The 70,187-nt window shown below is 48.2% G+C and overlaps 1 protein-coding gene and 1 pseudogene across 6 annotated transcripts; one reads left to right on the top strand and one right to left on the bottom strand.

Moving 5' to 3' along the window:
* Nucleotides 1-27,633: 27,633 nt before the first annotated feature.
* Nucleotides 27,634-29,351, bottom strand: LOC105486638 (mitogen-activated protein kinase 6-like; annotated as a pseudogene).
* A 9,907-nt stretch (nucleotides 29,352-39,258) lies between these two features.
* Nucleotides 39,259-67,690, top strand: LOC105486639 (oxoglutarate dehydrogenase L). Of its 6 annotated transcripts, none has more exons than XM_011749578.2 (23): nucleotides 39,315-39,399; nucleotides 43,120-43,324; nucleotides 45,088-45,258; nucleotides 49,266-49,368; nucleotides 49,760-49,875; nucleotides 50,027-50,181; nucleotides 51,020-51,166; nucleotides 52,195-52,285; nucleotides 54,759-54,938; nucleotides 55,071-55,199; nucleotides 55,961-56,140; nucleotides 56,442-56,594; nucleotides 57,185-57,287; nucleotides 57,821-57,949; nucleotides 58,923-59,073; nucleotides 61,422-61,549; nucleotides 62,416-62,594; nucleotides 63,990-64,061; nucleotides 64,180-64,305; nucleotides 64,394-64,466; nucleotides 65,743-65,906; nucleotides 66,085-66,239; nucleotides 66,979-67,690. In XM_011749578.2, the coding sequence occupies exons 2-23, from the start codon at nucleotides 43,121-43,123 to the stop codon at nucleotides 67,100-67,102; spliced, it is 3,033 nt and encodes a 1,010-aa protein (XP_011747880.2). In that variant the 5' UTR covers nucleotides 39,315-39,399; nucleotide 43,120; the 3' UTR covers nucleotides 67,103-67,690. The 6 variants fall into 6 exon arrangements, with proteins under 6 accessions (XP_024650131.2, XP_011747880.2, XP_011747885.2 ...); XM_024794362.2 differs by having other exon boundaries at nucleotides 39,382-39,399; nucleotides 45,177-45,258; XM_011749580.3 differs by lacking the exon at nucleotides 39,315-39,399 and adding an exon at nucleotides 39,638-39,669.
* Nucleotides 67,691-70,187: the final 2,497 nt, after the last annotated feature.

Here is a 70,187-nt window from a genome sequence, read left to right as displayed (position 1 = left end):
ACAAGCTCGAGTAAGAGCGTCCCAGTCAGTAGGAATCATCTGACTGGAAACAGCAAACATTCGTTAACAGTCCCATTACAAAAGGAGAACCTGGTCCATACTCATTTATAGCTTGTTTTAACTCTTTGAGTAATTTAAAAGGAAAAGGCTCAAATGTAGCTGTAATATTTCCCTGTTGATCTGGGGGGTATATTCTAACAGGGAACTGCCAAGCCTCTGAATCACCCTCTCGCCTAGCTTGCTGAATTCCTGCCTGAATCTAAGAGCCGTCGTTCAAGACACTGCTCAAACAGTCACTGTGACAACTACTTTTCACCCAGTGTCCTCCGGAAAAGAAAGATCTGGGGGGTCCGTTTCTTCAAAATAGTAAGGATGGAGTGCAGAAGGGTAGGGATGAACCTCTCCTTCCTTTGCCGCTTTAGCTTTAGCTGGTAAATAAACATGCTCTGTAACCTCTTCTGTTACTTCGCTATACTCTTGTTCCTCCTCATTATCAGTGTGAAAAAGTTCCAGGGTGAAACGAACCAGACCCCATACCTGTCCCATTGTTACCCTGACGCTTCCGAACTCCCCTTCTTACTCACCACGGAGATTGTTTTAAGAGTACTTGGGTGTCCTCCAGCTAGTTTTCTGTTCCAGCCGTTGCTCTGGCGACCCTTCGACCTGGATTCGAGCCCCTACAATGGATGCCACTTGCTGAGACCAGCTCGGTTGGGGAGACCCTATATAGAGGTGTGAAGTGGGAAATCAGGGGTCTCACAGCCTTCAGAACTGAGAGCCCCAAACAGAGATTTACTCACATATTTATTAACAGCAAACCAGTCATTAGCATTGTTTCTACAGATATTAAATTAACTAAAAGTATCCCTTATGGGAAATGAAAGAATGGGCCGAATTAAAGGAATAGGTTGGGCTAGTTAACTGCAGCAGAAACGTGCCCTTAAGGCACAGATCACTCATGCTGTTGTTTGTGGCATTCACTGCAGCAGAAACGTGCCCTTAAGGCACAGATCACTCATGCTGTTGTTTGTGGCTTAAGAATGCCTTTAAGCGGTTTTCCGCACTGGGCAGGCCTCCTTGCCCTCATTCCCGTAAACCCACAACCTTCCAGCTTGGGCGTTAGGGCCATTATGAACATGTTACAGTGCTGCACAGATTTTGTTTATGGCCAGTCTTGGGGCCAGTTTATGGCCAGATTTTGGGGGGCTTGCTCCCAACATCCACCTGCAACTATGGAGTTCTTAAGTTCTCTATTTCTCTGTTTTATTTTCTGCTGCTTAAAATCTGTCGTTACTGTAAAGGTAAACTGAGGCTGGAGCCGAACCGGGAACGAAGACACAAGGCAAATGGCAGTGAGAATAGCCTTTTATTAGGGCTTGCGGGCGAGGTTCCTCAGAGGTTCCTCAGTCCAAAGGCGTGGGCCGAGGAAGTCGCACTAAGGGAGGAGGGTAGGGGCTTTTTATAGCCTGAGAGGTAGGGAAGCTGGTTGTGCAAACAGGGCCTGGGGGGTCTTGAAACTACTAGGGCAGGAGTTGAGTAAGGGTCATGAGGAAGGGGTCTTTGGAAACTGTTAACCGAAACTGCTGTTTACAAACTTGTGGAATGCAGGTGAGCTGCAGGTCATGGGGGAGTGTGGTTGCCCAGCCGGAACTCTGACGCATGTAAGTCTGCGGGTGTGTACAAAGGTGAAGGGAGTCTTTAACAGAAGGCCTGCTATATCGGGTAATGCCGCCATGTCGGGTCTAGATTCCTGCCTAACAGTTACTATTCTGCTGAGATTAAAAAAAAAAAAAAATCACTGTTTGGATTCAACCATTTTATTTGGCTTTTTTTTTTTTTTTTTTTTTGAGACAGTGTCTGGCTTTATTGCCCAGGCTGGAGTGCAGTGGCATGATTTCAGCTTACTGCAACCTCTGCCTCCCTGGTTCAAGTGGTCCTCCCAACTCAGCCTCCTGAATAGCTGGGACCACAGGTGCCCACCACCATGGCTGGCTAATTTTTTTTTTTTTTTTTTTTTTTTGTAGAGACAGGGTTTCACTGTGTTGTCCAGGCTGGTCTGGAACTCCTGGCCTCAAGCGATCTGCCCACCTTGGCCTACCAAAGTGTTAGGATCATAGGCATAAGCCACTGTGCCACTCCATTTGTTTGTTTTTGTAAACTGGTGAGTTTGTATTAATATTTCATGTCTAGAATTCTAAGTAAAAGCAACAGGATCTTGGTCTGAAGACTGTGCATGTTTATATATACATACATGTACTTTATGTGTTGTGGCCACAATATAACAAATTGGCTTGAAGAGTACTCAAATAATAAACCCAAATGTTTTTCAAGTTCATGTGACATAAGTAAAATCTTTAATAAATAAGCCAGCTTTAAAATTATTGGTAAATATTAGACATGTCTTAAGAAGTGTCAACATTTTTGTTTCCATTGATTGATGGAAGCAGTTTCAAACTTATGCCTGCCAAATACTATAAGATGTCAAAATTTGACATAAGAGTTGTAAAACTGTAAACCCAGCCCAAAACAAAATGATCTTTACTTGTGTAATTTTTGTTGTTGCTGTTTTTTGGGGGACAGACCCTTGTCACCCAAACTGGAGTGCAATGGCATGATTTTGGCTCACTGCAACCTCCACTTGCTGGGTTCAAGAGATCTTTCCACCTCAGCCTCCTGAATAGCTGGGATTACAAGTGTGCACCACATACCTGGCTAATTTTTGAATTTTTGGTAGAGACGAGGGTTTTACCATCATAGCCAGTCTGGTCTCGAATTCCTGGCCTCAAGTGATCTGCTTACCTTGGACTCCCAAAGTGCTGGGATTATAGGCGTAAGCTACCATGCCCAGCCTTCTTGTGTAATTTTTGATAAATAAGACATTTACTATTGTTAGTTTAATGAAAACAGCTAAATTCTGAGTTATTGGGAAAATACTGGTATTTAACCTTAAGTTTCTTACCTAAGTAAGAAACTATAAAAAAGGTTAACAGGAAATAGCTTTAAATGATGACTATCACAGTTTTCATAAATAACCTAAGTAAACTATCAAAATTAAATTAATCAGGTAAATGTAATGGAATAAATGCTTATAAACAAACTTGATATATAATTTAGAATCTAAAGTTACATTAAATAATATAATTCATTAAATGTCTGGGTAGTTTCTAATTTTAAAAATTATAGAAAAACATTTTTCTAAAAAATGTGTTATTAAAAGGTAAATAGCTGGGTGTGGTGGCTCATGTCTATAATCCCAGCACTTTGGGAGGCCATGGCGGGCAGATCACCTGAGGTCATGAGTTCGAGACCAGCCTGGCCAACATGATGAAACCCTATTTCTACTAAAAATACAAAAAATTAGCCAGGTGTAGTGGCACATGCCTGTAATCCCAGCTACTTGGGAGGCTGAGGCAGGAGAATCGCTTGAACCTGGGAGGCAGAGGTTGTAGTGAGCCAAGACCACGCCATTGCACCCTAGCCTGGACAACAAGAGCGAAACTGAGTCTCAAAAAAAAAAAAAAAAAAAAAAAAACGCAGCCAGCCGAGTGTGGTGGCTCACGCCTGTAATCCCAGCACTTTGGGAGGCTGAGGCAGGTGGATCATGAGGTCAAGAGACCGAGACCATCCTGGCCAACATGGTAAAACTCTGTCTCTACTAAAAATACAAAAATTGCTGGGCATGGTGGCACACACATGTAATCCCAGCACTTTGTGAGGCTGAGGGAGGTGGATCACCTGAGGTCAGGAGATTAAAGCCAGCCTGACCAACATGGTGAAACCCCATCTCTACCAAATACAAAAAATTAGCCAAGTGTGGTGGCACATGCCTATAATCCCAGCTATTTGGGAGGCTGAGGCAGGAGAATCACTTGAACCCGGGAGGCGGAGGTTGCAGTGAGCCAAGATGGCACCACTGCACTCCAGACTGGGTGACAGAGTGAGACTCCATCTCAAAAAAAACCAAACCAAAACAAAACAAAAAGCTGGGTGGGAGACAGAGGTTGCAGTGAGCCAACACCGTGCCGTTGCACTCCAGCCTGGGCAACAAGAACAAAACTCCATCTCAAAAAAAAAAAAAAAAAAGAAAGAAAAATCTTATAGGATCTGTTTTTGTCTGTATATCTGGTATATCTACATGTGTTATGTGGAAGTGATATTTAAGTGTCAAACTATATGAAGCAGCTCTCATCAATTGGCTTAAAGTAAGTTCTTATCAGACTAACGAAAGCTAGCTCTGATGCCTTTTGGTTCACATGACTATAGTAATATTTGGTAAGATTAATTTGGCAAATTTAATCTCAAAATTCTCTCCAGTAGTTTAGAATCTTAAGGTCATGTTATGTTAAATTCAGTAACCTTGGGTTTTTCACTTGGAATTTGGGTTACTAAGAGTTAAAATAGCAAAAGAGTAAAAAAATGTTTTGGTGAAATTTTAAAAACACACGGATGTTTGCTGAAGAAAATGTATTTTTTTTTTTCTAGTTTAAAGGCTATTTGAGTTGCTTTAAAATAAAGGAAAAATTATATAGCTAAATCTAAATGGATAAAGAGAAAGGTAAAAAGGTGGGAAATGGAAAACCTTAGACTTCTGGGTGGCCATGTGGTTACCCATCTTAAGGAGCTGCAGTGGATTGCATTCAGTCACTAAAGGTAACAGTTTCCAGTGGAATTTAGAGCTGGGCCATACTCATACTCCCAGGGAGTTGGTTCATTGAATGCATAAGAAAATGCAAACTAATGAGAAAAAGATAAAATATTAAATTCCTTGCTCATTATTATCTGTAATAGGTAAAAGGAAAGTAAAAGAGTGCTGGGTTGGGCCTTAAGACTGGACCAAGCTCAGATATGGGTCTATCTCAGCTCAGGCCACCAGCCTTAAAGCTACTTACAAAAGGAAAAATTAAGCCAGGGCAACAAAAGTTACCTCTGAGACCCGTGGTTGCCAAGAAGATGGTCAAGGGAAAGGCAAAACCAAGTAACTATTAAAACCAGAGGGGATAATGTAAAGGAATGGCTCTGTTTTGTAAATTGGTATCATCAGCTTCCTGAGAAACCTTTACTGTAATGGATCGTAAAACAACTACTTTAAGGACAGTATCTGTATTAGTCTGTTGTCACACTGTTATAAAGAACTACCTGAGACTGGGTAACTTATGAAGAAAAGAGGATTAATTGACTCATAGTTCTGCAGGCTTAACAGGAAACGACTGGGAGGCCTCAGGAAACTTACAATCATGGTGAAAGGCGAAGGGGAAGCAAGGACCTTCTTCACAAGGTGGCAGGAGAGACAGCAAGTGAAGAAAACCATGCATTTTTAAATCATCAGATCTCATGAGGTCACTCACTATCACGAGAACAGCAAGGGGAAATCCACACCCATGACCCAATCACCTATCACCAGGCCCCTCCCCTGACACATGGAAATTACAATTTGACATGAGATGTGGATGGGGACACAAACCATATCAGTATATTTAATTAATTAAATTTAATTTAATTATTTTTATTTATTTATTTATTTTGAGACGTAGTCTTGCTCTGTTGCCTAGCCTGGAATGCAGTGGCACGATCTTGGTTCACTGCAACCCCTGTCTCCCGAGTTCAGGCAATTCTCCTGTCTCAGCCTCCCGAGTAGCTGGGATTACAGGTGCATGCCACCACACCTGGCTGATTTTTGTGTTTTTAGTAGAGATGGGGTTGCATCATGTTGGCCAGGCTAGTCTTGAACTCGTGACCTCAGGTGATCCACCTACCTCGGCCTCCCAAAGTGCTAGGATTATAGGTATGAGTGACTGCACCAGACCAGTATCTTTAATTTTCAATGCCAGAGAATGAAAGGGCATGTTTGGGTTCATGCAGGACCCACAGCTCACTATTAAACAATCGCTGATGAATATATCTGATCAGGACACACAGGAAGTTATTCCTGAGGGAACAGTCAGCCTGGTGAACCAGATAAACGCCACTGCCAGGTGTGTTTACCCTGAGAAGGGGACAGGGCTGTGTCGTGGGCCATTGGTCACTCATAGCTGGCTCAGAATAAATCTCTTCAAATATTTTAGAGTTTGTCTCTTTTCATCAACAATTCTGTCCTTATAAACATTATGTTGAGTGAAAGAAACCAGACAGAAAACTATGCACAATGTATGAATATCTGTACCTGTGTATCTATTTCAAAAACAAGTAAAATTAATATTAAATGTCTAGAGATGCATACTTAGTAGTATAACTGGTAAAACTGTATAGAAAAGTGAGAAAGTGGCTACCTTAAAAGCTAGGATAATTGGTATTTAGAGGAGGGGGAAGTTGCAATTGAGAAGTGATGCTGTATACGCAGGACAGGCCTCTGGCAAGCTAGAGACATTCCATTTATTGACTTAAGTAGTGGCGACCTGAGTGTTTGCTCAACATTTATGTTTTAAATGCTCACCTGTGGTTAAAAGTTGGGGAAAAGAGTAAGAGAAAAAAAAAAAGAAGAAAGGACAGGAGAACAGAAGACAAGAAGGACAGGAAAGGAGAAAAGGAGGAAGCAAGAAAGGAATGAAGGAAGAGTTTTTAAAAATCAGCTTTATTGAGATACAATTTATATACCACAAAACTCACACTTCGATGATCTTTAGTATATTTACAGAGTTGTGCCACTCTCTAATCTTAGAATATTTCCCTCATCCCAAAAAGAAACTTCATGCTCACTTACACCCCATTCTCACCTACAGCCCTCTGTCTGAATATGTGCCTTGTTTGCACTTTTCCTAGAAATGGAATCTTAGGCCGGGCGTGGTGGCTCAAGCCTGTAATCCCAGCACTTTGGGAGGCCGAGACGGGTGAATCACGAGGTCAGGAGATCGAGACCATCCTGGCAAACATGGTGAAACCCCGTCTCTACTAAAAAATACAAAAAACTAGCCGGGCGAGGTGGCGGCGCCTGTAGTCCCAGCTACTCGGGAGGCTGAGGCAGGAGAATGGCGTGAACCCGGGAGGCAGAGCTTGCAGTGAGCTGAGATCCGGCCACTGCACTCCAGCCGGGGAGACAGAGCGAGACTCCATCTCAAAAAAAAAAAAAAAAAAAAAGAAAGAAATGGAATCTTATAGTATGTGGTTGTGAACCCTCAATACCTGAGACCAGTCTCAGTCAATTTAGGAAGTTTATTTTGTCAAAGTTAAGGACCTGTGCCCGTGACACAGCCTCAGGAGGTCCTGACAACACGTGCGCAAGGTGGTTGGGGCACAGTTTGGTTTTACAGATTTTAGGGATACACGAAATGTCAATTACCTAAGATGTACACTGGTTCCGTCTGGAAAGTCTGGACAACTCGAATTGGGGAGGGGGCTTCCAGGTCATAGGTAAGAGACAAAGGATTGCATTCTTTTGAGTTGCTGATTAGCTTTTTCAAAGGAAGCAATCAGATATGCATCTATCTCAGTGAGCTGAGGGATGACTTTGAGCTCTGTCTGTCCTTTATCCACAAGGAAATTCCTCGTGAGGGAGGTATCTTTTTTAGGAATAGAATGGGAGGCAGGTGCGCCCTTAGCAGTGCCCAGCTTTTGTGATTTGGGGGTCCCAAGATTCATTTTCCTTCCCCGTGGTCTTTGTGTCTGGCTTCTTTCATTGTGCATAATACTTTTGAGGTTCATCCATGTTGTAGCATGTGTAAGTACTCAGTTCTCTTTCATGGCTAAATAGTATTCCATCATATGGATAGACCACATTTTGTTTTTCCATTCTTCAGTTGATGGACACTTGGGTTGTTTCCACAGCCAAATAGCTGTCGTGAATAATGCTTCTATGACTATACATGTTCAAATCTTAGTACGAATGTCATTTTATTTCTTTCTCTATTTATTTATTTATTGAGATGGAGTCTTGCTTTGTCGTCCAGGCTGGAGTGCAGAGGTGCAGTCTCGGATCACTGCAAGCTCGGCCTCCCGGGTTCACGCCATTCTCCTGCCTCAGCCTCCAGAGTAGCTGGGACTACAGGGGCCCTCCACCACACCCAGCTAATTTTTTGTATTTTTAGTAGAGATGGGGTTTCATCATGTTAGCCAGGATGGTCTCAATCTCCTGACCTCATGATCCGCCCGCCTCGGCCTCCCAAAGTGCTGGGTTTATAGTCGTGAGCTACCACACCTGGCTTATTTATTTATTTTTGAGACGATGTCCTACTCTGTTGCCCAGGCTGGAGTGCAATGGCATGATCTCGGCTCACTGCAACTTCTGCCTCCTGGGTTCAAGTGATTCTCCTGTCTCAGCCTCCCGAGTAGCTGGGATTACAGGCATACACCACCATGCCCGGCTAATTTTTTGTATTTTTAGTAGAGACAGGGTTTCACCATGTTGGCCAGGCCGGTCTCGAACTCCTGACCTCAAGTGATCCACCCCACTCAGCCTCCCAAAGTGTTGGGATTACAGGCGTGAGGCACCGTGCTGGGGTTTTATTTCTCTTAAAGAATTTCTCTGAGAGGACTTGCTCAGTCACATGGTAACTATGTTTAACATTTTTGAGGAATTGCCAAATTGTTTTCCACAGCAGCTGTACCATTTTTCATCCTACCAGCAGTGTGTGAGGATTCTACTTTCTCCACATCCTTAACAGCATTTGTTATTGTCTGCTTTTTATTATAGCCACCCTAGTGGATAAGAAGTGGTGTCTCACTGTGTTTTTGATTTGCGGTTCTCTAATGACTAATGATGTTGAGCATCTTTTCATGTGTTTATTGCACACACTACACTTTTTTCTTTCTTTTTTTTTTTTTTTGAGATGGAGTTTTGATCTTGTTGCCCAGACTGGAGTGCAATGGCGTGATCTCCACTCACAGCAACCTCTGCCTCCCAGGTTCAACCTATTCTCTTGCCTCAGCCTCCCCAGTAGCTGGGATTACAGGCATGCACCACCACGCCCGGCTTTAGGATGCCAAGGTAAGAGGAGAAAAATTGGCAATTTTTTTGGCATTTTTAGTAGAGATGGGGTTTCTCCATGTTGGTCAGGCTGGTCTTGAACTCCTGACCTCAGGTGATCCGCCCGCCTTGGCCTCCCAAAGTGCTGGGATTGCAGGCATGGGCCTCCCCTGCCCCCCGCCTCTGGCTACACTTTCTTTAGAGAAATGTCTGTTCAAATCTTATGCCCATTGAACATTTTTTTTTATTACTGAGTTGTAAGTTATTTTCTTAATTCTACATATGTCTCTTACTGGATATACGATATGCAAATATTTTCTCCCAGTCTATAACGTGTCTTTTCCATTTTCTTTTCTTCTTTCTTTTTTCTTTTTTAGAGACAGGGTCTTGCTCTGTCGCCCAGGCTACAGTGTAGTGCTGTGATCATAGCTCACTGCAGCCTTTACCTCCTGGGCTCACGTGATCCTGCCACCTCAGCTTCTCGAGTAGCTGGAACTACAGGTGTGCACCGCCAGGCCCAGCTAATTTTTGAAATATTTTTGTAGAGATGGAGTTTTACAATATTACCCAGGCTGGCCTGAAACTCCTGGTCTCAAGCAATCCTTTTTTTTTTTTTTTTTTTTTTTTTTTTTTTTGAGACGAGGTTTTTTGCCCTTGTCCCCCAGGCTGGAGTGCAACGGCGCGTTGTCAGCTCACCACAACCTCCGTCTTCCAGATTCAAGCGATTCTCCTGCTTCAGCCTCCCGAGTAGCTGGGATTACATGCATGCGCCACCACACCCAGCTAATTTTGTATTTTTAGTAGAGACAGGGTTTCTCCATGTTGTTCAGGCTGGTCTCGAACTCCCCACCTCAGGTGGTCCGCCCACCTCGGCCTCTCAAAGTGCTGGGATTATAGGTGCGAGCCACCACATCTGGCCAAGCAATCCTTTTACCTTGGCATCCTAAAGTGTTGGGATTACAGGCGTGAGCCGCTGCACCTGGCCTCCTTTCTATTTCTTGATGGTGTTGTTCGAAATGCAGTTTTAAAATGTTTATTAAATTCAACATCAATTTTTCTTCAATAATTTGTGCTTTCAGTGTTGTACCTAAGAAATAATTGCTTAATTCAAGATCACAAAGCTTTACTTCTGTGTTTTCTTCTAAGAGTTGTATATTTTAGCTCTTACATATACATCTGTGATCTATTTTGAGTTGATTTTTTTTTTCTTTTTTGGAGATAGCATCTCACTTTGTTGCCTAGGCTGGAGTGCAGTGGTGCGATCTTGGCTCACAGCAACCTCTGCTTCCCAGGTTCAAGCAGTCCTACCACTTCAGCCTCCCACGTAGCTGGGACTGCAGGAACAGGCCACCACACCTGGCTGCTTCTTTGTGTGTGTGCGTGTGTGTGTTTTTGGTAGACACAGGGTTTCACCATGTTGCCCAGGCTGGTCTTGCACTCCTGAGCTCAGGGTGATCCACCCACTTCAGCCTCCCAAAGCATTGGGATTACAGGCACAAGCCACCATGCCCAGCCTTATTTTGAGTTGATTTTTGGATGTGGTGTGAGATAGGGGATCTAACTTCTTTTTTTTTTTTTTTTTTTTTTTGCATGTGCATGTCCAGTTCTCCCAGCTCCGTTTATTGAAAAGGAAGAAAGTACTTTAAGCAGATCAAAAACCTTCCATGGCTGCCACACCAAAGAGAGCTGTCCCAATTGCTGCATGAGTCTTTCAAGACTTTCTTTTTTTTTTTTTTTTTTTGAGACGGAGTCTCACGCTGTTGCCCAGGCTGGAGTGCAGTGGCGCAATCTCGGCTCACTGCAAGCTCCGCCTCCCGGGTTCACGCCATTCTCCTGCCTCAGCCTCCTGAGTAGCTGGGACTACAGGCGCCCGCCACCGCGCCCGGCTAATTTTTTGTATTTTTAGTAGAGACGGGGTTTCACTGTGGTCTCGATCTCCTGACCTTGTGATCCGCCCGCCTCGGCCTCCCAAAGTGCTGGGATTACAGGCTTGAGCCACCGCGCCCGGCCTTTCAAGACTTTCTTGATGGTATGGCTCCAACCTGCCTTTTCGGGCTTAACACTCTTTAGTCCATTTGCAAATGTTTCTTCAAATTCAAATTAGTCTGGATGCTCTTCCCTAAGTACATCTTCCTGTGTACTTTTGTTGGGCTCTGATAAATACATTTTCTTTCTGCCTTTCAGCATCTTATCTCTTTCTAAATCCAGCAACAAGTCTTGGCTTTGTACAGCTTTCCTTCCTGAACCTGATCTCATGTCTCCTTTCTGATGCCTACAGTAAGTGTCATCTGAATATTACTTAGGCCAGTAAAACCTTTCTCTCTCTAATTTTTTGTCACTAACATTAAAAGCAACAGCGACAACAGCAACACACCTCTTTTACTTAATTTTCTACTTGTTTGATTCATCTTCCCTGCTGGAGAGAGACGTCTTTAGAGATGAACCTGTATCTCCTTCGCCATCATTTCTCCTCCAGGATTTAACACAGCATCTTTAAAGGAGTAGTGATAGATAAATGCTCATTGATTTGCTCATACCAGTGTCTTAAGGAATCAAATGGATCCATAGATTTGGGCTTATGTGAAATCCTCTTCATCTGCGAAATATGGAAATGAAAACTATTCTGGAAAAACTACAAACTAAATACCTGTGAACAGATAACTTTAAGTAATTTAGAAGCTGGATACATAAAACATATGTTGAAGTCTTTTGTAAAATGAAGTTTTTTCAATAAAAAGTTATTTATGATTATATACAATTTACAAATTTTGTTATTTAATAATTAATATTTAATTCATGTTTTACCTATGTGGATTTTGTCTGTTTTCTGCCTTTTCTGTGTTTTTATCTTTTGTGTGAATTTTCTGAAGCCTAGACAAACTCTCAGCAAACTCGCAGCATCTTAGAGACTTCTGAACGGCAGGATAGTGCACTCCAGGAAGTCAGAGTGGTAAGCTGTGGTCCACAACAGGCTGACCTAGACCTGAGCACCAGCTCTGCACAGCTTAGCTGTGGTGCCCTGACAACCACCCTCACCGGACCCCAGGTTACTCATTTGAAAATGGGGCTAATGACAGCTCTCTTAGGTTGTGGAATGAATTAGAGATGAGTGCTAGAAAGCATTCATTATAGGGTCAGCATTTAATGAGTGCTAATACCAGAAGCTCCCACGTTTTTTTTTTTCCTTCTACATATTGCAGCATGGTTTAGTCCTGGTTGCTAATGGTCTCCTTTTACTTCTCACAATCCACAGTCCCAATGGCCCAAGGACTTTTGCTACAATAGAACACCTTCACATGCCAAGACATCTCCTAACACGGGAGCTGTCTGAATTATCTGTGCTAGATTGGATGTGCTATATTATTCCAGACACACAAGACCACTATAGCAATCAATAATCATGATAATAACAGAGCATGACAAATGTCCTCTGGCATTTTTAAAAGCGCATGGCTTCCTCTGACTGGTCATTGAGAGGATCTGGCCAGTTGGGAGCTGGAGGGCCTGCATGGGGAAAGCAATCGCTCCCAGAACTAGGGTCCTGGGCAGTGTGGACTCCATCTGCCATGGGACTGGTGTGTCTGTGGACCATCCTTGGACAACACCAGGCTTCTGAGTCCTGAGTTACAACCAGGTTTCTGCTAAGATGAAGCAGGCTCTCTCTCTCTGCCTTGGCCTTCCATGAGGCTGTTTGAAAGATTAAACCATTGCTACTTTGCCTCCAAGAAAAATTACTTTGCAGTCCTTTGGCACCATGTTTTGGCTTCCTACCATTTAGAGTAATTGATAATTTCCTTGCTTTTATCACCTTCAGGGGAAAAAAAAAAAAGTCCTTAGATGGAAACATTTTTTCTGTTTCCCTTTAAATGCAGGACCCTCCCACCCTCTGTGGGCAGACCTGAAGGGCACTAGTCTTACTCACTGTTTTCCCTGAGAGCAAATCTCTGCTGTGAACAAGGTCATCAGCCTCTCTAATGTGCACTGAACACCCTGCACTGATTAAACCTCAGCATGGTGCCTGGAGAATGTTCTCCCTCCTTACTTGATTCTCATCCTCAGGAGACAAACAGAACATAAATTCCTTAATATGGTAGATGAGTACAGGTGTCTTCAAAATCAGATTCTAACCCGTTTCCAGCTCAGCATCATCTCTCTGAAGTCTGTCACCATCTCATCCTACCCCTTCCTCTGCTTGGAATTTCCTCCCTCCCTTCTCAAATTAAGTTCCTACTCATCTTTGAAGAGCTAGCCCAAATGTGACTTCCTGGGGGAGATCTTCCATGACCCTCTTAGACAGAATCAGCCCTTCTCCTCCCACTGCAAGCTCCCCAGGGCCCCTTACCCCATACAGCCACGCTTCTAAAACCCTGGAGTTCCTGCTACAATGCAGATTCTGGTTCTGGAGCCTAAGATTCATTTCTAACAAACCTCTGGGTGGTGCCGCCGCTGCAGGTCCATGCAATGCTTCCAGTGGAATAACGCAGCCTTCTCAGCACAGGGTTTTGTTCTCATTTGTGTGTGTGTGTCTTATCATTCTGCTTTAGCAGGACACCAACTGGCTGTCTCATCCCTGAGTTCCCAGCCCTGAGCACAGAGCGAACCGCAAAAGTCAATGTGTTGAATGAGGACACCTCCTTTGTCAACGCTTGCATGAGCTTTCCCTCAGGTTTCTTTCTTCTCCCCTCCTATCCCCTTCCCTTCCCCTCCCCTCCCCTTCAGTTCCTCCTTCTCTCCCTCCCTCCCTTCTTTCTTTGTTTTCTTTTCTTCTCTTTCTTTTTTCTTTTTTTTTAAGACAGGATCTTGGTCTGTCACCCAGGCTGGAGTGCAGTGGTGCAATCATAGCTCACTGTAGCCTCGACCTTCCAGGCTCAAGAGATCCTCTTGCCTCAAGCTTCCAAGTAGCTGGGACTACGAGTGCACACCACTGTGCCCGGCTACATTTTTAAATTTTTGTGAAGACGGGGTCTTGTTGTGTTGCCCAGGCTGGTGTCAAACTCCTGGCCTGAAGCAATCCTCCCACCTCAGCCTCCTGAAGCACTGGGATTACGGGCATGAGCCACTGAACTGGGCTAGGCCTCTCCTTTTTGGTGTTCACTTTATTTTAAGGCAGACCCAGACTGTTTGTATTTTAATTAAGTAAACAGATATTTACAGACAAGATACAAAGCACAGCCAGGCTTTCTCAAGACGAAAGAGCTGGTAGCTTCTGTTGCTCAGTGCCTTCCTGACTTCAACCCCCTGTTCACATGCCCATTTCTCACACTGTGTGCGTTCTGCCTGTTCTCATGCTTAGTGAGTGTGGCTGAAATCCATGGAGGTGGGACTTGGATTTCATTCCCATCCAATTCCAGTTAACTGATGAGTATCCTAGTTTTAGACATGGTACTCTGAGGATGGTGGAGGGAAGGTGAAGTTTGCGGAGGAGGAGTGGCTCTCATCCATTCGTCTATCCCTGGATGGTCTCCGGTTCACTTTGCATCATGAGCACTCAAGAGTTAAAAGGGTCTCATTTCTTCGCCGCAGATCACGTCCTCAAGCCACTGTCTTTTTTTCTGTTCTCTCTGGCTTGCCTTTTTTTTTTTTTTTTTTTTTTTTTGCATGTAGTTTGATATGTACAATGAGTTCACCAGCAAAATTAAATTATATCATGAAGTGATAAAATGCATACAGTGGAGATGACTTGCAGTGAGCATTTGAGATGATGCCATTCTGTCCTGTTTAAAAATATTAAGCAGCCATAGCATGTCCTATCTGGAAAGAAGCTTGCAGAGATCCTCTGGTCTATACCTATTCCCAGGTAGGGAAACTGAGCCCAGAGAAACTGCCTGGCCTCCCAGGACCCCACAAACAGAGTACATCCAAGCTAGGATCAGAAACCAGGACCCCCGGCAACTGCTTCCTTACATGTGCAACCCCTTGCTCTTGAACCTGATGGTTAGAACTAGTCTCCCTGTAATATATTTCCTGTGTCTCGGAGACTCCAAGGCCTCTTTTGGCCTCTGAAAGCTAACTTTTAAAAAATTTCACAAGGCCTCTTTTGGCCTCTGAAAGCTAACTTTTTAAAAATTTCAGGTGCATTGCTGTTTGCTCAAATATTCTATTGCTCTTGTTTTTCACTCACATTGTGACATCTTTAATTCTTCAAGACTTTAAAATCCGCCCTTCTTAGGCCCTGGGCCATGCAGTTCCTGTAAGACATGACCTGTCATGCCGGGTCATAATTTCCTGTTTACTTATCTGTTTCCACTGTGTGGACTGTGAGACTCCTGAGGGCAGGGATCATATCCCTAGCACATAGTAGAAGTCAGTAAGGTAAGAATCTACTTGCTAGGAAAAGGGGAGTCTCATGCATCCGCTAATCCTGATTCAGGTGACACTCACATTTTGCATCCAGATCTCCTTAATAGTCACTGACAGTCGCTGGCTGCAGGCTTAGCTCATCCCTTTGGAGAAGGATGCTGTTAGGCTGTGACCCAGAGGCTAGTTTATTAGGCCCTGCTTTTTTCCCTTGGGTCTCGTCCATGATGACTCATGCGTCTTGTAATTTGATGTCAGTGTTCAGACACAGCTAAGCTATAATGTTCTCAGAAATGGCAAAGAAAACATAATTCATCAAAGGAAAAGCCACCATGTATCTGCCACCCATGCATAGCAGAAGCGATCAGACCTTAATGACTAAAAATAGTTCGTTTTCTTGTTTTTGAGAGAGTCTTGCTCTGTCGCCCAGGCTAGAGTGCACTGGTGTGATCTCAGCTCACTGCAAACTCCGTCTCCTGGGTTCAAGCAATTCTCCTGCCTCAGCCTCCCGAGTAGCTGGGATTACAGGCGCCTGCCACCATACCTGGTTAATTTTTGTATTTTTAGTGGAGATGAGGTTTCACCATGTTGGCCAGGCTAATCTTAAACTCATGTCCTCAGGTGATCCACCTGCCTTGGCCTCCCAAAGTGCTGGAATTACAAGCATGAGCCACCGTGCCTGGCCTAAAAGTAATTCTTTAGAAGAGTTTTGGACACCTTTATATCATGCCCCAGGCACACCAAATACTTCACATAAGATTGATTCACCCCACAATTTACAAGCTTGAGATCCAGGGTGACTCAGCAATGGTTCTGGGGTTTAGTGTTAAGTCCTCGATCACTTCTTGTGTCATGGCTTGTCTCCTATGATACTGCCATACCAAATGGAAAAACCATTTGGCAGTATCTACCATACCCCGAGACTCAGCAATTCTACTTTAGGAAATGTATCTAATAGAAATGAGGGCTTAGGTCCACTAAAAGACACATACTAGAATATTCATAGGACCATTATTTACAGTAGAAAAAATTCTAAAGTCCAACAGGGAGAATGGGTGAATGAATTGCTGTATATTCATACAACGGAATACTACACAGCAATGAAAAGGACTACTGAGACATCCAATAAGGATGAATCTTACAGGCATAATGTTGATTAAAAGAAATCAGATACAAGAGATTTATACTGCACTATTTCATTTATATAAAGTTCAAAACCAGCCTAAGTTAATCTATGGTGATAGAGATCAGAATGGTGGCTGCCTCCAGGAAGCATTGATTGGGAGGCAGTCTCTGGGAGCCTTCTGGGATGCTGGAAGCTATCTTTGTGCTTATCTGGATCACAGTTACGTGGGTGTATACCATGTAAAAATTAAGCCGTGCACCTAAGACTTATGTACTTGACTGTATGTAATGACAAAAACAGCAATTACTTTTGCACCAACCTAACATATAAGTTACAGCTCAAGAAAAAAAGTTTTTAAAAAGGAGGACTTTAAAAATTTATCCTTCTATGTATATATATGTAGGTGAGTTTCTATTGTACAAACAAGTTTGAATTTTTTCTACCCCTTATGGCATTAGACCTTGGGCTGTTCTAATCTCTCCATGTTTTAATTTCCTCGAAAAGGGAATAATAGTAACAATATTTTCCTCATAGACTTGTTGCGAGAATTAAATAAGTTAAATTCAAAATTTTAAAGCACTTAATATAATAGCTAGCACACAGTAAGTGCTTTATAAGTGCTTGTTGACTATAATAGCATTCTATCAGAAGCGTTTTTCTTTTTATTATTATTATATTTTAAGTTCTAGGGTACATGTGCACAAGGTACAGGTTTGTTACATATGTATACAAGTGCCATGTTGGTGTGCTGCACCCATTAACTCGTCATTTACATTAGGTATATCTCCTAATGCTATCCCTTCCCCTTCTCCCCACCCCACGACAGGCCGCTGTGTGTGATGTTCCCCTTCCTATGTCCAAGTGTTCTCATTGTTCAATTCCCACCTATGAGTGAGAACATGCGGTATTTGGTTTTTTGGCCTTGCGATAATTTGCTGAGAATGATGGTTTCCAGCTTCATCCATGTCCCTACAAAGGACACAAACCCATCCTTTTTTATGGCTGCATAGTATTCCATGGTGTATATGTGCCACATTTTCTTAATCCAGTCTATCATTGCCATCAATGGACATTTGGGTTGGTTCCATGTCTTTGCTATTGTGAATAGTGCCTCAATAAGCATATGTGTGCATGTGTCTTTATAGCAGCATAATTTATAATCCTTTGGGTATATACCCAGTAATGGGATGACTGGGTCAAATGGTATTTCTAGTTCTAGACCTTTGAGGAATTGCCACACTGTCTTCCACAATGGTTGAACTAGTTTACAGTCCCACCAACAGTGTAAAAGTGTTCCTATTTCTCTACATCCTCTCCAGCACCTGCTGTTTCCTGACTTTTTAATGATCACCATTCTAACTGGCGTGAGATGGTATCTCATGTGGTTTTCATTTGCATTTCTCTGATGGCCAGTGATGATGAGCATTTTTTCATGTGTCTGTTGGCTACATAAATGTCTTCTTTTGAGAAGTGTCTGTTCATATCCTTCACCCACTTTTTGATGGGGTTGTTTGTTTTTTACTTGTAAATTTGTGTGAGTTCTTTGTAGATTGTGAATATTAGCCCTTTGTCACATAAGTAGATTGCAAAATTTTTCTCCCATTCTGTAGGTTGCTTGTTCACTCTGATGGTAGTTTCCTTTGCTGTGCAGAAACTCTTTAGTTTAATTAGATTCCATTGGTCAATTTTGGCTTTTGTTGCCGTTGCTTTTGGTGTTTTAGACATGAAGTCCTTGCCCATGCCTATGTCCTGAATGGTATTGCCTAGGTTTTCTTCTAGGGTTTCTAACATTTAAGTTTTTAATCCATCTTGAATTAATTTTTGTATAAGGTGTAAGGAAGGGATCTAGTTTCAGCTTTCTATACACAGCCAGTTTTCCAAGCACCATTTATTAAATAGGGAATCCTTTCCCCATTTCTTGTTTTTGTCAGGTTTGTCAAAGATCAGATGGTTGTAGAGGTGTGGTGGTATTTTTGAGGGCTCTCTTCTGTTCCATTCGTCTATATCTCTGTTTTGGTACCAGTACCAAGCTGTTTTGTTTACTGTAGCCTTGTAGTATAGTTTGAAGTCAGGTAGCTTGATGCCTCCAGCTTTGTTCTTTTGGCTTAGGATTGTCTTGGCAATGTGGGCTCTTTTTTGGTTCCATATGAACTTTAAAGTAGTTTTTTCCAATTCTGTTAAGAATGTCATTGGTAGCTTGAGGGGGATGGCATTGAATCTATAAATTATCTTGGAAAGTATGGCCATTTTCACAATATTGAGTCTTCCTATCCATGAGCATGGAATGTTCTTCCATTTGTTTGTGTCCTCTTTTATTTCACTGAACAGTGGTTTCTAGTTCTCCTTGAAGAGGTCCTTCACATCCCTTGTAAGTTGGATTCCTAGGTATTTTTTTCTCTTTGAAGCAATTGTGAATGGGAGTTCACTCATGATTTGGCTCTCTGTTTGTCTGTTCTTGGTGTATAGGAATGCTTGTGATTTTTACACATTGATTTTGTATCCTGAGACTTTGCTGAAGTTGCTTATCAGCTTAAGGAGATTTTGGGCTGAGATGATGGGGTTTTCTAAATTTACAATCATGTCATCTGCAAACAGGGACAATTTGACTTCCTCTTTTCCTAATTGAATACCCTTTATTTCTTTCTCCTGCCTGATTGCCCTGGCCAGAACTTCCAACACTATGTTGAATAGGAGTGGTGAGAGAGGGCATCCCTGTCTTGTGCCAGTTTTCAAAGGGAATGCTTCCAATTTTTGCCCATTCAGTATGACATTGGCTGTGGGTTTGTCATAAATAGCTCTTATTATTTTGAGATACGTTCCATCAATACCGAATTTATTGAGAGTTTTTAGCATGAAGGCTGTTGAATTTTGTCAAAGGCCTTTTCTGCATCTATTGAGATAATCATTTGGTTTTTGTCTTTGGTTCTGTTTATATGCTGGATTATGTTTATTGATTTGTGTTGAACCGGGGGGATAAAGGGGTTCAAGGAATTTATCCATTTCTTCTAGGTTTTCTAGTTCATTTGCATAGTGATGTTTATAGTATTCTCTGATGGTAGTTTGTATTTCTGTGGGATTGATGGTGGTATCCCCTTTATCATGTTGAACCAGCCTTGCATCCCAGGGATGAAGCCTGCTTGATCATGGTGGATAAGCTTTTTGATGTGCTGCTGGATTCGGTTTGCCAGTATGTTATTGAGGATTTTTGCATCAATGTTCCTCATGATATTGGTCTAAAATTCTGTTTTTTTGTTGTGTCTCTGCCAGGCTTTGGTATCAGGATGATGTTGGCCTCATAAAAGCCGTTAGGGAGGATTCCCTCTTTTTCTATTGATTGGAATAGTTTCAGAAGGAATGGTACCAGCTCCTCCTTGTACCTCTGAAAGAATTCAGCTGTGAATCCGTCTGGTCCTGGACTTTTTTTGGTTGGTAGGCTATTAATTATTGCCTCAATTTCAGTGCCTGTTATTGGTCTATTCAGGGATTCAACTTCTTCCTGCTTTAGTCTTGAGAGGGTGAATGTGTCCAGGAATTTATCCATTTCTTCTAGGTTTTCTAGTTTATTTGCATAGTGATGTTTGTAGTATTCTCTGATGGTAGTTTGTATTTCTGTGGGATTGATGGTGGTATCCCCTTTATCATTTTTTATTGCGTCTATTTGATTCTTCTCTCTTTTCTTCTTTATTAGTCTTGCTAGTGGTCTATCAATTTTGATGATCTTTTCAAAAAAGTAGTTCCTGGATTCATTGAGTTTTTGAAGGGTTTTCTGTGTCTCTATCTCCTTCAGTTCTGCTCTGATCTTAGTTATTTCCTGCCTTCTGCTAGCTTTTGAATGTGTTTGCTCTTGCTTCTCTAGTTCTTTTAATTGTGATGTTAGGGTGTCAATTTTAGATCTTTCCTGCTTTCTCTTGTGGCCATTTAGTGCTATAAATTTCTCTCTACACACTGCTTTAAATGTGTCCCAGAGATTCTGGTACGTTGTGTCTTTGTTCTCATTGGTTTCAAAGAACATCTTTATTTCTGCCTTCATTTCATTATGTTCCCAGTAGTCATTCAGGAGCAGGTTGTTCAGTTTCCATGTAGTGGAGCAGTTTTGAGTGAGTTTCTTAATCCTGAGTTCTAGTTTGATTGCACTGTGGTCCAGGAGACAGTTCGTTATAATTTCTGTTCTTTTACATTTGCTGAGGAGTGCTTTACTTCCAACTATGTGGTCAATTTTGGAATAAGTGCAATGTGGTGCTGAGAAGAATGTATATTCTGTTGATTTGGGGTGGAGAGTTCTGTAGATGTTTATTAGGTCTGCTTGGTGCAGAGCTGAGTTAAATTCCTGGATATCCTTGTTAATTTTCTGTCTTGATGATCTGTCTAAGGTTGACAGTGGGGTGTTAAAGTCTCCCATTATTATTGAGTGGGAGTCTAAGTCTCTTTGTAGGTCTCTAAGGACTTGTTTTATGAATCTGGATACTCCTGTATTGGGTGCATATATATTTAGGATAGTTAGCTCTTCTTGTCGAATTGATCCCTTTACCATTATGTAATGGCTTTCTTTAAAGTCTGTTTTATCAGAGACTAGGACTGCAACCCCTGCCTTTTTTTGTTTTCCATTTGCTTGACAGATCTTCCTCCATCCCTTTATTTTGAGTGTATGTGTGTCTCTGCACGTGAGATGGGTCTCCTGAATACAGCACACTAATGGGTCTTAACTCTTTATCCAATTTGCCAGTCTATGTCTTTTAATTGGAGCATTTAGCCCATTTACATGTAAGGTTAATATTATTATGTGTGAATTTGATCCTGTCATTATGATGTTCGCTGGTTATTTTGCTCGTTAGTTGATGCAGTTTCTTCCTAGAAATGTAAATTGTAAATGGTCTTTACAATTTGGCATGTTTTTGCAGTGGCTTATACCAGTTGTTCCTTTCCATGTTTAGTGCTTCCTTCAGGAGCTCTTGTAAGGCAGACCTGGTGGTGACAAAATCTCTCAGCATTTGCTTGTTTGTAAAGGATTTTATTTCTCCTTCACTTATGAAGCTTAGTTTGGCTGGACATGAATTTCTGGGTTGAAAATTCTTTTCTTTAAGAATGTTGAATGTTGGCCCCCACTCTCTTCTGACTTAGAGAGTTTCTGCTGAGAGATCCACTGTTAGTCTGATGGGCTTCCCTTTGTGGGTAACTCAACCTTTCTGTCTGACTGCCCTTAACATTTTTTCCTTCATTTCAACTTTGGTGAATCTGACAATTATGTGTCTTGGAGTTGTTCTTCTCGAGGAGTATCTTTGTGGCATTCTCTGTATTTCCTGAATTTGAATGTTGGCATGCCTTGCTAGATTGGGGAAGTTTTCCTGGATAATATCCTGCAGAGTGTTTTCCAACTTGGTTCCATTTTCCCCATCACTTTCAGGTACACCAATCAAACATAGATTTGGTCTTTTCATATAGTCCCATATTCTTGGAGGCTTTGTTCATTTCTTTTTACTCTTGTTTCTCTAAGCTTCTCTTCTCACTTCATTTCATTCATTTGATCTTCAATCATTGATACCCTTTCTTTCAGTTGATCAAATCGGCTACTGAAGCTTGTGCATTTGTCACATAGTTCTTGTGCCATGGTTTTCAGCTCCATCAGGTAATTTAAGGACTTCTCTACACTGGTTATTCTAGTTAGCCATTTGTCTAATCTTTTTTCAAGGTTTTTAGCTCCTTTGTGATGGGTTCAAACTTCCTTCTTTAGCTCAGAGAAGTTTGATCGTCTGAAGCCTTCTCTCAACTTGTCAAGTCATTCTCCAGCTTTGTTCTATTGCTGGTGAGGAGTTGCATTCCTTTGGAAGGGGAGAAGCACTCTGATTTTTAGAATTTTCAGCTTTTCTGCTCTGTTTTTTCCCCATCTTTGTGGTTTTATCTGCCTTTGGCTTTTGATGATGGTGATGTACAGATGGGGTTTTGGTGTGGATATCCTTTCTGTTTGTTAGTTTTCCTTCTAACATTCAGGACCCTCAGCTGCAGGTCTCTTGGAATTCACTGGAGGTCCACTCCAGACGCTGTTTGCCTGAGTATCAGCAGCGGAGGCTGCAGAGCAAATGTTGCTGCCTGATCTTTCCTCTGGAAGTTTTGTCTCAGAGGGGTACCCGGCCATGTGAGGTGTCAGTCTGCCCTTACTAGGGGGTGCCTCCCAGTTAGGCTACTCGGGGGTCAGGGACCCACTTGAGGAGGCAGTCTGTCTGTTCTCAGATCTCAAACTCCATGCTGGGAGAACCACTACTCTCTTCAAAGCTGTCAGACAGGGACATTTAAGTCTGCAGAGGTTTCTGCTGTCTTTTGTTCAGCTATGCCCTGCTCCCAGAAGTGGAGTCTATAGAGGCAGGCAGGCCTCCTTGAGCTGCGGTGGTCTCCACCCAGTTCGAGCTTCCTGGCAGCTTTGTTTACCTACTCAAGCCTCAGCAATGGTAGGCACCCCTCCTCCAGCCTTGCTACCACTTTGCAGTTTGATCTCAGACTGCTGTATTAGCAATGAGCTAGGCTCCGTGGGCATGGGATCCTCCAAGCCAGGCACGGGATACAATCTCCTGGTGTGCTGTTTGCTAAGACTATTGGAAAAGCGCAGTATTAGGGTGGGAGTGACCCAATTTTCCAGGTGCTGTGTGTCACGGTTTCCCTTGGCTAGGAAAGGGAATTCCCTGACCCCTTGTGCTTCCTGGGTGAGGCAATGCCTCACCCTGCTTTGGCTCACACTCAGTGGGCTGCACCCATTGTCCTGCACCCACTGTGTGACAAGCCCCAGTGAGATGAACCCAGTACCTCAGTTGGAAATGCAGAAATCACCCATCTTCTGTGTCACTCATGCTGGGAGCTGTAGACTGGAGCTGTTCCTATTCGGCCATCTTGGAACCACCTATCAGCAGCATTTTTCAACATAGCACTCTTCATGAACACATTTCTTAAAGATTAGAAATTAAGCCATCATATAGCCATATATTAATTTATTTAGTCATTTCCCTACACTTAGACTTTTAGGTTGTTTCTAACTTAGAGCTATTCTAAATAATGCTGCAAGAAACCTCTATGTGTGTAACTTTGCTATTTTTAAACTTGCTTCTTTGGGATAGATTTGCCAACAGAGCATTCCACAGTGGACATTTTGAGGTTTCTGATACGTAGTTACAACTGGCTGTATTAATACTCCTATAATCTGATGCCCTGAGATGCCGCAGAGTCTTTACCAGGTCACCCAGTAATTGACCCCCTCAGAACCCATAGCTCTGGGCAGAGGAGGAGGAAAGAGATGCTGGCAGAGATGTATAGGAAGGTGGAAGGCTTGGCAAAAAAGAGTACTGCCATGTTGGTCTTGGTTGAGCCACCATGGTTAAATACCATCTTGTCACTTTCAATACTTTGGGCTCAGTAGCATAAGATCATTTATTTGGCTTTTATAACATTCTACTCCCCTGACTGTAAAGTGCTACACATTAGGTTTTTTTTTGTTTGTTTTGTTTTTTGATGAATTAATTCTGAAGGCTAGAGACATTTGAGATTCTGTGGCTCCCTGAGATGCTGTAAATCCAGAGCTGGGAATTGTGCCTGCAGTGGCAGAAGCTGCCAGGTCACCAGATGGCAACAGAGCCGAGGTCCAGGCGCTGCCTTTGGTCCTGAAAGTTCAGATGTTTTCTGGCTTCCCACCGTTCCACACTTGGTGGGACAAGAGCATTAACCTTTCTTCCGTGATGCAGCCAGATCTCATTTCCTTTAGTAATTATGCCAAAATCTCTAGCTTTAGGAATTAAGACAACAATTAGCCAACCTCCCAGAGATTTATTTCTTTGGCCCTGTCTTAAAATAAGGGGTTGCGCAACTGTAACCTCAGCCGGGCCCTTTCTCTGAGTCAGGGTCTGGTCCGTGATATGACCATGGAAGGATGAGAAACGAAAGAGAAGAATAGAGCCAGACATAAATTATTAACAATAATAAAAACTTTAAAAATACGCTATTTTAAAGTGTATATATTAATGCAATGCAAGCCTTCCTAAAAAGAAATGTCTGTTGGTGAATCACGCACAAGCAAGGCCTTCCCGTTTCATATTTCTGTGGTCTTCCATAAAAGTCATAGTAGGAAACACTCCCTAGTGGCACTTGGAAGAGAAATCACTGCCTCCGAGGAAGTGGAAAAAGGAAAAATGTTTCCAAATATTGGAACTCTTGAACATACAGATAGTCAAGATGGAGTTCTTGTTTTTTGATTTTTTTTAGAAATGAGCTATCGTTATGTTATCCATGCTGAGCATGAACCCCTGGGCTGAAGAGATTCTTTTGCTTCAGCCTCCCAAATAGCTGAGAATAGAGGTACATCACCACACCCGGACAACATGGAGTCTTTTTTTTTTTTTAGTTGTTTTTCTTTTTCAACTTTTATTTTAGATTCAGAGGGTACATGTGCAGGTTTGTTTTGTGGGTATATTTTGTGATGCTGAGGTTTGGGATACAAATGGTCCCATCATCCAGGTACTGACCAGGTGCTGACTTCCTCATTTCCTCTCTCCCCAAGCTCTCCATTCTCTACTGGCTCAGTTTCTAGCATTTCAGTATCTTCTTTCCTGCTGAAGAACTTGTCCAAGTAACGACTGTAAGTGTTTTCCTTCTCAACTTGTTCATCCTTCCTTACCTCACAAAACTGATTGACCTCAGAAAACTGACTGACCCTGTTAGTTTTTCAATCTTGGCCTTCCCCCAGTAGTCCCCAGTGTCTATGGTTGCCGTCTTTATGTCCATGTGTACCTGATGTTTAGCTCCCACTTATAAGTGAGTATATGCGGTATCTGGTTTTTCTATTCCTGCTTTAATTCACTTAGGATAATGGCCTCCATCTGCAACCATGTTGCAGCAAAGGACATGATTTTTTTTTTTTTTTTTTTTTGAGACGGAGTCTCGCTCTGTCGCCCAGGCTGGAGTGCAGTGGCCGGATCTCAGCTCACTGCAAGCTCCGCCTCCTGGGTTCGGGCCATTCTCCTGTCTCAGCCTCCTGAGTAGCTGGGACTACAGGCGCCCGCCACCTCGCCCGGCTAGTTTTTTGTATTTTTTAGTAGAGACGGGGTTTCACCGTGTTAGCCAGGATGGTCTCGATCTCCTGACCTAGTGATCCACCCGTCTCGGCCTCCCAAAGTGCTGGGATTACAGGCTTGAGCCACCGCGCCCGGCCAGGACATGATTTTATTATTTTTTTCTTTTTTGGCTGTGTAGGATTCTGTGATGTATATGTACCACATTTTCTTTATCAAATCCACTGTTGATGGGCACCCAGGTTGATTCCATGACTTTGCTATTGTGAATGGTACTGTAATGAACCTGCAAGTGCATGTGTCTTTTGGTAGGACAATTTGTTTTCTTTTGAACATATACCCACTAATGGGATTGCTGGGCTGAATGGCAGTTCTAAGTTCCTTGAGAAATCCCAAACTGCTCTTCATAGTGATGGAACTAATTTACATCCCCATAAGTGGTGTGTAAGTGTTCCCTTTTCTCTGCAGTCTTGCCAACATCTATTGTTTTTTGACTTTTTAATAATGGTCATTCTGACTGTGTGAGATGGTATCTCATTGTGGTTTTGATTTGTATTTCTCTGATAATTAGTGGTGATGAGCAATTTTTCATGTTTTTTGGCTGCTTGTATGTCTTTTTTTGAGAAGTACCTGTCCATGCCTTTTGCCCCATTTTAATGGGGCTATTTGTTTTCTGCTTGTTCAACTGTTTAAGTAAAGATGGAGTTTTTATTTAACATATTTAAAGATGAACTCACTGAAAATTAAGCCACATAGTTGGTCCTCTTTATGCATCTGTTTTGTTGACAGCCTTACCTAGAGCATACTTTTCTCTAAAGGGCTGAAGCATTCTTGATATTACACAGAGCAGTGCCTATAAAATTTAATGTGCACGTCACTTGGGAATATTGTTTAAATATGGATTCTGATTCAGTGGGTCTTGGGTGGGGCCTAGGATTCTGCATTGCTAACAAACTCCTAGATGATGCTGATGCTTCTGGTTTGTGGATCAAAGCCTGAATAGCAAAGACATAGGCAATGATGAAGTCCAGTTTCTAGAAGACGTTGAACACTCTGCTACTGATTCTCTGAGCTCAAAACATTAAGGCCTGTTTCCTGGAGCTTCCTGAGTGATCAAGAGAGATCCTCTTTCTAGCTGTGATTCATGGTGTGAATAAGGGCAAATATCTCCTTTCCCCTCCTAGGTCAACCACTGAGAACATGTTGCAAACTCTCTCGATGGAGTTTAAATAATGAAGTGATGTCTTGATCTGCCGATGTTTCAATAGCTGAGTACTTCCTTATGAAATCAATCTGAACCCAACCAACAATGGCATTGATTATTCCCTAAGGCCGTCATCTCTAGCCCACACACTTCATATAATATAGGAGGCTCTCCCAATCTTATTAACTAACCTCAGCCCGTACTTCCTCCCTGCTTCCACTGGAAGTAATTATCTTGCTGGGATTTCTAAGTCACCGTGTTTATCATTGCCTAAAGATTTTTCAGAAAAGAATAGGATTAATAAGTGTCAGAGCCAGCTTTCTTAATTTTTATTATAATGCAAAAGGAAAAGAAACCAGGTGGCATTTGCATTCATATTTGTAGACTCACTGGAATTTGGGGTTCATGAATGAAGCTAAATCTGGCAGATCAGGACTGAGTGACCTGCTCAATATTGTAATTACCTGCGAGTTTATCATATGATGGAAAAATGCTCCTGAGATAATTTTTTTGTTTGTTCGTTTAACCTAATTTTATTCAAGCTTGCCTTGGCATGGGGGAATAGATCATTCAGTAAAAACATACAGTGAAAACAAAATGTCTTATCATGTGCAACTTTTAAACTACAATAATGATGTACCTTAATTACTTTCATGCACACAAGTCTAACATTCTTTTTTTTTTTTTTTAATAAACACAATTAAGACTTCTAGGAGCATTTTATAATAAAGTAATTCCTAATTAATTTTTCTTTGTAGATAGATCAAGCACCTCCAAAATACAAATTCCTATACACAGTGAGCATGTTACTTAAAATGAACACTTAAATTAAGTACGTGGACAGTCTTAAGATAAGCTTACATTATAGATTCAGCTAGGAAGGCAACAGACCATAGTGCCAAATGGAAAAAGTGTATTTGCAAATAAATTTTAAAAACTAAGTTAATTTTTATAATTAAATACAGAAAATATACTGATTTACTAAAATAAGTAACATGCGATGTATTAACACTTCACTATAAAGAATGCACACCAGAACATTTATAAACAGTGAATGAGTCTTATTAAGAATAGTTTACTACAATAAACCCTGGCTAAATAGAAGTGCCTATTGTGAAGCACTATGGTGGTATATGTTTTGCCACATACTCTTGTTACCTTGAGGTAGATAACACATGTGTACCAAATTTGGCATTCATTTTCAGTTGCTGCTGGTATTATGTGTTTTAAGAAATGTGTACACTATGAAAAACTTGAAAATACTCATGAATGAAAAATGTCTTAGAAAAAAATAGCTATTTTCATGCAATTATGTACAGTCTCACTGTGTAAATTTCAAGGCAAGGTTTGTTTCCTGTAAAACAGATCACTGTTCTATGAGAGAATGTTCTTTACTTGTCTTAGTTCATTTCTTTTCTCCTCCTGCATTGCATTATTTTGCTCTAGTCTTTATTTTTGTGTGCAAATGACATGCCAGTTAAAATAAAAACTATCTCACATGTAGAAAAAGAAAGTCTGGATTTTAAAAACCGAGAACTAATAAAATCCTTACTAAATGACACCATCTGATTCAAGTAAAAAATGATTTAAACATAGTAATAAAAAAAGACAAAACACATTTCATGAAGAACACAAAGATAAATGTCTGCTGAGTGTTTTGGTTCAGATGTTTCAGAATGCTGCTGTATGTTTTATGAGGAATTTGAGGGGAAGATTTCATAGCAGAAGGTGTTAATGTGGCCTGTATTGACTTAAGTGGTGACCTAACTGGACTGCGAAACTGTGGGATGTCTATGGACTCCAGCTGCTTGTTAAAGAGGAACTTCCCACTGTTGTTCAGAAATCCTTCCTCATTTCCTCTCTCCCCAAGCTCTCCATTCTCTACTGGCTCAGTTTCTAGCATTTCAGTATCTTCCTTCCTGCTAAAGAACTTGTCCAAGGAACGAGTGTAAGTGTTTTCCTTCTCAACTTGTTCATCCTTCCTTACCTCACACAACTAATTGATGAGATAACAGTCCTCCGCACCATTCACAAACTGGCTGTCCCAAGAAGACTGGTACAAGGTTTCTAATTGAGCCAGATTTGCCATTCCTTTTTCCTGTTTTTCTTGGCTTACTGACTTTGATATCAAACTTTTCAATTCTAGTTGGGACACTGAGCTATTCAAGTCATTTAATTTATCAACAACATCAGTAGGCTCACGTTGGGAACTAAGTTGAATAGTTCCTGCAATAAAGGAATCAAAATCAAATCCCTGATTCTTTTCTCTGTCTTTTCCAGCCACTTGCTGTGATGCTTCCTCTAGTGCTATCTGGGCTTTAACCAATCCATTCCTTTCACGTTTTGATTTGCCTTATCAGATTTTTCTTTGCTTGTTCTTTCCAATTGGAAAGATGTATAATAAGGTTGGGTTCACAGTAATGGTTCACTCTGTGTCTCCAAACTAAGTTATCTAAATATGATGATGACCTCGTTTTGTAGTTACAAGTATGGCTACACTCCAGATCACAATATTTGTTTTCATGATCATCTGGGTACTGCCAACAAGGCTCAGTAGAGTAATTGGTACAAAAGCAGGATCCTCCAGATACTTTTCCTGATCTCCATCCAAATATTTTCAGGGGTCGACCTGTACTTCTTCATCAGTGGCATCAGACAGAGCTCTTGGATCAAGCTGAACTTCATCAATGTCAAAGTTGTTATGTATAGGCCAATCATTGCCAATCATATTGCCTTTTCCTTTAGAATTATTGAACTTGTGTAAACAAGGAAGAAAACTGGCATCAAAAGGAAAGATCTTTCAAAAAGAGAGAAGAAAAATAATTATGCTTTCACAGCATGATAGTTTCTTGATGTTCATTGCATATGCCAAACAGACCTGTTGAGTTCCCCTTAGATTTGAAGCTCAAAAAGTTCTACTCATATTGAGAATTAAAAAGATTGCAGTACTCATAGTTCAAGAAAGGGGCAGCAACTCTGCAGATATTTAAATAAAACACTCAAGAAACTCAAACGGAATGAGATGATACACTATGCACTCAGATTACTGTGCTAAACGATTTAACAAATATGTGAATAATGCACACAACAGGCTTCTGTGAACATTCTCCTCACAGTGCATATACATTCAGTGTTGGACTCATCCTGAGTAGCATCGTTCTAAGGTGCTGGTAAGCACTATTTCTGTTTTGCTTCTTTTCTTCCTTTGTTGCTGTATATTTCTTTTTCTTTCTTTTTTTTTTTTTTTTTTTTTTTTGAGACGGAGTCTTGCTCTGTCTCCCACGCTGGAGTGCAGTGGCCGGATCTCAGCTTACTGCAAGCTCCTCCTGCCGGGTTCACGCCATTCTCCTGCCTCAGCCTCCCGCGTAGCTGGGACTACAGGCACCCGCCACCTCGCCCAGCTAGTTTTTTTTTTTTTTTTTTTTTGAGACGGAGTCTCGCTCTGTCCCCAGGCTGGAGTGCAGTGGCCGGATCTCAGCTCACTGCAAGCTCCGCCTCTCGGGTTTACGCCATTCTCCTGCCTCAGCCTCCCAAGTAGCTGGGACTACAGGCGCCCGCCACGTCGCCCGGCTAGCTTTTTGTATTTTTTAGTAGAGACGGGGTTTCACCCTGTTAGCCAGGATGGTCTCGATCTCCTGACCTAGTGATCCGCCCGTCTCGGCCTCCCAAAGTGCTGGGATTACAGGCTTGAGCCACCGCGCCCGGCCCCGGCTAGTTTTTTTGTATTTTTTAGTAGAGACGGTGTTTCACCGTGTTAGCCAGGATGGTCTCGATCTGCTGACCTCGTGATCCACCCGTCTCGGCCTCCCAAAGTGCTGGGATTACAGGCGTGAGCCACCGCGCCCGGCCTGTTGCTGTGTATTTCAACAGGAAGCCCTGGCGGCTGTTGGTTAACAGAAGGTGTCTTGTGTTAGTGTTCAGGTGGTTCCAGCTCACCACAATCACAATCAAAGCTACCATTCATCTTACCCTGATTCAATGGGACTTCTCCGACTCATCCAGAGAGTGCAGGGACCGGACAGCCCCCAGCGTCGGCTCGGGTCTCCAGCTGCGCTGGCGGCAGTGGCATCTCCAAGGCTCTTGCTCTGGCTTTGCCGCAGTCGCCGCCATGTAACCGTGTCCTGCGAGAGAGCGCTTCTGAGGTAATCTTAAGTGAAAAGGGACTCTGCAAATTGTGAAGACAGTATTGTCTTCTGCAAATTGTGAAAACCACAACTTTGGTAAAAGTTTGAATGCCATGTAAGGGAAGAAAAACTGGAAGGAAAACACTAAATGATAAACTCAACTAAACTGGTTGAGTTTAACCAGGAAAATATGAATATGCTTTCCTTTTACAATTTTTTGTGCTTTTTACTGTTTTTATAATGAGCAAGTATTGACATTGCAATTGAAAAGGAAATCTGGACTCTAAAAAACACTCAGTTAATGGGCCAGGTGCAGTGGCTCACACTTGTAATCTCAGCGCTTTGGGAGATGGATCGCTTGAGCTCAGGAGTTTGAGACCAGCCTGGGCAACATGGTGAAACCCGTCTCTACAAAACATACAGAAATAAGCCGGGCCGGTGCCTGTAGTTCCAGCTACTTGGGATGCTTAGGTGGAAGCACCACTTGAGCCCAGGAGGTGGAAGCTGCAGTGAGCCGTGATCGTGCCACTGCACTCCGGCCTGCGTGACAGAGTGAGACCGTCTCAACAACAACAAAAAGACAACAAAAAGACACTCAGTTAAGAGACCTTAACTTCTGTCTGATTTGTTAACCATGTCAGTGTTCTTTCTTTTGTTTTATTCTTTGGTCTGTCTTCTCTGCCTATTCAGAGCTGAGGGTTCTCCCTGTACCTGTAGGAAGTCATCTGTACTCTGAAACCACTGTGAAGGCAGGGACTGCTTACGTCTCTCTCCAGCAAGATCAGGTTAGTTCTCTAAGGGTAGTGAGGAAACAATTCTCTTGACCTCAAATAAATATTAAGGCCCAGCCCTGCATAAGGTGAGGCCCCCTACGAGGTGGTAACTGTGCCCCACAGAGGCAGGGGGCCTGGGGCACACCTTCAGGGGCCCATAAGACACCCTTGACTCTTCTTCCCTTACTACCAAAAGCCAATCTGTCCCAGCCCAACTGACCCTGCCTGTGTAATGCTCTGCGTGGGTCCCTCCTTCCTAGGCCTCACTGGTAAAACCTCCATTCACTGGGGTGCTTATGGGAGCTCACCAGTTCCCCAACCAGCCTCCACAATGACCTTTCTTTTCCTTCCTTTCTCCTTTCCTTTCCTTTTTTTTCTTTTCTCCTTTCTCTCTTTTCCCTCCCTTCCTCCCTCTGTCTCCCTTTCTCTCTCCCCTCCTTTTTTCCCCCCTTTTCTCCCTTTCTTTCTTTCCCAGGCTGCAGTGCAGTGCCAAGATTTAGGCTCACTGCAACCTCCACCTCCCAGATTCAAGCAATTCTCCTGCCCTGGCCTCCAGAATAGCTGGGATTACAGGCACTCACCACCACGCCTGGCTTTTTTTTTTTTTTTTTTTTTTTTTGAGACGGAGTCTCGCTCTATTGTCCAGGCTGGAGTGCAGTGGCATGATCTCAGCTCACTGCAACCTCTGCCTTCCAGGTTCAAGCAATTCTCCTGCCTCAGCCTCCTGAGTAGCTGGGATTACAGGGGCAAGCCACCATGCCCGGCTAATATTTTATTTTAGTAGAGACGAGATTTCACTCTATTGGCCAGGCTAGTTTCAAATTCACCCGCCTCAGCCTCTCAAAGTGCTAGGATTACAGGTGTGACCACTGCCTAGCCAGAATGACTTTTCTACAAAATCTGACTGCGTCCCCTGCTGAAACCCTGAAGAGGCCCTACAGCGGTTTGAGGACTGAAATGTCAGGTAGTACGTTTGAGACCCTTGGCTGGATCTGGCTATCTCCAAGCCCTGCCTTGGAGCACTTGATGCCGGCCACAGAGAACCCCCTTCCCTCCACCCAGTCTCGCCAGACACCGCAGACCCTTGCTTGCCCCCCAGGCCTTGGTCCACAACACTCCCCTCACTCCATTATCCTTTCCCTCTCGCCCAGAGAGGGCGAGAAGATCCAGGAAAGCCTCCCTGATGCATCTGCCTCAGAAGCGCAGGCGCGGGGGTCTCCACGCTTCAGGGACCGCTGGCATTTTTCCGGGGCTTCCCGGGGAAGATTTCCTGCGGTGGGCGCGGGCCTGGCCTACAGGCTCAGCGTCAAGAACCGTTCGCGTCCGCCTGGTCTCGAACCTTCCCCAGCGGGGCGCGGCCGTGGCAGGAGGTTGAGGAGCGGAGCCCAGGGCGGCCGCGCGGCTCTGGCCTCCTGGAGGGACGCGGACCAGGCGGGGAGCGAACCGGGAGGTCCCGCGCGTCTGGCCCCCTGCCAAGGTGGCTGCCCCTAGCCCGCACGCAGCCCAGGCCACTCCACACCCGCTCTCGCAGCCCCTCCCCGCCGCCCCGGGACACGACCCCGCGTCCCCTCGCGCGGCTTCTGTCTGCGCTCGCTCGGACACACACAGCAGGGAAAACTTGTTCAGCCCCCGGGAATCTCCGCCCCTCCGAGGGCCTCCCAGTGCCGGGTTTCAGAGACCGATGTCGGCTCCTCCCAGCTCCCAGTCCAGTGCGCAGGCGGCGGCGTGCGCTCGCCCTGGGTCGAGAGGGGGTGACCTGAGGTGCCTGGCCACGCGGGGTCCAAACCCGGAGTGGCGACGAAGGAGACGCAGAAAGAGGAAGTGTCCTGAGAGCCGGGCTAGACAGGCGTGGGCTCCCCGCCCCTTGGGGACTCCGCAGGAGGGCACCGCCCCGGCCAGGCCTGCTCAGAGAGGGGCTTCCCGCCGGGGCCAGGAGGGCTGGGGCGAGGTCCGGAGCATGCAGCCGCCTGTGAGGGGACGGGCAGGGATGCGTGGCCCTCAGCCCGAGGGCAAGCGATGGCCTGGATGCTGTTTTCTGAAGTCCAAAATCTTGGCTGTGCTCCCCGGGGAGGTTCGCTCCAGGAGGTGGGCGGCCTCAGTTGCTGCAGGGGAGGCGACAGCAGAGGTTTAAGGGGCTGAATTTGCTTTTGAATCCTGCCGCCTCCAAACGGAAACTCGAGTCCCTGCTGTCTCCATGTCCTGTCCCACCTGGACTGGGGCTGGTGGAAAGGCCCGCTGCAATGGAGCTGGAGGACAGGATCAGATGGTTGCCTTAGGGGCTCCATCTTCCGGGGAGGAAAACCACGGGTCTTCTGGAGGTTGGGGCCCAAAGGCCAAGGCTGGGAGCAGAAGAGGCCTGTGGGAGGCAGTGGTGGAGGCTCAGAGCTTGTCAGAGGGCCTCGGCAGTCTCGTGGAGAAGCTGACCATCGGGGCCTAGGATCAAAACATGCTGTGTCAGAGGAGGCGCCTTCTGCACTTTGGGGCACCCACAGATGATTTTTAATATGTTGCAGGTCTTGGTCAACTTGATATTCTTAAGGTGGTAAAATTCCCCTTTCAAAGGTTTCTTTGTCAAATAATGAAATGTTCTAAAATTGCATGGTCGGTTGCACAACTCTATGGATATGCTTAAAAAAGAATTGAATGATACATTTTATATGGGTGAATTGTATGGTATGTGAATTATATCTCCATAAAGCTGAACCCAGTAACAGACCCACACAAATGTGCTCAACTGATTTTTTGACAAAAGTGCAAAAGCAATTCAATAGGGGAAGAACAGCCTTTCAACAAATGGTATTGGGGCAATGGGCTGTCCATAGGTGAAAAAAAGAATTTCAGCCTAAGTTTCACACTTTATACAAAAATTAAAGGATAATATACTAAAATGCAAAATGTAAAACAATAAAACTTTTAGAAAAATGGGAGAAAATCTTCAGGATCTAGGGTGAGGTGAAAAAATCTCAGACTAAACACCAAAAACATGAGCCATAAAATGAAAAATTGATATACTGGATTTCATCAGAACTGAAAATTTTTGCTCAATGCACAACCGTACTAAGAGGATGAACAGAGAAGCTACAGGCCGAGAGAAAATATTTGCAAATCACATATCTGACAGTCTAGCATCTAGAATATGCAAAGAGCTCTCAGACTCAACAGTAAGAAAAACAGCGATCCAATTAGAAAAGGGCTAAAAGACATAAAGAGACATTTTTCCAAAGAGGATATACAGATTACAAACACACACGTGAGAAGATGTTCATTAGCCATCAGGGAAATGCAAATTAAAACCACAATGCGATATCATGACATACCTGTCAGAATGGGTAACACACAACACCAAATGCTGGTGAGGATGCAGAGAAACTGTATCACCTACACTTTGTTGATGGGACTGTGAAATGGCACACCTACTCTGGAAAAGAGCAGAAGATTTTTTAAAAAAAGAAACATGCAACTACCATATGACCCAGCAATTGCACTCCAAGGCATTTACCCCAGAGAAATGAAGACTTACATTCACACAAAAAATCTGAACATAACATAGCAGGTTTATTTGTAATAGCCAAAATCTGAACACAATCCAGATGCCCTTTATGAGTGAATGGTTAAACTAACTGTGGTACCTCCATACCATGGAATACTACTCAGCAATAAAAAGAGACAAATGACTGATTCACACAACAACCTGCATGAATCTCCAAAGAAGTATAGTGAGTGAAAAAAAGCTAATCCAAAAAGGCTACCTACTCTATAATGCCACTTACATATAACAATACTGAATCCAAAATTATAGAGATGGAGAACCGATTAATGGTTTGGAGGGGTTAAGGAGGAGGTGAGGTGGGAGGGAAACAGGTGTGGCTATAGAAGGGCATTTGGAGGGATCCTTGTGGTGATAGAAATGTTTCATACAGTAGTTTGTCCTTATCCTGAGGGGATACGTTCCAAGGCCCCCATGGATACCCAAATCCTCATATAGTATCAAACCCTATATATACCCTATTTTTTCCTATACATACCTATGATAATTTTTTTTTTTTTTTTTGAGCTGGAGTCTCACTCTGTTGCCCAGGCTGAAGTGCAGTGGCACTGCTCACTGCAACCTCCACCTCCCAGGTTAAAGTGATTCTCTTGCCTCAGCCTCCCAAGTAACTGGGATTACAGGCACCTGCCACCACGCCCAGCTAATTTTTTGTATATTTAGTAGAGATGGGATTTCACTGTGTTGGCCAGGCTGGTCTCAAACTCCTGACCTCAAGTGATCCACTTGCTTTGGCCTCCCAAAGTGCTGGGATTACAGGTGTGAGCCACCGTGCCCAGCCCATACCAATGATAAAGTTTAATTTATAAATTAGGCACAGTAAGAGATTAACAACAATAAGTAAGAATATAAAAGAACAATTATAATAATATACTATAATCAAAGCTATGAGAATGTGGCCAAAGCATTTATAAACAAAGTTAAGACAAGTGACAGACTGGGAGAAATGTTTGCAACATTTACAACCTACAGAATATTCTTATTCAGAATAGGTACAGAGTTTATGTGAATTCAAGCAAAATATAAACAACCTGATAGAAAAATGGGCAAAGTCTATCAATAGGCATTTATAGAAAAAGAATACACAATAAGAAACATATAAAAAGATTTTCAGTTCATGCCTGTAATCCCAGCACTTTGAGAGGCCAAGGCGGGCAGATCACTTGAGGTCAGGAGTTCAAGACCAGCCTAGCCAACATGGTGAAACCCCGTCTTTACTAAAAATACAAAAAGTAGCCAGGCGTGGTGGTGTGTGCCTGTAATCCCAGCTACTCAGGAAGCTGAGGCAGGAGAATCGCTTGAATCCAGGAGGCAGAGTTTGCAGTGAGCCAAGATCACACCATTGCATTCCAGCCTGGGTGACAGAGCGAGACTCCATCTCAAAAAAAAAAAAAAAAAAAAAAAAAAGAGATTTTAAAATTCACTTATCAGTTTTATGCAAACTAAAACAAAATGTGATTTTTCACCTATCAGATTGGCATAAATTAAAGAAAACTGATAATAAATCTTGGCAAGAATGTAAGGGAGTAGGAACTCAAAAACACTAATGAGGAAGTATTCAGTGGAATGGTCTTAGTAGATATTTATTATACATATTACATTCTAAAGCATATATATCTTTTGACTCATTATTAAACTTAATTTAGAAATCAGGCTGGGTGTGGTGGCTCACGCCTATAGTCCCAGCACTTTGGGAGGCCAAGGCGGGGAGATCACGAGGTCAGGAGTTCGAGACCAGCCTGGGAACATGGTGAAACTCCATCTCCACTAAAAGTATAAAAATTAGCCAGGCATGGTGGTGGGAGCCTGTAATCCCAGCTACTCAGGAGGCTGAGGCAGAGGAATTTCTTGAACCTGGGAGCTGGAGGTTGCAGTGAGCCGAGATCCAGCCACTGCACTCTAGCCTTGGTGACAGAGCAAGACTCCGTCTTGGAAAAAAAAAAAAAGAAATCAATGTTACCATAGTAGTTTCACATGTACTAAAGGGAATATAGAGGAGGACTATTTTCTCCTTTTTTTTTCTGTAAATGTCAAAAGAAGTGGATATGTTCATTCAGTGGGAGAGAAGTGACATACAGTCACCATACATCCCTACAATGAATACAACATACCCATGAAAAAGAATGAGGTGGTCCTACACATACTGAGTTTAAAATAAAAATCTTCAAGACAAGGGAAAAAAAGAAACAAGTTGTGGAACTGTATTCTAGTGTGATCTATTTCATGTTGTTATGTGTATGTTTGTGCAAGCAATATGGATATAAATACATAAACAGTTTTGTAAACATGTTTGCCAAACTGGCCAGTAGTTATCTCTGGAGGGAAAAAAAGAGGTGAGGTTGGGGCAGGTGGAAGGGGGCTTTTCACATTTTGTTCTGTATCCTTCTGTATCATTTAAGTTATGTACAGCTAGAATAAATAGAAACTTGCATGTTCATACACACACACAAATACACACACACGCCACAGGCATAGGAAAAAAAGGAAGGTGTCTGTTTCTGAAGATCTCTGCAAAGCCTATAACCACTGCCGCTAATCCTCTCAGGCTTCTGAGAATGACAGCCACCCTCATGGGAGCGTTGATTGCCCCAAATGTTTGCTTTAATCAATGCAATTAGCAGAACATCAATTAGGCTGGAAGGCTGAAAGGCTCTGAAGCCTTTTGATTTGCAAGAGCCTTGTTCCTGCCTGCTGCTCTGTGTCAGGCTTTCCATCTTTCTTAATTGGTGACTCTGACTTGTAAACTTTTCCACTATTCCCCCAAACTGCATCGTCTCCTTTTCCCTAGCTCTCTGAAAAGTTTCACTGTGTCACTAAAGCCAGACCACCTGTGAGTTATCTATGTCTCCACCCTCATATCTGGTCAACCACTAAACCCTCTGGAACTGATCCCCAGAAGTCTCTCAAATCTGGCTACCTTACTCCATCTCTACTGTAAGCACATTACTGCCTCTTACCTGGAATTTGAATTTTGAACATCAGAGCCTTGAAGAGACAGTTCCTCTATGGCTCAGCACTGCTTCCTGAAGTAAATTTTTCAGCTTTCCTCTGATTCTGTGAGTTGCCTTGTATACCCCCAGCCCATCGCGCGCGTACTTCATATCAACTCGTTTTTGACTGAAGCTAGCCAAGTCATTTTTGGTGCTTGTGTCCAAAGAATTCCCAATGAACCCTGCCCTTCTGCACCAGATAAAATTTTACTCATCCTTCAGGATCCAAGTCAAGTGTCCGTTTACTCACTCATTCATTCACTCAACAAATATTTACTGAAAAATACCATGAGCTAGTGCTGTGCTAAGTGCTGAAGATTCTTGACCACATGAATCCCTAACTATCTCCAAATGAAGAACTTCTGGGAGATTTCAGGTGCCGAAGTTAGTTGTATTCCTTTCTTCGTGCCAGCGTTGATCTGGGTAATTGATTAATTACCTCATATCCACATTCCCCATCCTCCTCCCCCGACAAGCAACCATATTAATTGGTTTGATATGTATTTGAATGTATTATTGTGGAATGCATACTGTAATTTTGAGATTAAAATTCAGGAGTGCAATAATCCAGGAGAGAGTTGATGGCAACTTGAACCACAGGTGTGTTAGCTTCCTATACAAGAAATCCCTGCATTTAAATGAGAACAAAACCCAACAGAAAGCTGAAAAAAATACAACAGAAAACCCCAAACTAACAAACAACGTAAGATGCAAATCGCTAATAACGAGAGAAATGCAGATTAAAACAATAATAGCACATTGCATCTGCTATTTTGATAATAATTAGAAAGCTGATCTCTATCCCAGAGAAAGTTCCACGCAGGATCCTAAGGGAATGTGTATGAGGAAGTTCATTGCAGCCTTGTTTGTGGCCACGGGGTGGTCAGGACAGCCTGGGTCACCATCACTGGGAGGATGAATGGGTAAAATGTGTATCAGATTTGGGGTAAGCACTTTTCACGCATTATCTCATCTTTCTTTCAAAACATCCCTAAGATAGTGGAACTTTTCACAGCATTCCCATTTTACAGACGACAAAACAAAACCTATCCTCTCCTACACACAAAGGCTGCTTGTCCTCTGGTACATTCGTCCTAGTTTTAGAACGAACACACGGGGTTCAGGGCCTCAGCCCCATCCTGCGGTCTCAGAGAGGCGTCCCCCTTTCGGCCGTGGGCGACCTCGGGCCTGGGCCGCCAGCACCGCGGACAGCGCCAGGCGCGGGGCGGGGCGACCATGGAGACGTCACGACGCGCGGAGTCTGAGGGGCGCGCGCCCGTGGGCGGCTGCGTCACGTGATCCAGGTAATTGGCACGGTGCGCGCGCACCCCTTCCGCGCAGCCCCCTGACCTGCAGCCTCCGGACCTCGCTGCAGCGTGGACCCCGCCCGCCCGCCCGGTGAGCGCGGCGGCCCGCCCCTTCCCGATCCCAGCGCCGCTGCTTCTCCTGCCGTTCTGGGGACCGGCGCCGCAGCTCCCCTCTCCCGGGCCCTGGGGCGCCGCTGCCCGCAGTCCTGAGCCTGGCCCGGCCGGGGGGAGGGGGAGGAGGAACAGACCGTGACCTTGGCTTCGCCCTTGACTGGCCGCGGCCTCCCCCGGGACCCCCAGCCCATCGCGCGCGTACCACCCGGCTAGTCCAGGGTCCTGCGCAGAGGAGCGGGCGCTCGCGGTGGGTTTCTTCAGCCCAAGGACTGCCGACTGCCCCGCGCCTTCCGTGGCCAGGGGAGGGCCCAGGGCTGCGGGAGCTGTGCCGGGGATGGGGAGGGTCAGCGCTGTGCGCCTGGCGGGACCCGTAGGCAGCTTCGGACGTCCAAGGACCCTAATAGACTATTTAAACCGCGGTCTCCAATCACAGATGACAAAACTGAGTCCCGAGAGAGGGCGGCATGGCTTGAGGTCGCTGCTAGCATGGAAAGTGCTTCTTCCGCCCCTAGGGAGATGTGGAAGGGTGACGGGGTAATCCCGAGGCCACAGCAGGCTGCAGTACGCATTCGCCGAACCGGCGAGACCCCTTTGACGCCCCTGGGCCGCCTGGCTCAAGCAGGCGCTAGCATCCCCTCCCCAGTGTCTTGGAACAGGCCCCATCTAATTAGAGTTGCGGTTTGTTGCTGAGCAAAGCTCATCCGCTTCTCAGAAAGTGGGGTCAGAGTAGACCTGCTGCTGAGAGAATCCAGGCTCTGCTGCTGCCCAGCTTGGAGGGCCCTCTGGGGAGAACCCTTCCCGGCCTCTGTTTACTGATCTCTGCAATGGGTGCATTAGGGAGCAGTCCTCACTAGGGCACCCCAGACAGGGTCATGTGTAGGGGAGTCTTAGTGGGCATGGTGTCGGCAGTTTTCTGGGGTTGGGTTGAGGTTCTGAGATTGGGTTGGGGATGCTGTGTGACCGTGTCTTCAGGAGAAGAGACCCCCAAGAGATACCCAGGGCGACTCTGCTGGAGTCTGGACTCGGCAGGGGGTTGCACAGGGTACCTGACTCTCCTTGCTGCTGTCTTTGACTGTATGGGCAGGAACTAGCAGGGCTGGCTTGGGCTCTGGCTCTAGATACTGAGCCCTCATGCCCTGCTGGGATGCAGGTGGGGGTGAGTGGCAGTCTGCCCTCCTGCCAGGCTGGGTCAAGGCCACAGCAGTGTCCAGTGGCCAACCCAGACTGCTTAGTGTTTATAAAACACAGTGTTCCTGCACCGGGCCATTCTGGACACAGCCAGACTTTGTCCCTATCTGGCCCAAACTGCCCCATTCCCCTGTGGGGGTGGGAGTGGGGCCGGCAGAGGGAGCAGCTCTGACTCAGCTGATGGAAATTGCATCGCTAAGAGAAATCTGGCTTACATCTTGACTGCAGTGATCAGGGCACAGTCTCTGGAACCACAAACAACCCTGTCACTCTCCAGCTTAGCCTCTTGCACCTCAGTTTCTCTGTTTATAAAGTGAAACTGATGTGAGTGCTCACCCCATAGGATGTTGAGAAGAATTAAATGAGCACAGTATCTGTCCCAGAATCAGTGCTCCTGATGGTGCCTATTATGTTTATTCCCATGACGATGGTCTTAATATCTAGTTTCCTTGCCATAGACTGGGGATGATAGAGCGTCCTGGGTTGTTGGATTCTTTTTGATGCTCCAGAAGACTCTCCCTGATGCTTCAGGAGCTCCTGGGCCCAGTGGCCGGCTGGGCTGGCACAGACTTCTGTTTGCCCAGTTCTCTGGGATGGTCAGAGGCGGAACAGGAGTTGGGACCCTGGCTGCCTGACCCCAGAGCTCATGCCTGGCGCTTGGAGAGGTCCTGCTTCCAGAGGAGCCGGCCCTGAGTGCCCTGCACTCTAGGGCTTGGCATCACTGGCTGGTGGGCTGGGCCACATGGCCTGAAGCCTGAGGGGCTGAGCATGTGGGAGGGAAACTTAGGGCACTCAGAGGCTCCCAAGCTCACCTCCCTCCTCCCTGCAGTGGAATCTTTTTTGTTTTGAAATTTTTCTCTGTTCAGGCTTGCTGCTGGTTGCCCCAGGAGCCTGTCCTCCCTCCATCAAGGTGACATTACCCCTTTCCTCTGGCTTATGTGAGTTAGAGGGAGGGCTGTGCCCAGCCCTCTGATGAGGCCTGACCTTTTGTGCAAAGTCCAGCCAGTGAGTTCCTGGTGACGTGGTTGAGCTGATGGCAGGGGTGAGGCAGAAGGGTGCAACAGGTGGCCTGTTGGCTGAGCACACCTGACCAGGAGCATTGGCTCAGGGCCCGGCCTGGGCAGTACTTGGGAGCTAGTTATACCCCAGAATGCACATTTTCTGGGGCCTGAGCTGTCCAGGGGTAGGGGACTCCTCCTGTGTGGGCGACCCCTGGTGGGGTGGTTCTTGCACCCAGCTTACAAGCTGGGCAGTCTGGGCAGGAGGGCATTAGCTGGTGTTGACGGGGAGCTGCTCTGTCCAGGCAGTGGCTGTGCTGGAGCAGAGGAGGGGGTTCTGCTTACAGTTGTAGGGTGGGGAACAGAGATCCCACTTTACGCATCATGTGTAGGATGAAGTGGCAGGGGTATGGGGTGATCTGGGACCTCAGCGGGCCCTATCAACCCCTAACCTGCTTGGATAGGGAGAGTTGGGGGTTCTTCAGGATTGGCAGAGGCTCTTAGAACTCTTACCCTCTGAGGAATGGAGGAAGCCCCCATCACTGAAAGCCCATCACTGAAAATACCAAGATTAGGTATTTTCCCTGGGAAGGCACAGGTAACAGAGTGAGGTGAGATGAGCTGCAGGGCCTGGTTCCCCCGGCCTGGGTGGGTTTCCAGTCTGTAGCTGCCTGGGCTGTTAGCTGTCTTGAGTGGCACTGGTCCTGGGTGTAAGCTCTCAGGGTGTCCAGAGTATGGGAGCCAGGGAGGGCAGTTCCAGTCCAAGGGCTGTGCTGGGCCTGGGGCTGCCTTCCATTCTGCTCTTCATGCCCCTCCAGACCTTAGCCCTTCCTGCAGTGAAGTGGGGTCATTGTTGGGCCTAGTGTCACCATCCTTCTGGCTGGGCCTGGGAGAGAGGGCACTCTGGGCCAGGATCGCAGTCACAGGTAGTCACTGGTCACTTTTGGTTGCAATGACTAGAGCCACAGACCTCCTGAGATGCTGTGTCTCTATCATCCCCTGACACCTGTGCTCACTGGATGTTTTTGTCCCTGCTTTTCCCTGACCATGCACGACACACCTGGCCCCTGGAGGACTCCCTGTCCTGGTTCTAGGGTGGTGGGCCTGTGACCCACTCCTTCTTGGTGGTACTCCCTGCACCTGCCCTGTGGCTCTCTGAGTGGGCTCCAGGACCTAAGTTGAGTGCTCCCTGAGGCAGGGCCTGGGTTCATGTCTCTGCCCAGGCTTTGGGGGCTATCAGGGAAGGAGTGTGGTCTGGGATGTGTGGGGCACAGCAGTGCTGGGGCTCAGGGCTGTTCGATGTCTATTGGAGTTTACTGAGCTGGGAGCTCCCACCAGACAGTAAGCCCAGGGAGCTGGGAGAGTGTCACATTCCCAGTCTCATCACTGCCTAGCCTGGCACCATCTGCCCAGTGGGATTGACAAGTGCTGATGAGCGGACAGTGGCTTGGTAGAGCCTCTTCCTGTCTTAGTCCTGTCGTTTATGCCTCTCCTTCATTGCCTGTGTCCAGAATGAATCAGCTGAGGCTGTTGCCATCCCGTCTTGGGGCACAGGCTGTGAGGCTTCTGGCCGCACATGAAGTCCCAGTGTTTGGCTGGCGCAGCAGGTCCTCCGGGCCACCGGCCACCCTCCCAAGCAGCAAAGATGGAGGCAGCTCCAGTTACATGGAGGAGATGTACTTCGCCTGGTTGGAAAACCCCCGGAGTGTCCACAAGGTCAGCACCCCCACCCTGCCCTGGGCCACTGCAAGGGAGGGAAGTCCCCAGGGGCCAGGCTGTGGCAGGGCAGTGGGGAGAAGCAGCTTGCTTGCTGTGTGATCCTGGGCAGGTTTCTTTGCCTCTTAGGTCCTCAGTCATCAAAGCCTGTTGCTTTCCAGTTGCTGGATCAGGCAGTGGGCGGTGGTTTTGATGGAGAGGCCCTGGCCATGCCCTGCTCTGCCACACCTGAGCCCTGCCTTGCCCCTTTGTCATGCTCTGCTGTCTCCATATGCCCCCTTGTATGTAATTAGGGACATACATGTTTGTGTATGTATTGATCTGATAGAATAAACGCTTGCTGATGGTAAAGAAAAAAATTAAATCAGATGGGAGGATGAAAAGTGAAGTTGCTCTCTGACACCTTCACCTGTAGTGGAAAGCAGTGCAGTCATATGATCCAAAGCCAGAAGGTATAAGAAGTTACACAGTCAGAAAGCTCCCTCCTAATCTAGCCTTGTCTGCTCAGTTCTTGCTGTCCTCTAACTTAGTGTCCTCTATATCCTTTCAAAGACTTGCATTAGGTAAACTTACTGCAAATGTTAACTCTGGATTTGTTTCCCTTTATGCAAAAGTAACCTGTAACACATACTATTTTGCTCCCTGCTGTTTCACTTGGTGATGTATCTCCAAGATCTTTCCACATCAGTACATAAAGAGCCTCATTGTTCACTCTGTCCAGCTGTGTAATATTCCATTGCATGTATGTTCCACCCCTATTCCTGCTGACAGACATCTGGTTCATTTCTAGTCTCTGGCTGTGGCAAACAGTGCTGCAGCGCGTCATCTTACACCTTCATCATCTTGCACCTGCACAGCCATCTGTAGGATAAATTCCCCAAAGTGGAATAGTTAGGTCCAGGAGTAGCTGTGTGTGTAATTTTTTGTTTTTCTTTTTTTTTCTTTTTGAGACGGAATCTCGCTCTGTCGCCCAGGCTGGAGTGCAGTGGCCGGATCTCAGCTTACTGCAAGCTCCGCCTCCCGGGTTCACGCCATTCTCCTGCCTCAGCCTCCCGAGTAGCTGGGACTATAGGCACCCGCCACCGTGCCTGGCTAATTTTTTGTATTTTTAGTAGAGATAGGATTTCACCGTGTTAACCAGGATGGTCTCGATCTCCTGACCTCGTGATCCGCCCGTCTCGGCCTCCCAGAGTGCTGAGATTATAGGCATGAGCCACCGCGTCCGGCCTGTGTGTGTAATTTTAATGGGTATTGCCAAGTTGCTTTCCATGGGGATTGTACCAACTGAGCCTCCCACCAGTGCCGTATGGGAGTGCATGGAAGACAGCGCTTTTATATTGTTCTTCTGGAAAACACATGCAAATGCCTGTGTGTGTTCACATGTGCTTTTTGCTTCTACACAGAGAGTAGCAGCCATACGTCCTCTTCTGCTTCGTTCACTTTAAAACATATCTTGGCAATGTTCCATATCCACAATACCGAATGTACCTTTTTAAAAAGACTATGTAGTCTTCCACATTCTAAATGTAAAATCATTGTTTAGCCAGTTTTCTATGGATAGCCATGTAGGTTGTTTTCCCATTGTCATTTTTATAAACAGTTCTGCAGGGAGCATCCTTGTATGTACATGTAGGCACCCTGGGAAGACCCTGAGAGCTGTGGTCCTCAAGGAAGACCTGACACTCCCTGGGGCCCCAGCCTGGTCCACCCCTGGCTCTTCCCAGGCCCTGACCTGGCTGCGTTCTTGCTTCTGCCCTGCCTAGTCCTGGGACAACTTCTTCCGGAAAGCCAGTGAGGAAGCCTCTTCTGGCTCTGCTCAGCCACGGCCCCCTTCTGTTGTCCGTGACAGCAGGTCTGCAGTCTCAAGCCGGACCAAGACCAGCAAGTTAGTGGAGGACCACCTGGCTGTGCAGTCCCTGATCCGGGCCTACCAGGTGAGGGGCAACTGAGGCACAGCCTGGGAGGCTGCACTGGCTCCTGGGGTGTGGCCAGGCACTGAGGGGAAGGGATCTCAGCTCCAACATCGTCTCCCCAGAGAGCCCTTCTCCTTGTCCTCTACTGAGCAGCACCCACTTCTCTAGCCAGTCTTTGCCACATCACCATTCAGAGCACTTACCACCTGCTTGAATTTTTTTTTGTGCATACTGACGTGTGCTTGTGGTCTGTCCCTTGCACACACCATGCCCCAAGTATGTGGAGGAGCACTTAGTAAGGGATCAGTTCCTGTTGAATGAGGGGTGAGTAGATTAACCCTTGTTAATTCTGTTTTCTCCTCTAGAATGGGCATCCCAAGAGCACAGGGACTGATAGAGCAGGTGCCTAATTCATGTTTATGGAATGAATGGTTCAGTAAACAATTCTCCCCCACCAGTTGCTCCTCCTGGAGGCTTAGGCTCTCTCAGGCTGGGCCTCTGCTCTGTCAGAGTCCCAGTGATGGTCTGTGTTTTTGGTCTTCATCGGACAGGACTAATTGGAGGACTGCTATGGTGTTCAGGCCATAACAAGCATAATCATTTGGAATATCTCTGGGAACTGCTGGCAGGAGGTATTCCGTCAGGGAAATGTGAGGCAGAAGCAAGCCACTGCAAGGCTAGGGTACAGGGGGGCATTAGCAAATGGAAATGATGCTTTGCTTCTGAATGAGGTGCCCAGTGTGTGGGATGGAATGGAGTTCCCCGTACACCACCCACCTGGGGATGGAAGAGGGAAGGTGTGCAGGGTTGGGCTCCCTTGCTGGCCTGAGGACCCATCAACTGTGGGCCACCTGGGAGCAAACCGCAGCTAGTTGTGTTGTGTCTTTCCTGGCTGGCTGAAAGAAGCAGTGATCTAACCCTTGACTTCAAATATGAAGAGCAAGGACGTAAAACTGTATATTAAATACAGGGAAATGTTCAGGGTGCTGCCCGAGAGCCTTATCTTCTAAGCACAGGTCTCAGCCCTTCAGTAGCTCTTTGTTCTTTGATTAACCAAGACGAGGCATTAGTTTTCCTGGCAGGGTGGCCTCTGGATTCAGGTGTGTTACTCTCTTGTGCCTGGTGTGGATGAGCTCCCACCAGAAGGGCTGCAGCCCCTTACAGGCCAGTAGCAGGCACAGCTCTGGTTAGAATCACCTGCACACTGTACTGAAAAAACCACTGTATTGTGACAGGCATTTTTAAACATATACAAGGCAGAAGGATAGTGTGGTGAACTCACCACCCATCAATCATGATCAGCCTCGTTTCATCCGTTTCTCCCTTAGCCCCCGCTCACTGCTGGATTATTTTGAGGCAGATCCCAGATACAGCATTTCATTCATTGAACATTTCAGTATGTATGTCTAGAGAAAAGGACTCCTTAAAAAATGTGCCGTAATACCATTATCACATCTAAACATAATAATGCTTAATATGAAATATGCATTTGATATTTGTGTTTGCTTTTTGTCCTGTGCTTTCTTTTTTTCTTTCTTTTTTTTTTTTTAGACGGAGTTTTACTCTGTCACCCAGGCTGGGGTGCAGTGGTGCTATCCTGACTCACTGCAACCTCTGCCCCATGCATTCAAGTGATTCTCCTGCCTCAGCCTCCTGAGTAGCTAGGGTTACAGGTGCTTGCCACCACGCCTGGCTAATTTTTGTGTTTTTAGTGGAGATGGGGTTTCACTATGTTGGCCAGGCTAGTCTTGAATTCGTGACCTCAAGTGATCTGCCCGCCTCGGCCTCCCAAAGTGCTGAAATTATAGGCGTGAGCCATTGCGCCCAGCCTGTGCTTTCTTTTTACTGCTTGTTTGAAGCAGGATCCAGCTAAATCCACAGGTTGCAGTAGGCTGATGTGGCTCGTACGTCTCTTGTACTTTGCAGGTTCCTCTCTTTTTATGATGTGGAAAAACCAGGTGGTTTGTCCTGTAGGGTTTTCCCGAGTCTGGATTTTGCTGATGGCTTCCTCATGATGTCATTTCATCCATCCCATTGTCCCGTGTAATTTCTGTACTTTGACAATTAGATCTAGAGGCTCGATCCCATAGACATTTGATTTTTTTTTTTTTTTTTTGAAAATCAACTTCCTAGTGGTGATGGTGATGGCAGTTAGCAGCTGTGGATAGTGATTTCCTAGAACCATTAACTCACTAGGGGTTGCAAAAATGGTGATATGCCAATTCTGTTTTCCCTTCTTTATAAACTGAAGTCCTGCTATCAGGAGAAACTTCCCTTTGTTAACTCTGTTTATCCTGAGGTGCAGATTGTGTAGGAAAGACGGATCACTGCTTGATTTTTTCCTTTTATTCACTGATTTTCAAAATTATGAGGTGATTACCTAGCACACTCCAGAAGTGACTAATGGAAGTTTATCTTCCTATTTTGGATTCATGTGAATACATGAGTGTAAGCATATTTGTTGAATTTCAATCTGCTGTAGATGTACTGTCCTTACAGTTGCTCAAAACCTCTTCATATTCCCAGCACTCATGGTGTTTGAACACTGCTTTGATGTCAGTGTAACAAGATGCTCCAAGCTGAGCTTGTACATTTCTGCCTATTCCAGAACTGTCCAGGTCTCTGGCTGTTTCCTGCTATTGGTTTGATCATTACTTCTGGGCCATTTCAGGAATCAGAGCCAGGAAAGGGTTTATACTGATGCTTCTAGCGTGCTGTACATGTGGGATTTGGGGTTTGTCCTTGACCCTGTCAATCTTACGGCACTATTGCCTTTTAGAGATGACAAAAAGATGCCAGTACAATGGCTTGTTTGATTTCCCACAGCCCACATGCAACAATCTTAGAATTTCTAACAATTCTTTTATTATTTTTTTTTGAGATGGAGTTTCCGCCTTGTAGCCCAGGATAGAGTGCAATGGCACGACCTCAGCTCACTGCAGCCTCCACCTACCAGGTTCAAGCGATTCTCTTGCCTCATCCTCCCAAGTAGCTGGGATTACAGGCATGCGCCGCCACACCCACCTAACTTTGTATTTTTAGTAGAGATGGCGTTTCACCATGTTGGCCAGGCTGGTCTCGAGCTCCTGACCTCAGGTGATCCACCCACCTCAGCCTCCCAAAGTGCTAGGATTGCAGGCGTGAGCTACTGCGCCTGGCCAGCATAACAATTCTAACACTATTACGACTGACTGGTAATAAAAAAGACTTTATGAATTTTTTTGTTTGTCTTTAGGGAATATTCCATTAGTCAGTCGGGATAGTTTCTCTCTGTGTATTTATGCCACTAAGTGGACATATTTATTCACTTGATTCGTTTCACTTTCAATTTTTAAGACTTAATTTTGTTGTATAATAATTAAAATATTTACAAGGTTTGAAAGTCAAATCTTCAAAGCAAGATAAGTTCTTGCTTAAAACTCTGGCTTCTAGCCCTGCCTCTCTATCCTATTTTGTCGCCTCCCCTAGATGATAATTTGTTTTATGTTATGTTTTTTTTATGATTTGCCCTTCTAATGCATATATTTATTTGTGTCTTCTCTTTCTTAGATAATGGGTAGTTCACCATACACACTTTTCTAGAATTTGCTTTTTTGCTTAACAATATTTTTTGGAGACTACCTTGTAGTATCAGATGGGGATTTTCCTTCTTCCTTTTAATGGAAAATCATGGAGTGCTCCACTGTGTGGATCGCCCATATCCATGTGCCAGTCTCCTGCTGATGGGCAGTGGGGAAGTTTCTAGAATTTCACTATTACTAATAGCACTGCAGTGAACACCTTCATGCATAGGTCTTTTTCCTGTTTTTGCCAGGTGCATGTTGTACTTCTAAACCGGGTTGAGCTCCTGCCAGCTTACTGGCTGTGGCTGGGTCTTCTAGGCAGCAGTGAAGTGGCTGTGGGGCAGAGACATGGGGAAGCTTAACATTTGGAAATGGGAAGAGCGGGGCTGGGGCCCAGAGCCTCACCCTGGAGGAGGTCTGTCCAGCTGGGTCCCAGCCCCACCCTGCTCTTTTCCCTCCTCCCAGATCCGTGGTCACCATGTGGCCCAGCTGGACCCCCTGGGCATTCTAGATGCAGACCTGGACTCCTTTGTGCCCTCAGACTTGATCACAACCATTGATAAACTGGGTAAGACTGGGGACACTTCCTCAGGACAGCTATGGCAGTGCCGTGTGGGTGGCCCGGTAAGGGGCCCACGGGCCCAGGGGACATCCTGATCCTTGGGAATTCATGGGAATTCCCACAGGGCCTCCTTTCCACCTTGCCTGCGTACTGCCTGTTTTTCCTGAGAAGGACGCCTGCCTGCCACCTTCCTTAGCTTGTGCCCCATATGTTCAAGCCTGAGAGGCTTGTCCTCCCTGCCACCCTGGGCTCACTCTCACTTCTGCTCCCCAGGCTGGACCCAGAGGGAGGGCACTGGGGAGACTGGGAGGTCTGGTGAGACTGCAGGACTCCACCTGGGCCTGACCTCCCTCCCTCCACTCTGCTGCCTGGGGCTCGGCCACGCCTCCTTCTCCAGCCTTCTATGACCTGCAGGAGGCTGACCTTGATAAGGAGTTCCAGCTGCCAACGACCACCTTCATCGGGGGCTCTGAAAACACCCTCTCTCTTCGGGAGATCATTCGACGCCTGGAGGTGAGCACAGGCGGGTGTGTGGGGCGCGGCCGAAGCAGCTCTTCGGAGCTCGCCAGAGGACGGGAAGGCACTGCCTTTTTTCTTCCAGACAGCAGGGTTGTTAGCCATCCCTCCTCCCCGCTCCTCATGGCGTCCCAATGTGTCTCCCCAGAACACTTACTGCCAGCACATTGGCCTGGAGTTCATGTTCATCAACGATGTGGAGCAGTGCCAGTGGATCCGGCAGAAGTTTGAGACCCCTGGTGTGATGCAGTTCTCCAGCGAGGAGAAGCGGACACTACTGGCCCGGCTGGTGCGCTCCATGAGGTTGGCACCACCCGGAGGGCCAAGTGGCTGGAGGTCCTGCTCCAGGGCTTTATGAGACGTCGCACGGCCTGCCTAAGAGAGCAGGAGGGTACCACAGGAAGGCAGGACTGGATCGGCCTCACCGCTGGCTGCAGGGAGGAGAGTTGGGACCAGGTGTTTAGGCAGTTTGGCCAAGAGCTGGCCCAAGGCAGAGCAGGTCAGGTGGGCAGGGATGAGGCTCTGGGAGAACAAGACAGCAGGATACTGAGCAAGGCCAGAAGTGGCGGGAAGTGGCTGTGGGAACGTTTGGGCAGAAAGTTATCCCTGGTGTGGAGTGAGTGTGGCCGCATCACCTGTCTGCCCACTGGACTTTTCTGAAGCTGGGTCCCGCAGGGCTGCAGGGCTAGGGGAACACCTGACTCAGCGGCTGGATGCAAAGTGGATTCCTGAGCAGCGAGGTGTGGCCTGGAGTTTGGATTCAGCTGGGTGGAGATCTTTGGGACTTGGCGAAGAGAGCCCTTGGAGTGTGGCAGGAGGGTAGTGGGCTAGGAGTGGGTGGATGGTGGCCTGTGGGAGAAGCTTGGCTATGAGGAAGAGAGAGGGTGGCAGCTGGGAAAGGGTGTAGGCAACGGCCTTCAGCTGGGAAGATTCCCAGCCTCCCCTAACCCTGTATTCCTTGCTGGGTGGGACAGGTGTATCCATGGTGTGCCCTGGACCATTTGACAGAAGGAGGCTTTGTGACTTCCTCTGTCCTGGGCATTCAGCTCTGAGCACTCGTGAACAGTCCCTGTGAGCCTCAGTCCCTTCCCTCTCCATCCTTTTCCCTCTCCTCTCCTCTCCCCATCCTCTCCCCAAGCAGGTTTGAAGACTTCCTGGCCCGGAAGTGGTCCTCAGAGAAGCGGTTTGGCCTGGAGGGCTGCGAAGTGATGATTCCTGCCCTCAAGACCATCATCGACAAATCCAGCGAGATGGGGATCGAGAATGTCATCTTGGGGATGCCACACAGGTGGGTGCCCCTCCCCGCTGGCATCTTGCCCATTCTCTTCCAGCCCAGGGGACAGAGGTGGGAGAGATGAGATGGAAATAAGAGCAGAGGTGTTGGTGGGACCTGGGGGTAGAGGTGGGTTTTTGGATAGTTCTAAGTCCCTGGGCCTGGCCTTCTCATCACAGAAATTGCCAGGCACTCGGCCAGAGTCACCTGGGGCCGGGTACTAACCAGGTTATCAGGCACCCTCTCTCCCTGGCCATGTTGCTGCTGTCCCTAGCAAGGGTGAGATTTCAGAAAGGGGTGCAAAGTGCTTCTTGAGGTTCCTGTGAATAAGGAGAGGTGGAGGGGTTTCTTCCAGGGAAGGGAGGGCAGGGCCTGGGCAGTTGTTCCCAGGTTGTGTCTCCCACAGGCAGGTCTGTGGAGATGAGCCGAGGGTCTCTGACCTGGCTGCAAGCTGACTGCATGTTTCCCTTGACCTTGGTGAAGATCTGGGAGGCTTGCTCAGCAGTGGGGCATTACCTCTGAGCTGGAGCCTGTGAGGAAGCAGGAGGGGGAGTGCAGCCTGGGGGACGGAGACCTCTGTGGCTGGGGTCCTGCTGAGTGGGCGTGTGCACATGTGCAGAGTGGCCTGTGGGAAGGGCCCTGGGCCTTTCCTGTGACCAGGGAGCTGCTTGTGCTTAAGCTAGCCCAGGGCTGCATCAGCATGAGGGCATCCAAATGTGTGGTGCAGGGGTCCCCATCTGTGGCTGGCCTGCCAGGAACTTGGGGTTTGTCTGTCATGGGGGGCCTGGGAATGCCCAGTGTCTGGTCAGAGGGTTAGGCAGAGCTGGCCTAGTGACCTGAGGCAGCAAGGAAACACAGGACTTCAGGCCTCGGGCCATTACAGCAGCAGGAGAGGATGGTGCCTGGTGATCGGGTGGCCTGAGGAGGGCTCTGGGCATGAAGGGACTGTATTAGGCCAGGCCAGGCCAGGCCTCCACAGTGGGGGAGGGAACCCTGAGGCCTACGGGCTTTGCCAGGTGAGAGCCCGGCCCCTCTGGCTCCAGGGGCAGGCTGAACGTGCTGGCCAACGTGATCCGCAAGGACCTGGAGCAGATCTTCTGCCAGTTTGACCCCAAGCTGGAGGCGGCAGACGAGGTGGGTGCCACGCTCAGGTCCCGGCACCCTTGGAGAGCTGGGTATTTGGGAGGTGAACTGGGGAGGGGCTGGACTTGGGGCTTCTGGTCTGAGATAAACCTTGAGATAGATGCATGTGGAGAAGCCAGCAAGAGGCTGGGTGTTTGCCTGAGGCCCCTAAGGCTTTTGGGAGCAAGGGCTGCAGTCTGTGGTAGCTGGGAGGGCCCTTGGATGATCTGGGTCAACCTCCCTGTTTTGAGCTAGGGAATCTGAAGCCCAGAGATGCAAAGTCTTGCTGGAAGTTGGCTCAGCTCTGCTCATGTGGCTGTGCCTCCATGTCCAAAGTCCTGTCCATCAGCCAGGAATGGACGTTTGTTTGCCCAACAGAGCCTTGGGCAGTGAGGATGGTTTTCTTTACCCATCAACCTGCTGAGGAAATGTTGTTCCTGTGCCCACCCCCTCCCTGGGAGGCCTTGGCCAGGCCTTCAGCCCAGACTGCCTAGCCTCTTTCTTTCCTTTTCTTTTTGAGACAGAATTTTGCTCTTGTTGCCCAGACTGGAGTGCAATGGTGCGATCTCAGCTCAATGCAACCTCTGCCTCCCGGGTTCAAGCGATTCTCCTGCCTCAGCTTTCCAAGTAGCTGGGATTATAGGCATGCGCCAGCACGCCTGGCTAATTTTTGTATTTTTAGTAGAGATGGGGTTTCGTCATGTTGGTCAGGCTGGTCTTGAACTCCTGACCTCAGCCTCGGCCTCCCAAAGTGCTGGGATTACAGGCATGGAGCCACCACTCCCGGCCAAGTGCCTAGCCTCTTTCAAAGTCCTGCCCATCTTCCCTTTCAGTAGCTCTGTGGGTCCTCTGGACAGTGAGCCTGTCACTCCCTCCTCTGTATCCCTTTGCTGTCAGGACTGTCTTTCCTGCTGTCTCCAACCTGCTGCCGTGTGTGTGTGTGTGTGTGTGTGTGTGTGTGTGTGTGTGCACGCGTGCGCGCGCGCGCGCATGTGTGGACCCATACCTACTGGCTCCTAGCCTAGGTCTTTCTGACATCCTGTTCCTTTTGTTCTAGCACTTTCAGCCTTCTAAGCCTCAGTTTGCTCTTCTGTAAAACGGATAAAAGCAATGAGTCAAAGATGTGTGTATACTGGAAAACTTGGCCAAAGGATGTTTAAATGAAATTACTATTTTTTTTCAACTGAAAAAGAAATTTGATTATTGTAAAAACAACAAAACAGAAAGGTTATACAATGAGAAGATGTTCCTTAGTGAGACTCCATTCTTGTGGCCAATTTTGTTTGTGTGCTTCTGTTGTGTTTAGGTGTGTACTTCTAGAAACATTTCATGCTGATACTGACAAACCTCTTTGTCCAGCACAGCTTTATTTGTAAGAGGCCATGGGCATAGCCATGACGCCAGGTGGCACCTTGCTGTTTTCACTTAACAAGTTGTCATTGTTTCCTGCCTGCACACAGGCTTCTTACAGCTAGAGCATCCCTTGTGCTGGACCTTGGGCTGTTCTAATGAGGGTCCTTGCACATGTGTGAGCGAGTTTATCTGTTAGATGGTGTCGGAGCAGTGCAGTGACTGGAGCTAAGGGGGTGGGACTAAATGACCCTCCCAGGAGCTGGCAGATGTCAGCAAGCCCATCCACAGTGTGTGACGGTGCCAGAGCCCCCACCTCACTTCCTCCCACATGCTCTCGAATCCTTTCATCTTTGCCAATATGATAGGTGCAAAAGAGGATTTTGTTGTAATGCATTTCTTTGTTATGAATTCAGTTGCTTATCTTTTCACATGCTTTTGAGCCATTTGTATTTTTCTGTAAATTCCTACTTGTGGCTTTTGCTCATTTTCCTGTGGAGTTTTTGGGCTTTATCTTCCTGATTTGTAAAAGCATTTTGTACATTGAGGGAATTTGCCCTTTTTCTGCATTTGTTTATGAATATTTTTCTCAGCTTGATATGTTTCCCCTATCGCTGGGCGGGGGTTTGCTCCCCCATGACAAAGTTGTTAGAATTTATGTGTCTTGTGTGTTTTCGGTCTTAGGATATTGTATAGAATGCTATAAATATTCCTTGCTTCAGGATCGTAAAATGTTGTGTGTCCCTCATTGCCGCCCTTGGTGTGAGGAGTCAGGGGATTCAGCTTCAGTGTTTGCTGGCGGCCTGGCCGAGGGTCTCCGCACTGATGCCTAGGCCCTGCCCTTCTCTCCCTGTCTTCCCTGCCGCTGGATGGCCTTCCCCACTCCCATGCTCTCCTGCTTCATGGTCAGTGTGCAGAGAGGCTCTGAGCCAAGGCCCAGGGTCCCTGTCTTCCTCCCTCAGGCCAGTGAGGAGGGGCAGTGTGATGAGGAGAGCCGGGTCAGGGACAGCTTGGCCCTCCGAGGCAGTGGGATCCAGGATGTGCCAGCCTGACTATGGGCTGCAGTGCTTGCCTGTGTGTCTACCTGTCTGGTGTGGGAGGGGAGGATCCATCATGTTCCCACTTCCACCTTCAGGGCTCCGGGGACGTCAAGTACCACCTGGGCATGTACCACGAGAGGATCAACCGTGTCACCAACCGGAACATCACTCTGTCGCTGGTCGCCAACCCCTCCCACCTGGAGGCAGTGGACCCTGTGGTGCAGGGGAAGACAAAGGCAGAGCAGTTCTATCGTGGAGACGCCCAGGGCAAGAAGGCAAGCTCACCTGGGAGAGCCCCGAGGACCTGCGCCCTGTGGGGTGGGCCCAGAGGGCTAGGCCCTGGGTCTCCACAGTACAGGTGCCGGGCTGGGCTACGCAGCCCCTCCTGGCTCACACCTGCCCTGCAGGTCATGTCCATCCTGGTTCATGGGGACGCCGCCTTTGCTGGCCAGGGCGTGGTATATGAGACCTTCCACCTGAGCGACCTGCCCTCCTACACAACCAACGGTACCGTGCACGTCGTCGTCAACAACCAGGTGAGCATGTACGCTCCACGCTGGGTCTCACAGCGTCAGCATTCCTGGAAATCCAGGAAGTAGCTTGGGGGGAAAGTGAGATGCTTCTGGCTCTGAGCCCACTGCTGTGCTGCTTACTAGGCAGGACCCTGATCTGCCCAGGCTTGGCATCCTGGTCTGTGAAATTGGGGGACACAATAGGGAGGGATAAGCAGGGCTGGAAAGACCAAAGGAGCACCTGTGTAGCGAGTACCTCATGGAGGCTGGCTGTGTGCAGCCCTGCATTGGTAATCTTAGACACAGGGACCTTGGTGCCCTTTCTCTAAGGCAGCTGAGCTTCTAACAACGAGTTTAGAAAGCCCTGTGTTCATTGCCTTATTTGCATTAAGTCACGTCATCTTCTGTGAACATCCTATGAGGTAGGAATTTAAGTGAGCCCTTTTTATAGATGAGGAAACAGGCTGTGGGAATGTAAGCACCTTGCCCCAGGTTGCAGTTAGCAATTTTTGGGACTGGGATTTTTCAGGCCTGTGTTCCTCACCACCAGTGTGTCAAAGTGACTTGCAAAAAAGAGCGGGCTCCACTCGGCTGGTGTTGCTGCCGTCCCCGTGGGAGCTGTTGCCGTGTCCAATTGTGGGGCTGCTCACCATCACCCTGTCGTGTCCCACATCCCCCCGGGCACCTCAGTGGACCTTGAGCGTCCCCCTGCTCAGTTCCCGAGGCTGGCACCTTCTATCTCACTCTAAGTAGAGAGGCGCAGCAGGTTTCTCCTGCCTCTGCAGATTGGATTCACCACAGACCCCCGAATGGCCCGTTCCTCACCATACCCCACCGACGTGGCCCGGGTGGTCAATGCGCCCATCTTCCACGTGAACGCCGATGACCCAGAGGCTGTGATATATGTGTGCAGTGTGGCAGCCGAATGGAGAAACACTTTCAACAAAGATGTTGTCGTGGACCTGGTGGGTCTGGGGACTGAGGCCAGGGCATGGGTGGGTGACACATCCCTGCTGTGCTGAGCCAGCCTGGTCTTCAGCATCTTCAGCACTCAGGGCTGGGAGTGCTTCTTGGATGAGAGATTTGTGCCACCAAGAGCAATCTCTGCAAAGGCCTGAGATGGGACACTCATTCGGTGATAGGTGATAGTGGAGCTCAGAGGGCTCCCAGTGGGTGTGCCCTACCTGGATATTCCCCAATTTTGCAGCAGCTACATTGAGCACACAGCGTAGGGGAGGGCGTGAGCCCCTCTGGCTGCTCCTGCAGGTCTGTTACCGCCGGCGCGGCCACAATGAAATGGACGAGCCCATGTTCACCCAGCCGCTCATGTACAAGCAGATCCACAGACAGGTGCCTGTGCTGAAGAAGTACGCAGACAAGCTGATTGCCGAGGGCACGGTCACCCTGCAGGAGTTTGAGGTGGGCAGGCAGGCTGCATGGGCACCTAGGACAAACTTTGGGTGGGGACCTGGGGAGGGGTTGTAGATGTTACTAGCCCAGTGCTGAGCCCTAAGGATTTAAAGAAGTAGCCACCGTGGTCCTTGTCCCCAAGAGGCCCCAGTTACCAAAGGGGACCAAGAACTAAGGATGCAGTTACAGCCAGGTGGGACACAGTGGGTACTGCAATGTGGGGGAAGCCCAGCCTTGAGCAGGCGTGCAGGAAGGCTTCCTGTAGGAGGCGGCCCTGAGCTGGGGTTGTCCCCATAATTATCTATGGAGTGTTGGTCCTTCCACCTTCATGGAGCTCTGAGAGCAAGGACTACAAGTTTCCGGAGTCTTCTCCGATCCCCTTGCTGAGCACACTGCAGGCCTGCCCAGCCTCGGGGTACCCGTGCAGGATCCCCTGAACTCTGAGACTTTGGCTTCTAGCCATGAGGTCCCTACTGACCAGAGACAGAGAGTTCTAGAAGAACTTGGTAACGGGGACCAGGACTTATGAGTCCAAGTGGACTGGGCCTCTGGCTGCCCAGGGCTTTGCTGCTCTGTCCACACCTTCCCCCTGATTCCAGGAAGAAATTGCGAAATACGACCGGATCTGTGAGGAGGCTTATGGCAGGTCCAAGGATAAAAAGATCCTGCATATAAAGCACTGGTTGGACTCCCCCTGGCCCGGTGAGCGAGCAGTGTGTGGCTCAGACAGACTACCCTGGGCCTTGAGGTCTTGCACTGGGATCAGGACTGGAATGGCCCTAGGTGACAGCTGTCATTGCCTAGTCTAGAGGCTGCAGGCTCTATCCCTGAGGTCCTAAAGCTGTGTGGGGCCGATTCCTGCAAGTCAAGTTTAACATTGCTCTCTGAGCATGGATGGCCAGGTGCTCACTGAAAAGGGAGGGCACAGCCAGGTGGGAGGAGGGAGAGGAAGCCCTGGGCGCTGGATACCTGGGTCCGGGGTGCTCAGAGGGCCTCCCTGGGAGCAGGGTTAGAACAGCTGTGACCCTGGGGCCCAGAGGTGGGTGTTGGGCCTGTGGGGGAGTTGCAGCTGTGGCTGTCCAGCTGTCGCAGGTCCCAAGGGTGGGCTCAGGGTGAGTCCGAGTGACAGTGGAGTTTAGGAAGCCATGGGCCCCTCAGTCCTGGGGAGGCAGGCTGGCCAGGGGGATCAGAGGCCACCACTGACCCAGTGTGGACGGAGCCTCTCTCCCTGTCAGGCTTCTTCAACGTAGATGGGGAGCCCAAGAGCATGACGTGCCCAGCCACGGGGATCCCTGAGGACGTGCTCACCCACATCGGCAGCGTGGCCAGCTCTGTGCCCCTGGAGGACTTTAAGATCCACACCGGTGAGGTTGCTGGGCCGGATGCAGCCCAGGCTGCTGTCCCCACCCCAACATTGTGCCTCGAAGGGAGGTTGGTTGGGATGCAAGAGAGATGGTGTGTCGCATTCCTGCTCAGTCTGCAGTGGGTCCACGTAGCTCTCGGCACCTCGTCTGTGCCTGTGACAGTAGCTCTTCTCAGGGTGAGCATGGTGAGCTGGGCAGCTCCAGATGCCACACTCCCAGCTGGGTACCAGTGACTAGTCTTAGGTTGGGTTTTCAAACTGACTTTGCTGGGGCGTCCCTGGGTCGGACAGGAGAGCAGGAAAGAAAGGGCTGCCGTGCAGGGGCTGGAACGCAGCCTGGAACTTGGGCAGGATTCTGCAGCTGAAAGGACGGCGGCTTGCCGGGGCCTGGACCAATGACCAAGGGCAGCCTCCCACTCCGGGGGCCCGTTGGCTGGGGCCACTGTGACCTTTGCCTGGGAAGTCCGGAGGGTCCCCTGTGGCTGTATTGAGGTGCTACACACCCTCTGACCCACCTGGAGGAGTTTTGAGGGGGTTCCCTTACATTTTGCACTGAGACCGAGTGCCCTGGGGCAGCTGCTGACAGCGTCTGGGGCATGTGCCCGCTCTGTTTGTGTGTTAGCCTCTGTGTGTGGGGCCAACACGAGCACAGCATAGGCCTGGGGACTTGGGGTCAGATCCGAGTACCTTGACAGCTGTGTGATTTGAGTAAATGACTCCGTGCCTGATGGTGTCTGGAATGAGGCCAATGCTCGCCAAGTGGTACCTGCTCCACCTCCCCATGGGCTCACGGTGGCCCCTTGTCTCAGCTGGAGGAGGGATGCCTGGCCCTGGGCCCTCCTGCAGCATCCCTGCCCTCCAGCCACATCAACAGACAGCTGCCCTGCTTTGTGCGGGGTGTGTGCTGAGCACCTACGTACCCCCGCTAGGGCTGGCTGTCCCGTGGCCCTCAGGCCAGCACTCTCCTCCCACAGGCCTCTCTCGCATTCTGCGGGGCCGGGCGGACATGACCAAGAACCGGACGGTGGACTGGGCGTTGGCAGAGTACATGGCCTTTGGCTCCCTGCTGAAGGAGGGCATCCACGTGCGGCTCAGCGGGCAGGATGTGGAGAGGGGCACGTTCAGGTGAGTGTGGTGGGGCTCGGCATCCGCACAGGAGACCTGGAGCGGAAGCTGGGCCTGGCTTGGGGATCCCAAGGGGGGCCTTTGTTGGGGTGGGATCTTCACAGCATCCCTAGCCCCTGTCCTCTGGCGGCATTATCAGAGGGCCACCTCGCTGACCCCCAGGGTGAGTGTGCAGAGCTCACTGCTGGGCCCAGGCTGTCCACTGAGGTCAAGCTTGTGGCCCTCTGTGGTGCTCAGGATCGTGTGTGTGTTGGGGGGTTGTGTGGTGAGTGTGGGGGAGTTGTGTGTGGTACGTGTGTGTGGTGTGTTTGGTGTGTATATGTGTGTGTGGTATGTGGTGAGTTGGGGGAGTGTATGTGGGGTTTGTATGGTGCGTGTGTGTGGTGTGTTTGGTGTGTGTGTATGGTGTGGGGTATGTGTGTGGTGTGTTTGATGTGTGTGTGGTGTGGGTGTGTGATGTGTGTGGAGTTTGGAGTGTGTATGTGGAGTGTGCGTGGGTGTGTGGTGGGTGTGGGTGTGTGGTGTGTGTGGATGGGGTGTGTATGTGTGTGGTGTGTATGTGGGGATGTGTGTGGTTTGTGGTGTGTAGTGTGTGTGTGGAGGGTATGTGGTGTGAATGGTGTGTAGTATATGGTGAGTGGGGGGTGGGTGTATGTGGTGTGTGTGGTATTTGTGTAGCGTATTTGATGTGTATGTGGTGTGTGTGGTTGGTGTGTTGTGTGTGTGTTGTATGTGTGGGGTGTGTATGTGTGTGGTGTGTGTGGGTGTGTATGGCATGTGTTTGTGGCGTGTGTGTGTAGGGGGGTATATGTGGTGTGTAGTGTGTGGTGTGTGTGTGGTGTATGATGTGTGTATGATGTGTGTGATGTATGTGTGGTGTGTGTGGAGTGTGTGTGGTGTGTGTTTGTGTATGGTGTGTGTGGTGTGTGTGGGAGTATGTGGTGTGTATGATGTGTGGTGTGTTGTGTGGTGTGTGTGTGGTGTGTGGTGTTTGTGGTGGGTGTGGTGTGTGTGGTTTGTGGGTGTGGGGGGGTGTATATGGGGTGTGTGGTGTATATGGTGTGTGTAATGTGTGTGTATGTTTGGTGTGTGTAGGGTGTGTGTATGTGTGGTGTGTGTGAGGGGGTGTGTGTGTATAGTGTGTGGTATGTGTGGAGTGTGTGTGTAGTGTGTGGCGTGTGTGATGTGTGATGTGTGTGGTGTGTATCATGTTTGGTGTGTGTGTGATTTGTGTGTGGTATATGTGGGGTATGTGTGGTGTGTATGTGTGGGTGTGGGTGTGGGTGTGTATGGTATGTGTGATTGTGTTTGTGGTGTGTAGTCTGTGGTGTGTGTTGTGTAGTATGTGTAGTGTGTGTGGTGTGTATAGTGTGTGTGGTGTTTGGTGTGTGTGCATGGATGTGTGTGGTGTGTGTATGTGTGTGGTGTATTTCGTATTCGTGGTGTGTGTGTATGTAGTGTTTGGTGTGTGTGGTATGTGTGGTGTGTGTGTGTGGTGTGTGTGTGTAGTGTGTGGTGAGTGGGGATACATATGTGTGTGGTATGTGTGGCATGTGTATGTATGTGTGTGGTGTATGTGTGTGTACTGCTGTTAAGCCAGCCCCTATCTTGCTTGTTTGCAGTTGTCTTTGTGAGTCCAGATGGGGACTTGACACTTGTCAGTTGTCCACACCACATTTCCTCTGGTCCGGGGCCCTAAAATGTTCGAGGTCCTGCCTCAGTCCGCTCCTGGTTAGCAAGCCAGGGTGGTGTGGCTTCCAGGACTTGACCAGCTGGCTTTCTTATTCCTGGTTGCTCGTCTCTGCCGGTCTTGCTCCAACCAGGGCCCAGGTGGTCCTCTGATGCACCCTGAGCTACATGTCAGTCCTAGCCAGGGTCTGGGGTTCAGCCAGGCACCCCTCACTGTGCCCACCTCGGCTACTGCACAGTGGTTTCTGTCTCTTGTGAATTGGGACAGGGCTGATGAGATGATAAAGAAGCCAGCAAGACGGGGCAGGGGAAGTGGCCTCCTAGGAGGTGGCTCTAGCTGGCACCTGGGAAGTGTCTCATCAGGTCCTCTTTATGGGTGAGAAGCTGACACTCAGGGAGGTGCCACAACTCAGTTCCTTCCCACAGACCCCTCAGTGCGTGGTGTGTGTGGGCTGCCGGCAGGCAGGGGCATACTGCAAGAGGGACCACATGGCTCTGGTTTTCCACAGCCTTCTTGGATGCCATCCTGTGGGACCCTGCAGGTTTCCTGGGACAGTGACGGAGGCTTGCCTGCCTCCTGCTGCCCAGCTCCCCTGCTCCAGGTGAACAGGTGCCAACCCACCTGCCCTCTGTCCCTGCCCCGGTCTATGTCTCTGCAGTCACCGGCACCACGTTCTCCATGACCAGGAGGTTGACCGCAGGACGTGTGTGCCTATGAATCATCTCTGGCCTGACCAGGCCCCGTACACCGTGTGCAACAGCTCCCTCTCGGAGTACGGAGTCCTGGGTGGGTCCACACTCTCCTGCAAGCCAGGCAGGCCCCAGACACCTGGGGACCAGAGATGGGCTGGGAAGGGACTGGGGCCAGGGCCTGGGAGGGGCGAGAGATGCTCAGAGGCCCCGAGGGGATGGCCCTGGGGGATGGTGATTGGGCTGCCCCCACCTAAGGCCATGTGGGAGATGAAATCGGTCCCATCTGGGCCCCTTGGGGATCCAGTTAGGGGGCCCTGCTTGCTTTGAGGGGGCTCTGTGGGTATCAGGGCCCCAGTGGGCACAGACAGCCCAACAGAGTCTGCTGCGGGTTTCAGCTGCTGAGCAGTCCAGTCTTGGCCCAGCCCTCCCGCATTCCTCTGAGCCCCATCTCACCTCCTCTGCCCTGCACCCTAGGAACCCTGCACTGAGATCCCTTCTGTGGGCTCTGGGCTTCCCTGCCTGTGTCCCCTGTACATACTGTCCCTCAGCTGCATCATTAGCTGGCTCACCTCCTCCTCACTGCCTGCCCCTAGAGGCCAGGCAGCTCCCCGCCCCCAGGGAGATGCCTCTAGGGTTGTTTCTGCCCCTTCTTAGCAGCTCTGCATGTTTTTAAGGAGTTCTTCTTGACAGATGGTCCCTGCTGCCTCCCCAGGATACCTAAATATGGCTGAACCTGACCACACATGATAGCAGGGCTGAGGGTAGCATCTCTGGGCATGTTGTCAGCCCCCAGGGTGGTACATTCTACCCTTTGAATCGCAGGGAATCCCTGGGTTCGTCCTGGCTTGTGAGAAAGATGGGTGGGGGCATGGAGGATATACTGAGAAAGGGCTGAGTTTGACTGGAGCCACTGCCACTTGGTGACAGCGTGCAGCAAGCTCTATCTTGTCTTCTGTTTAGGCTTTGAGCTGGGCTATGCCATGGCCAGCCCCAATGCCCTGGTCCTCTGGGAGGCCCAGTTTGGGGACTTCCACAACACGGCCCAGTGCATCATCGACCAGTTCATCAGCACCGGCCAGGCCAAGTGGGTGCGGCATAACGGCATTGTGCTGCTGCTGCCCCATGGCATGGAAGGCATGGTGAGGGCTGCAGTGGTGGCTGGTGGCTTGGTGGGCTCTGGTGGGCCTCGGAGGGATGGGATGGACCCTGGGCCCCTTGTCGAGTTGGATGGTATGTGCTTTCCAGGCCCCTGGAGCACGTGGGTCTGCGCAGGGTGGGGTCTGTACATGTGCGTGCTGTAGCTGCTGAGACGATGATGCTACCCCTGGCAGAAGGCGCTACCGCGTATGAGTGCGTGCTATGCGCCAGGCACTGTTCAATGCTTCTGAATGTTAACTCTTCCAATCCATACAGCAACCTAATGAAGTAGGCCCTGTTCCTGCGTTTCAGATGAGGAAACTGAGGCACAGAGCAGGGGAGTAGGTTGCCCAAGGTCTCACAGCTAGTAGCTGGGGTTTGAAGCTATCCTGTGCAGTACTGCCTGTCCTCTGGTCCCCTCCTGTGTGACCTGCCTCTGCATCTACACATGGGACAGAGGGAAGACATGCAGGCTGGCTGCATCCTCCGGAGGCTCCTGGGCTAGCAGGAGGGGAGGAAGGAATAGAGTGTCCGTGATACCATCTGGTGGGCAGGCGGCCTGACCAGGCAGAAGGAGACAGGCAGGGGGCTCATCGCCACCATTATGCCCAAGCGATGTGTTTAGTTCTGAGACTTTGCAGGCTGCGTACTCGGCATCCTCACAACACTGGGGCTCAGTGAGGAGGGAGGTGAGGCTCCCTGCTTGGGGCTGCCCACTGTGAAGGCAGCTTCTTGGGAGGCGGGATCTGGGCCAGGCTGCATGTAGGTGGCTGGGTCCTTGGCCATCCCCACCAAGAGGGGGCGAGTGACGGCTGTGGGGCGGGTCACCCCTGTCCTGCAGGAGCCGGCTTGGAGATGCCCCTGGGCTTGTCTTGCTGCTTTCATGGAGCAGAGCGGTCCATGTGGGTGAGGGTGGGCGAGGCCCAGGCTGAGTTGGGTCAGCCCCTAACTGGCTGTGTGGTCATGGGTTGTTTCTTACCCTCTCCCTGCCTCTTCATCTGTGCAGTGAGGAAGAGTCTGCATCATGGGGCTTTTGGGGATTAGCGAGTAAGTTGTGTGGGGTACCTAGAACTTTGCCTCCTGTAGCAGGTGCTCAGTCGGTGGCAGCCACTGTTCCAGGACATTCCAGAGAAAGCACGTCTCAGTGCAGGCTTTTTGTTTTTTCCTCTATCCCTGCAAGTTCACACACTGTGCTAGCTCTGGGCAGACCCCACTGTCAGGATGCCCATTCTGCTCTTGTTCCACATTCTTGGTTCATTTCTGTGGTTCAGGCTCCAGGGCAAGGGCGCCTCCACTGAGATGCCCTCCAGACTCTCCCCTGAGCCTAGGGTCCCTACAGGGCCAGATGTCTGTCCCATGGTGGGGGCCAGCCTGGGCCATCTGGCATTTGCTTTCAGGGCCCAGAGCACTCGTCTGCGAGGCCCGAGAGGTTCCTGCAGATGAGCAATGATGACTCGGATGCCTACCCCGTGAGTGTTGCTGCTGTCTCCAGGACAGGGGCGCGCCCTATTGTGCCCACAGGGCTAGGAGTCCAGGGTGTGGGTGCAGCAGACAGCCACCCTGGCCATACGCATCTCGTCCCCACAGGCATTCACCAAGGACTTCGAAGTGAGTCAGCTCTATGACTGCAACTGGATTGTGGTCAACTGCTCCACACCGGCCAACTACTTCCACGTGCTGCGCCGGCAGATCCTGCTGCCTTTCCGCAAGCCGGTGAGTCACCGTCCCAGGGCAGGGGTTACATGCAGGGGCCCTGGCCAGACAGGGCCAGCTGGCAGCTGGGCGTGTGTTTCCTTTCCAGCTGATTATCTTCACACCTAAATCTCTGCTGAGGCACCCAGAGGCCAAGTCCAGCTTTGACCAAATGGTATCCGGTACGTGCCTGGCCTGGGTGTGGGGCAGCCCACACTGGGGCGGTGGCCCATCGCGTGGCTTCTGCTCCTGGGGCTCCTCCATCCTCCCCACTGTCTGTGGCTCTGCTGACCTGCAGCAGCTCCTGGCGTGGTCCCACTAGCAATAGGGTTGGGAGGCTGGCACAGTGGCTGACCTGGGCCAGCTCAGGTCATGTGGGCTGAGTTCATGGCAGAGTCCACTGGGGCCCCGTTAGGCCCTAGCAGGGCTGGTTGAGGCCTGCCAGAGGCCTGCTGAGTTCGCAAGATATTGAGTATCATTCATTCCTTTGTCCATTTTTAAAATTCACAAGCCAAACAGACATTACAGGCCCTGGGGTCCTGGTGTCCCCTCCAGGAGTCTTTGACCTTATTTACCTGGGAGTCAGATCAGATAAAACACCTATAGTTGCAGTTGAGAGGTGACTGTGATCCAGGGAAGGATAGGTGTGAGGCTGGTGGAGCAGAGCTGTCTTGGAAAATGGTCCTGGGCAGTAGACGGAGGGCCGGGAAGGGCCTCAGCGTGGACAGGGGTTGGATTTTCTCCCACGTCTGTTTGGATGTCCCCTCTGTGCGGGTGGGTGGCTGAAGCGGGCAGTTAGAGCTCTGATGTCGGGACTAGACTACCTGGGCTGCTTGCCCTGTGCTGGCTTCTCTCTTGAGGGCCTGGGATCCATTTGGCCTTTCTGCCCTAGAGTCCTCACCTGAGATGCAGGGATGCAGGGACACTACAGTAGCCTCCTGAGAGGTTTTGCAGTGGGCATGACCTGGGGTCAAGATCATGGGCTCAGGATGGAGGAATGGATGGGGCTTGGAGGTGAGGGCTCAGCTGCCAGGCTGAAAGAGGAGGAGCATGGAGCAGCCTCCTGGGACATCTGCTTAGTGATGGGGGACTGTAGTGCTCTGCAGGAGGTGGGCACAACTGGGCAGAAGCAAGGTTGGGGCAAAGGATGATGCCATCGTGTCGCCTTCTCTATCTCCTTCAGGGCCCTTCTCATTGTACCCCCACCTCCAGTCACCTTAAACGTGATGCTCCCAGGGCTCAACCCTTGGGTGTCTCCACCCCTCTCCCTGTGACAGCTCAGGGTGTCAGCTGTCCCCTGCTCCATCTTTTAGTTCAAGAGGTGTCCACTGCAGCCACAGGTCCAAACCTGCAGTTAGTCTCAGTGGCTAAGGAGAGCCTGGGGACGCAGGCCTGGTCCTGAGCTGCCCCAGCCCCCCTGGATACCGACATGTCTGCCGTGTCCTATTGGTCACTCAGGGACCAGCTTCCAGCGGGTGATTCCTGAAGATGGGGCTGCAGCACAGGCCCCTGAGCAGGTGCAGCGGCTCATCTTCTGCACGGGAAAGGTGTACTATGACTTGGTGAAGGAGCGGAGCAGCCAGGGCCTGGAGGAGAAGGTGGCCATCACGCGCCTGGAGCAGGTGCGCCTGAGCCCCTTGTACAGTCAACTGATGGGCAAGCTCATGTTGCTGGCCCCGGCTCTGGCCAGTATGCCAGCCAGGCCAGGTGAAGGCTGGTGAGGCCCTGTGCCTCCTGTCGGGGGTGCTGGGGACACACCACCCCTCCTCTGGCTATGCTCCTTTGTTCTTCCCTCCCCAGATCTCTCCATTCCCCTTTGACCTGATCAAGCAGGAGGCAGAGAAGTACCCAGGTGCGGAGCTGGCCTGGTGTCAGGAGGAGCACAAGAACATGGGCTACTATGACTACATCAGCCCACGCTTCATGACCATCCTGAGGCGCACGCGGCCCATATGGTACATGATGGGGCTGCTGATTGCCCCTCACCTCGGCCCTGAGGCTCCATCCTGGCTCTGCCTATCCCATGGGCCATGCTACCTGGAACTGGCCTTGCCTTTCTCTGGGCTGCATTTGGAAACCAAGGAGTTGGCCCCATAGTCTGTGTCAGCTCTGTGCACCCTGTCTGTGGTGGGACAGCTTACCCATGAGGATGGGGCATCATCTGGACTGGCTTTGTGTTTGTTCTGCAGCCAGAACTGAACTGGAGAACCTGCTGCATGTCTCAAAATTCCTGCCTTTGATCTCAGGCCAGTTATGTAGGCCCTTGGAGCCTTAGTCCCTGTATCTACAAAGGGCGGTGATAAGATTAGATCTGATGTATGTATTAGCCCTGGCACATGGTGGGTGCTCAATACTGGCATCATGTGTCCCTGGGAAGACGGGAGAGGGTCCTGAGAAACTCCAAGAAGCCAAGTGTGTTTGTCCCCAAAGCCTTTGAGTTGTTACCTCGTTTGTTGTCCTCATGGGCAAGTGCAGTGACATGGAGGGACAGTTTCTCCCCACTCTTCTGTGGCTGGCTGACTGAGTTTGACCCAGGCTTCGCAGCTCATTGGAAGTGGTGCCAGGGCCCAAAGGCAGGGCCTGTAGCTTCGAAGTCAGCCGTTCTCCAATGTGTGCCCCCTGCAGTCCTGGGGTGAAGGTGGGGGTGGGGAGGTGGCTAGGCCCGGTCTTCACCTTAGCTTGTCTCTCCTCCAGGTATGTCGGCCGGGACCCAGCGGCTGCACCAGCCACAGGAAACAGGAACACTCACTTGGTGTCACTGAAGAAGTTTCTAGATACTGCCTTCAATCTCCAGGCCTTTGAGGGCAAGACATTTTAGAGCTGGGCAAGACCTGTGTAGGTCTCGCTGTGGGTCGGCTGGGGACCAAGGAGGTGATGGAAAGGGGAGGGGTGGAACTCCCGCCCAGAAGAGGGGCTACGGGGCCTCAGGATAAAACAGACTCACACAGTGTCAGGACCAAAGAGCCAGCACTGCTGGCCTTGGTGTCATGCCAGAATCTACCAGGACTGAGGGAGCCAGAGGAGTCCTATAGGCAGGCTGCTGTGCTGGCGCATCCCCCAGCTGCTCCCATCTTGCTGGAATTTCTTGTGCGGCTTCTCCACCTGTGTCTCAAGACGGATACCCTGAGACCTGTGTCTGTGGCTGCTCCCATCCTGGCAGCCCTGGCTGCTGCTCGCCACACCCTCGCTCATCTGTAGATTCAAAGCAATGTTCTCTTCTGTGCTCTTAGAAGTAGGGAGTTGAGCAGTGACTGCCAGGGACAGTGAACCTGCGGGGTGATGTGTTTGCGCTCTGTTTTATGGGGCATTCTTGCAAGATGTGTCAGCTTCTGTGTGAAATGCAGCCACAGCTCATGTGTACCAAAGTAGAAAACCAAATCACAGAGAAATAAAAACATGCTTCGGAGAGATTTGCTGTTTTCACTTCATGTTATAAGACTGGGGGAGGGATAGGTGGTTGAGAGAAGGTAGGGAATGGGGAGAAAGTTAAAAAAAATGGAGAGAAGAAAATATCCGTCTCCATGGATATTTTTTTGAGACGGAGTTTCGCTCTTGTCGCCCAGTCTGGAGTGGAGTGGCGCGATCTCAGCTCACTGCAACCTCCACCTCCCAGGTTCAAGTGATTCTCCTGCCTCAGCCTCCCGAGTAGCTGGGATTACAGGTGTGCACCACTATGCCCAGCTAATTTTTTTGTATTATTAATAGAGGCGGGGTTTCAGCATGTTGGCCAGGCTGCTCTCGAACTTCTGTCCTCAAGTGATCCACCTGCCTCAGCCTCCAAAGTGCTGGGATGACAGGTGTGAGCCACTGCGCCAGATTTTCATTTGAGCACCAGGGTAGTGTCTGTTGGCTTCTCCACTCTGGCCTTGTGTTGGTTTTGCTTCCCTGTGGAGATACTGGAGAAGCTGCCGCAGGGGAGGGATGTTTTGCTTGGAACAGATTGTTTGTTCATTTATCCCCTTCTCAGAGCACTTCCTCCGTGCTGGACGCCGGGTTCCGGGTGGAAGGCATCCGTCTGCGTGCTGGCTCTTCACATCGGGAGTCCACTGGGGAGACATGTCAGCTGTTTAATTCATTGAGTTAAGAGTTACGTTGGAGGTCAATGCAGACGGCTGTGGGTGTCAGGGAAGGATCCCTGGAAGAGCTGGTGTTTGAAGGAAGAGGAAAAGAGATGAACCTCTCTGGAACACACACAGAAATACCATAGGGCTGGCACGAGCAACCTAAAACAATCAGCGTGAGGTTGGGCGGTGGAGTGTTAAGTTTCATCAGCCTCAAAAATAGCTTGTTGAAGAATTAGCCGGGCATGGTGACGCGTGCCTGTAGTCCCAGCTACTCAGGAGGCTGAGGCAGGAGAATCGCTTGAACCTGGGAGGCGGAGGTTGCTGTGAGCCAAGATCGTGCCACTGCACTCCAGCCTGGGTGACAGAGAGACTCCCATTTCAAAAAAAAAAAGTATGTCTTGTTGAGATACACTTTGATTCCTACCACAGGGGCTTTCAAAGTGACATAAAGTGAAAAGGATTGTAGCCCCCATTTATGGTGTCTGCCGTGTCTTGGGCCTTCTGCTGGATGTTTTGCGTGTATAATTAAATGCTGTCTAATCTTCACCATGGCTTTGCATGTTGGGAATATGTCCATTTTATAGATGAGGAAATTGAGGTTCATACAAAGTTATTTGCCCAAGGCCACTTGCTAAAGAAGTGGTGGTTTTGGACTTCACCTCTGTCCATAAGACCACATTGCTTCTCTTGAGAAATGAACTCTTCCCATACCATGCATTCCTGGCCCCATGGAGAACCACTAGTCTGGGCTTTCCCTGCGATTGGCTGAGGCAGCAACTGGTGAGGCACCTGGGCTGTGCAGGAGCCCTTGGGGATCAGATGATGGATGTGGCCTGCCCGAGGTGCATACAGTCCCTTCCTCAGTGTGGGTACAGGAAGGCTGTAGATGGGCTGGGAGGCATTTCTGCAGGAAGAGGTACAGTCAGCCAGGCATGGTGGCTCCTAGCTGTAGTCCCAGTTGCTCAGGGGACTAATGCAGGAGGATCACTTGAGCCCAGAAGTTTAAGACCCTGTCTCTTTAGGAAAAAAAAAAAAAGGAAAGAGGTGCAACCACCAGATTACCAAATTGGGGAAAACCAACCACATAAAAAAGGACTCCAAACCCTATAAACGTAAGAACTAACTCTGGGAGGCTGGGCGTGGTGGCTCACACCTGTCATCCTAGCACTTTGGGAGGCTGAGGCGGGTGGATCACGAGGTCAGGAGATCAAGACCATCCTGGTTAACACGGTGACACCCTGTCTCTACTAAAAATACAAAAAAAAATTAGCCAGGCGTGGTGGTGGGCGCCTGCAGTCCCAGCTACTTGGGAGGCTGAGGCAGGAGAATGGCGTGAACCCAGGAGGCAGAGCTTGCAGTGAGCCGAGATAGCACCACTGCACTCCAGCCTGGGTGACAGAGCGAGACTCCGTCTCAAAAAACAACAACAACAACAACAAAAAAACCCTAACCCTGGGAAATAAAACAAGCTCACAGAACAAGCAGAAGGCTTTAAATGAACTGCAGTAACTTCAGAGGGCTAGGAGAATATTGCTGCTCTGAAACAACAACAGACTATTAAAACAGACTATTTTTAAAATAATTGGACATCAAGAAAGTATGAAATTTTGCCAAAATTAAAACCTCAATAGATAGGCTGAATAGCAGAACAGACACAGCTGAAATACAAAATAAGTTTGAAGACAAACCCAAAGAATTCTCCGAAGAAAGTAGAACAAAGAACAAAGATATGTATTTTAAAATTCTTTAAAGAAACATGGAGAACATAGGAGTTCCACAGTGCTGATGCTGCATCTAACAGGAATCCCAGGAGGAGAAGACACGGGGGATCTTTGTGAT

The sequence above is a fragment of the Macaca nemestrina genome, chromosome 9 (assembly GCF_043159975.1).
Source record: "Macaca nemestrina isolate mMacNem1 chromosome 9, mMacNem.hap1, whole genome shotgun sequence".
In the NCBI taxonomy this organism is placed as follows: Eukaryota; Metazoa; Chordata; class Mammalia; order Primates; family Cercopithecidae; genus Macaca; species Macaca nemestrina.
The sequence above is the reverse complement of the archived record's forward strand: the minus strand, read 5'-3'. Positions and strand labels throughout refer to the sequence as shown.

Coding starts and splice junctions, on each gene's coding strand:
- LOC105486639 (XM_011749578.2), top strand. CDS start 43,121: ATGAATCAGCTGAGGCTGTTGCCATCCCGTCTTGGGGCACAGGCTGTG. Junction 59,074..61,421: donor GTGGAGAGGGGCACGTTCAG/GTGAGTGTGGTG, acceptor ATGTCTCTGCAG/TCACCGGCACCACGTTCTCC. Junction 64,467..65,742: donor CTTTGACCAAATGGTATCCG/GTACGTGCCTGG, acceptor TTGGTCACTCAG/GGACCAGCTTCCAGCGGGTG.